The following is a 72,089-nucleotide window of genomic DNA, read 5'->3' on the forward strand; positions in this document are numbered from 1 at the left end:
TTGTGCACATGTATGTGTTGGTGTTTGTGAGAAAGAGAAGCCCCTCTATTCATGAGTAATGAGCATTAGAAACATGTGTTTGACATCTGGCAACAATGGGCAAAACCCTCCCACCCTCCTCCTCTCCTCATCTGGCACCAGGCTTCTCCCATGTATCCTCTCCTTTACACTCTACCAACCTTCCTCTTCCTCTCTCCCTCCTCCTCCACACACCCACCTCTCCTCACTGAAATCCACATCTCAAATCACTTTCACTTGGAAAGTTGCAGAAGGGAGTGATGTAGCCATGGGGATGATGGAGAAAAAGAGAAAGTGGAGGAGGGAGAGGGAGAGGGAAACGTTGGAGAGAAAAGGTGAAGAGAGAGTTTTGGGAGGAGGGGGGTGTAAGATGAAGGCTAATGAGGCAGCATGACGATGAGAGGACATACAAAGAGTGAGGAGTTACCACTAGTGGAAAGAGAATGAAGGAAAATCATAAAGGGAGATGCAATGATGTAGAAACACTCTAAAGACGAAAGGCTTGAGGATCACAACAGGAGGAAAGTGGTAGTAAGATGGAGTGAAAGCTGAGAGAGAGTCCACACACACACACACACACACACACACACACACACACACACACACACACACACACACACACACACACACACACATCCTGCCTTCTTCCTGAAAGTGTACAGACCCGTAAATCCCCTCTGAAGCCAGAAGCAATGCAGCTCCACTGCATCCTCTCTCCACATTCTAAATCCCACGATGGTCTTATTACCATAATCGTCTCTGAAGGAAACACAACAAGAACACACACAGCTAGTCAGTCAACTATATTTATATTTTATGTCCTCGACAAGGTTCCTCACGTGCACCAGAAAGGTTTTTACTAAGATCTTCTAAATTAAGTTTATAAATGCTGCAAAAATAACAACAGAGTCAGTGAAATTGGCTAATATTCCATATGCAAGCTTTTTACCGAAAGAAAATATTGGAATGTAACCCCTTTGTAATCGTTAACATTTTTTGATTAGTAGCTATAATTTAATTTCAAACAAATTCTCAGAAGTTTTAACGGATTACAATTAGATTTATTTTGTAATCTAATTTCACAAGTATGTTCCATGTAACTAGTTACTCCCCAACACTTCTTAGAAGCAGACTTTACAGGACTGAGAGAACTGGTTACGCCACACTTTCAAGTCCAACTTTCTGGTCTGTTTTCTCTGCTAAAAAGGTCTTAAATTAGCCTGTAAGTCAAGCCGCCAGTCAATCAATCCATTAGCTTGCCAGTCACCACGATGGCCAAACTGTTCTGGCAATCTCAGCAAACAGCTAACCTTGTTACACCTTCACCTCGATGACATAACACACACACACACAAGCTAGATAACAAGGCCCGCAAATGGGGACAACCTCTTGTAGCGGAAGCATCCAATTAAACCCCAGCAGCTTCGCACCACATCGCTGCTGCTTATAATGACAATGATGACTAATGATGCCGCCTGCACCTCCGAGACCAAACAAGACGTGAAATATAGACTGTGAACGCTGTTTGATTCCCCACGGAGACAAAGAAAAACATGAGGAGAGCAGGAGGAGGAGGGGTGAAGGGAGAGGAGTTGAAAGGGTTCACTGAGGCTTGGATTAAACATTTTATTTTTTTCCATGAACTAAATATAGATACTCAGAGTTGTATGGAACTTAATAAAGCAAGTTAATGAAGCATGCAAACCCCCCCAACCACCAACAGCTTATTTTGTGGCCCATGGTATGTTCATTAACTAACTTTACACAGAACCATCTGAAAAGTCGTCATTGGAAACTCGGGAGAAGAGAGATAACTTTGAGAAAAGCCTTCAGTGCTCTTCTTTCAATGAAAAAATACTCACTAGTTCTGATATAATTAATGTTATTGCACCTCTTTAAGTTAACCTTTTTTGTTGTTTGGTACAAACAGTCGCCTCTCCGTGTCGAGTCACACACACACACACACACACACACACACACACACACACACACACACACACACACACCTAAGCCATGGCCATAGCTGCCAGTTGCTCCTCACAGGTAATAAGGATGCTGATTGGTCAGGACACTGGCTCGACAGACAAAAACGCATTACTTGAAGCAGGACAAGATAGATCTGAGTGCGATATGCGATTGCGCCATTCTCACGTGATGTCACAATATCAAGAGAATCCACCTGCCGTGCAAGGTACGTCTCCCTCTAACCTGAAAGGAATAATGTTATTTACCCTATTTATTTGCGCTCCTTTCATATCAGCTCAGTGTGAGTCTTTACTGCGATTTGCTGTCGTGCTAGTTTCTCTCCTTTCCTTTGATCTCTGCCACCTCCCAAAGGCAGTCAACCTACGAGAACAAACGGGAGTGTCGCTCTGTGCCATCCAGTCCTCCTTGCATAACCAGACCTTAAAGCTCTGTTGTATTCTTGGTTTTAAGTCAATCACTTTCCCTGTAGCCGTTGGGCTGTCCCACTGTTTTGCCTTGTCACCCATTCGGTTTGTGGTTTTCCTGGACAGACTAAAGAGATGGAAAGTGTCCAGTTTGTTGACCGCTAGATTGGGACTCTGTTATTTGCTAATAAGAAAGTTTGTAGCTTTATTAGACCATGACCTCTGGTGCGCACTTGGATCGTTTGCCTCTGCGTTGGAAGTGGCTAAAATGAAAGTCAGCTCTTCCAAATCTGAAGGCAGGGTACTCTGCCAGGAGCTTGGAAGAGACTTGTGAATTCTGGACACCTTCTTCTGGAGACTTTCTGGGCATGTCTGAGACGAGACAAACAAATGCAAACTCAAGAGCCCGTTAACATCCAAACTAATTCTAGAGGGGGGGAGTAAATAATCAGCTCCTCACTAAATAGTAAAATCCTACTTTGACCTGAAGTTTTAACAGTGAGTTTCCTAGTTCCTAGTAAAAATCTTGATATAGTAGTTATGGTTGTTGAGGAAGGCATTTTGACTCAGGGGACTGTAGTTCTAGTAATAAAGTTAATTAAAAAGATCAGAAAAACTAAAAAAAGTTCCAAGAACTCACCCTATGACACAACAAACTAAATCTCAAGGCGAGGGTCGAGTATTTTACCTCCTGGTCATCCTGCTCCATTCCTAACAGATGTGGGTGATAACCTTGGAATTATCATTCATATTGTTTCCACTCTATTGAGATTTGTTGTTATAAATATTACAAAGCATTCTCCAAATGCATTAGAAGAAATGCACAATGTCTTATATCAATTTGGTCTGCGTAGATGATTTCTCACTTTAGGGATTAAGGATGTATGTGTTGTTTTTGTGGGCTACTTCTCTTAAATGTTGCTTTTAATCCGGTGAAAAGCAGGTGTAGTGCGATCATGCTCGCTTTAATTATTTATAATCCATTCTTGGCCAGATTTGCATTTCAATCCATCCTTGTTTTTCTCAAGATTGTCACCTCTTCCTTCCTCTGGCCCTTCTTTGGCAGCTAAGGGTACGGTCACACACACACACACACACACACACACACACACACACACACACACACACACACACACACAGCTGAGCAGTGTGAGAGAGCTCAAGTGTGTGTGTGTGTAAACTAATCTTGCCTTTAGCTAATGCCACCCACACACACATTCATGCCGTAAGTATGATTATGTGGAAATTCAACATTGTGCTGCAGCATCATTGGCATGCATGAATATGGATGTGCGAGCAGACGGGCTGCTGTCTCTCTTACACACACACACACACACAATACTAAAGTAAAGGGATATGGCTGTCAAACATGATAAACATACAAACACCCAGCTGAGGATCCAGAGGTGTTGAAAAGGCACACATACTATTCATGTAACGTAACGGTATGAAGTTTTACACGCTCATCAAGTTCAAACATGGCTGAGCACTTAAGCACTCATGCACGCACGCACAAGAGTTGCCCCAAACAACCACCCTCCAGCGACCGTTTCCATGACAACATCCAATCGGCAAGCTGGTACAAAGAAACAGAGCCAGTCACCTGTTAGAGCAGAGAGAGGTGATGAATTCCAATGGAGGAAGAGAAGGAGGTCAGGAAGTATAGAAGAGGAGACAAGACGGAGAGTGCGAGAGAGGGAAAAGACAAAATCAGGAAGGAGGTAAGGACGGAGAAAGGGAAGTAAGTGTGGAAAGGTGGAGAAGAGATAAAAATGAGAGGAAGAGAGGGATTAAGACAAATCATGTTGGAAAGGAAGAGGAAAGAGGAAAGGAAAGTAGCAAAGATGGGGAGAGAAGGGATGGAAATAAATTAGGTAGGAAGAGGATGAGAAAAGGGGGAAAAGAAGAAAGGAGTAGGACGTTCAAAACAGGTGAAGGAGAGAAGAAGTAAAACACAAAACAAAGCAGTAGGGAAAAGCAAGAGAGGAAGAAAAGAGGAAAGCATATGGGGGGAGAAGAGAAGGGTGCGTGAGAGGGATAAAGACTCACACTAGAGAAGAAGAAAATTAAGAAGGAAGAGAGGGAAGGAAGTAAAATAGAACAGTAGGAAGCTGGGAAGGTGGGGGGGGCGAAGATGAGAAAAGAAGAGAAATCAGAAAGAGAAATAGGACAGAAGGAAACAGGAGGAAGGTTAGGAAATCTCAGACAAGGTAAGGGAGAGAAGATATAAGCTAGTTAAAGGGAATTGGGCACAAAGGAAGGAAGAAGTGTAGGGATGGGGTAGAAAAGTGATGAGGAAAAGGAGGGAGGAAGGGAGTCTAATTATGAAAGGAAAAGAAGGAAAGGAACAAAGAAAGAAAGCAGGCAAGGATGGGGACAAACTCAAGGAATGAATTCCAGAAATATAAGGGACGGCTGGGAAAGGAGCAAAGCAAATAAGGGAAGGGCAGGAAGGAAGAAAATGCAAGGACTTTAGGTGGATACAAGCAGAAAGGGTAAGGCAGAAACGAGGGAAGGGAGGGAAGGGAGGGAATAAATGAGCAAACGTTAGAAGGAATGTTGGGTCAAAGGTCAGGTTACTGCTAGAATAATAAAGATTGATGAGGGAGTAAGTTATGTAGACGGAAGGGTTGGGGGATACTAAGGGTAAATCCTGTGATATAACAGAGCATGACTAGTAAGAACACAAGGGCTGTGTGTGTGCGTGTGTGAGTGTGTGTGTGCCATGGTCTGATGTAACAAAGTATTTACAGGGGACCCTTTTTCCTAGAAAACCTTTGGCCTTTTCAGCTCCTAAAAAAAGGAATTCCAGGAAATGGGCCTCTGACTGGCGGAGAACCTACTGTGTGTTTTCACCTGCAAGACTTGTTACTCCAACAGACAACCATTGTCAATCATTTTCACTTCAACTGAAGTTTCATCAAGACAGAATTGTAGAATAACAAAAAGGATACTCAAACAACAATAATAACTCGTACAGTCAAAAGAGCTATAGAAAAATGGAAAAAAGAACGGGAGAAGTCTGTAAGCAGCTATGGATAAGCAGCAAGCCAGATGTGTAAAAAGATGTAGCAAGTTCAGAAGACTTTTCGATTCTTTCATAATCGTCCCAGAATATGGAAGTGAACTGATTTAAGATGTTGAATGTTTAAATCAGGCATCAGGCTTCAGCTCAACATTACTGTTGCAAGCTCAGTGATTGGATGTTTGACGAAATACACCTTGAAAGTCTTAGGGCGCTTTAAAAAGCTAACATTTGACCCGTTTTAGTCAAACTCTAGTACTGTTCATTTGGGCAGTTGTGAACGCAGTTATCTGGAGCAGACCAAGACAACCTTCATGACCACCTCTGGCAAGTGATTTTGGACCGTTTGCAGTGAGAACATAATCAGACCCAATTGCAGGAAGTGAACCAAACACAGGGATTATCGGCTGCCAGCGCGGGCATTTGTTGAGATGGACACTGGTAAATGACAGGTGAACATGAGTGGGAGACTGGCTTGGACTTAGGTTGGATTTAGGCTCGACAGCTGGGTCGAATAGAACATTCAGAATATGCTAAATGAATATTTAGTTTCTAAAGTCGTTCGAGATTAAATGGAGGATAAGGGATTTGTGTTCTGCTACATGTTCATTGGTTGCTGTTTTCTCCACGCTTATTGATTTCTGTGTTTACATTGGCACATTTCTGAGCAATAAGACTCCATTGTACACGGCATTCAGCAAATAAAATTCTTTATTTTGTCCGCTTTAATTTGTGGCCTTTGAAACCAGACTAAATACAAAACAAATTACAAGATTCAGAAGAATAATCTGTGCCGACAAGGTCATATCAGTAGTTTTGTGTAGACTTTATATTAAGCTGTAAATCCATAAAATAAAGACAATTCCTATGCTCTGGATTAGCTTTTAATGTCCCTCCAGATTAAAACATGTATCCATAGAACATTTTTGAAAGATGGTAAGAACTCGTATTACTAGTTACCGGTAAATTAATCAACTTAACTTTTGGTGATTTCCAGGTAATAGTTTAAATACTCACTGTACATGGTCCAGTTAAATCTTTTCAGTTTATGAAGCCCTTTCAAAAACCCATTAAACAAAGTGCAGCAAAACACTCACATCATGCAAAAAGCTTTGCTTTTTATTCTTGGTCTTAAAAGATGGCATCAAATGTTTTCACCCCGCAGCGATGACGATAAGCAAATTAAATTCTGAGATCTTTTTTGACAACAAAGTCTTGACCTGCATCGCCCCTCATTTATATCGTTGTGCCGGGACGGCGACTGTAATTAACCACAGAGCATGCCGGTCGTGATGTAGAGGCAAACGACTTCACAACGTTAATTAGAGTATGTGGAAAAAAACAACACAATACAGAGAGATGTAGTTCACTGGGTAAATGAGACAGCAAATGGGGTATGCCAAACTGAATGAAGAATATTCAGTGTGTGTGTGTGTGTGGGTGTGTGTGTGTGTGTGTGTGTGTGTGTGTGTGTGTGTGTGTGTGTGTGTGTGTGTGTGTGTGAGAGTGTGAGAGATGAGAGAGTGAGTGAGTGTGTGTGAAGGATTGAGGCACATTTGTGTATGTACATTTACATGCAAGATTCCAAATGCATATGTACCTCATGTTATCTGAGCGTGAAAGTATTATATATACATATATGTGCGGATGTCTGTGTGGGTGTGCGAGGCAAAAGCCAAACTGGGCTCTGAAGAGAGCCCTTGTGTTAGTAGGGAGGCAACAGCTTCTTCAAAAAGCCTTTCCCAGAAAGTCATTAACATTCATTCACACAGGCAGCCTTCCATAAACAGTCATTAGATGAGGAACACTTACTGTACCGCCAGATCACACTTCACTTCACCGCTTAATTCCTAAGTCACCAATTTAATTTGAAAATCTATCAAACGCTGTATGAAATAAATACTTTTAGTCTGTGGTAGAGCTCCAGTTTGTGTTTATGTGGAGGACCCCTGGATAGAGACATTTTTGGTGCAATCACACGGTTTGTTTCATTTGTTCTCTAGAACATTGCATTTTTGTTTTTGGCTTGTTAGCCTAACTGCTGCCTAATTACTGCTTAAAGTGAATTCGGGCTTGTAAACAGAGTTTTGGTGAATCTCTTGTCAGATTTGATTTTAGTTACTCATTTCAGCTACTGTATAAATCACGGCTCTTTTCTTCTCCTTATATCCAGTTTAAATATGAGGTCAGATAAAGGGATGTCACAATACCAGAAATCTGGTAGTCAACCAGGGAAATTCCACAATTCGATAACAATTCGATACAACCAAAACAAAACTCCCATGTACTTCAACATACAATCCTGTACTTCAAGTGACAATTAGCATATTTATGTTAGGAAATGAAACAGGTCTGTGGCAGTGGGGTGTGGTCATGGCAGCGCCTGCCGGGGAGAGTCGGGAGAATCAGGTAATCAGTGACACAATGCATGCTGGTAGCCTGGTTCTGGATCTTTGCGGTAGGCTGGGTCCAAGGGAAATCGTGGAGCCAACACAGTGCTGGAGCAGTCCCAGAGAAAGAGACAGCAGACCCAGAGGGACCGACAGACACTGAAGAGAACCATGGTGAAGTAGACTGTTTTGTTTGCCTGAAAAGGCCGAATCTGGGAAGAATAAACTGTTGGTGTTTCAAACCCTCTCCTTCTGTCATTTTACCTGGGTGTGGACAGGAGACTTCCACAAGTTCATAATTCCCTTTCACATTTATTTTATATTGCTGTGATAACATGTCCATACTGTATTTATTAAAGTTTCTTGCCCCAAAGTTTTTTACAAAACATATGTTATAATTTACCTTCGCCCTATACACATTTTGTAACATCCCGTCATGTGTGTTAATGTATTTATGTTATGTTTCATGTTTAGTTTAGAGTCTATGTTTAGTCTTGTCTCATTGTTCACTTGTTAAGTTACAGTCACTCATGTCTCGTCTCGTCATGCACTATCTGTCATTGCACTTCCTGTTTTATTTTGTAATTACCTTTCCCTCTCGATCCAGAGCACTTCCTGTCTGTACCCCCGGCTCACAGCCTCCGAGAGGCACTGCACATTGTACTGCTGGGAATGCCTGCTATTTACAACTAAATGTTTCGGAAATATTAATATAACTCTGTTGTTAGGGTGATGCAACGCCCGGTTATACTGCGTTTCTGTCTAAATGTATAGTTTCTAGAGCCATGGCGTCATAATGATGGTATTAAGAGGTGGAATAATTCAGGTAGGACTGTGTAGGACTTCACTGAAGGCCTAGGTGTGAAATGCACGGCCCGCCCGTCACGTTCATGACACATTTTTTACTTAGTAGAGCTTGAATGCACCACAATGCTACTATATGGAACCTCTGTTCACTGGCAGCAACATCATGTTAACTAGCTCTCCTCCTGCCAACAAAACAGATTTTCTTTTTGCAATGTAGCATCAGGGAAAAAATATGCATCCCGTGGACAAAGAAAAGATCATTACATTTCAAGTATATGTACATATGGAATCCGGTATCAATAATCCATCTCCTTCTACTCAAACTCTTCTGCTTTTGGGTCATTTCCCACATATTGGATTACATTATCATACCAAAAAAAACTCCACAATTAGTTTTCTTGGAATAGAGCATCATATTTTGTTTTCAAATGGCAGTGACTTCTCCAGGAGAAATTAACTTGTTCTGCCCTCACTCTGCATAGCTTTTATTTTATTTACTTTTTTATTTTAGTGGTGGATATCACCAAACAAATATGATAAAGGAAATTACTACAAAGTTAATGCCACACAAACAACTTTGATAACAGTTTTACAAAATAATCATTTGATTACAAGTCAAAATAATTATGATACTATAGACCAAAGGTGTTGTAAAAAGTAATTAGTACAGTAACAAGGAAACATGATTCACAAGAGTATAGATTAAGTCCGCAAGTGTAAATGTGAACAGTACAACACACCATTCTTCCCAACAGTTAAAATGTTTTATAAGCAACACATTGGCCTCAGACAACTAAGATAAATGCCAATTGAAATATGACTAAAAGCCTAAATACTAGTTGCAATTACTGGTTGAAAAACAATTTCTTCTTTCTCACACACTTGTCTTGATCAAATGAAGCTCCTGTTGGAGTATAATTACATGATTTAAGGTAACAGAGTTATTGAAACCTTTAAATTCACAAAAAAAAGCCTCCAAAAGCCTCAGGTTTCTACAAGCTGAACTGAGATTAAAGTAAAAAGCCTTTACAGTTTTCAAGCCAAATTTAGACTGGTGTCACACTGGCCTCACAACAAAACCAGGCCAGGAACCCCCTTTTAGCATCGTCAATGCAGGTGAGTGTTTTAAATGATGTTAGAAGCACCTCTGTTTCCCAAAGCTGGCTTAAAAAAGTCTGTTTCCACATCAAGCACCCTTGGCTGCTCCCCGTGGAGCAATTAGACTGAAACTTAGGGAGGATCTTCACTCTCTGGTTATAGCGATCCCACTAGCCCCAATTACTCTCACTTTATTTACCGGGGATGATCCACTTAGTGTTAAATTGTTTCTCAGTGAGCTGTGCTCCAAAATTGGTCAGCTTGAACTAAACATCTACAGATGTGGATGATAGTCGTCTTTTAAAGCCTTCAGTGCTGCAGGAGTTTAATTTATTATCATATCAGAGATTATAGCCACTGGCAAAAAGAGTTTAACATATTGAAGCATATTTTGAACATATTCATTCATTCATTTATTCAAATTTGAAAGCAAGTAAACATTTTAGAAAAAGCCACATGAAATCATTTGGAGCTGAACAGAATCCCAGAAGGTATACGTGTGCGTGTTGAACACTTTGTTTTTGAGTATAGTAACCAGCAGAAGAAGCACCACAGGCAGCAAAGATGTGTCTGCGGAAGGAAATTTTATTTTCCTCAGACTTGCCAGTGGACACAAAAACATTGTTTAAAATAATCAATGAAAAATTGAAAGAAAAACATTTTTCATATATATTTTTGATGAACACACAAAAAACATTTGAGCATTTTTCCACACCACGGAAACATAGTTCAAGGTTCAATATAACATGGTGATCAAAGTTGTGCAGACTGCCCCTTCCATTCCTGGTACAGAAGTAGGGCACTTGTTCTTTCATGATAAACAAAACAATTAAATCTGTGAACATATTTGTGAATCTTATCTGGCATTAAATAGCATGTTTTTGATGTTGATAATTCAGGCAGTTTATCAATTAAGTTTGTATAGAATTGTACTCCAGTTCATCATGAGACACTGTGGACATTGCCAGAAATATGTTGATACATCTGATCAAAATAAAACATAAGTAATGAACACAGTGTATTACATTCACAAAAACTTTCATAATATGAGGTGAAACATGAATAACTCAATTTCAAAATTACACCATTCATTGTGATAAACCTGGCATTCTTTTGCATTTTCACATTTTTTGTCCTCCCCAAAGAATTCTAAGTCCACCATTGCGCAGCTGTTTCCAGTGCACCAGGGAGCAGGTGTGTTCCCATTGGCTAAACGTGAATCCACTTCAAAACGCCATCAAAATGACACCGCCTGCATTCCTCCAATTGGCACTGAACATGTATGGGCACAAAGCAGCTGTGACTTGCTTTTTGGACTCCAGATATTTGTAGCATCCACAGAGACTTTTTAAATGCTCACTCACTGTTATGTCCTTTGATTTATTGTCGCATTTCCTCTGCATAGGTTGGGCCATGTTTCCCTTATGGCAAGTAAGTTTGCAGTGAGGATATCTTTGCCTTATTTATCTTAATCTTGTTTTAGTCTCATTGGCAGTATGGGGACAACAAAAGAGGACATGGCAGTGGAACTTGAAACCTGCTGGGAATTAAGTTCAAAAAGGAAAACTGTCCACAAACCAATGGGTGACGTCACAGTGACTATGTCCACTTCTAATATACAGTCTATGGATAAAGCTTGCAACATGTTGTGCAGCGTTCAATTGCATGCTTTCCACTGGAAAGGATGATCGAAAGATGCATCTATAAAAGGTTAAGGTCATAGTACAAGTGTACATTGTCTTCAACATCAAACAGCCTTAGCAATATAATATCTTTAGCGTTCATCCAGATCCTTATTTTAGCTTCTTTTTGGATGACAAATTAGTAGCCTTAACGTCATAATCAACATCTTACAGAGACCTAGGTAAACTAGGATAATGTTATTTAAACAGTTTGCTTATCCAAGGAAAAAAAGCATCAAACTTCAGGAGCTACCGCTAGCCACTATTGACGCAACTAAATTTAAAAACGACAATAGCATTCGGTAATTTGCGTGATTTACATTTACACATATTGAATACGATATTTATTTTGATGGCCAACGTATGCTTGACCTATGCATTTAGACATTTTTGGGATATTACCATGAACCATGAACCATCCTTTGGGGGAAGTAACAAACAAAATCAGTTTGTCATTTCCTGTGCCAACTGGGGAGCCGTCCTGAGAGAGGAGCCAGTACTGGAATCCTGCAGGCAGACCCCTCTCAAAATAACTGTTGTGGTTTAAAAATACATTTTGAGTATTGACTCAGAATCATGACCGACACTAGAACAGACATGGGAAATTCACTAATTTGCTGCAGTTATATGAGAAGATCCATATAATTTGTATCTCTATGCGTGTTTAGCCTAGTGTAGTAGAAAGATGGAAGCATCAAGAGTCAAAAAACACTCCGTCAAGCTACTGCAAAACTGTCTTTTCTAATTAGGTAACAAGTTAGTGACAATCCCTCCAGTGCGAGGTGGATTTGCTTTGAAAAGACAGACATTCAATTGAAAAAACAAATATGGCGAATAGCTTTTATACCCTGGTAACATAATTATTAACAATGCGTTAGGGTGGAATATCCAGAAACTTTTATTATATTCAAATAAACTGTATATAGCTTAATTGTATGCACTCTTACAGAGAACACTGAAACTAATTAAAGAGCTCACTCTCTGCTGGTTATTTGCACACATGTACTTAGCTTTGTTTGATTTATCCTTCTTCCTGTGTATAATAATTCTTGTTGACAACCAATAATGGCAATAAAAAACGTATATTTGGAACATTTTCAGCCGCTATATTGCAGCAGTGCACCTAATAAGGATAAATCAAGCAGAACGATGCTTCCCACAGTCGCAGCAACACACAAGTGAGCGCTCCATCACATCGTTAGCGGCCTCAGAGTCAAACCAAGTCAATGTTGTTAGAAGGCTCAGGGGCAACAGTTAGAGAGACGGACAATTGATTTATCTGTTGTCACATGGAGGGATGGTGTAGGGACTATTGAATGTATGAGACTGTATGTATGGGTGAGCTTGATTCACTGTATGCGTGTCCAACATAGCTGAAGCCCTAATGAGCTGTGGTTGAAACCTCCTGAGCCTTTTTGTCAATATATAAGAAAGAGAGGAGTAACCTTTAGCTTAACCCCAGAATTTCTCTCTTGAACGCCGGCTGACTTTTGACAGGTTGAATTAGCTCTTACTTCAGTGCAGGTTGTGTTTTTAACTATTGACCCACATTAGTCCCTTAAAGTAAAATATGAAACATAACCGACAGTTATGATGACCAATCAAATAAAGTAGAGAGTGATGGAGTATGTACGGTCTGTTACCGATGTCTGTTAGAGATTACATAAATTGTCCACCGCACCGTCGTCATTTTTCTTTTTCCCATATAGAAGTAAAACCCATCAAGTCAAATAAATGATCGGAAACAGCACCGGTGTTTACAAACAAGTTTATTAACCAGTGGGGAATTTTCCTCAGTGTGGCGTCCCCAGCAAATTATTCCACTTGGCTTACATTACTCTCTGGGTAATGGCGTACAATGTATTGTCAAAATGCAATCTCCTTTTACCTGACATATCAGCAGTATATATTAACGCCTATTGTTTATTGCATTGTCATTTTCTATTTCGTATTATCTCTTATGCTCTTATTTTATTTAGTTCTGCTGTCTGGACCCTGTATCTTTGATTGCAACATTATTTATGCTGCCGCAAAACAACTTATTATCTCCACAGGGATCAAACAAATAAAAGCTCACCTTAGTTTGTGAGACACTGCTGCTGAGATGTTTGGCTGGTTAAACTTTCATGTCCACACATTCTAGTTTTCAGGCCAGCTCTGTGTTTGAAAGTAAAAATTCATGATCCACTGTATTTTTAAGACTGTGACCATCCCCAGACGCTGCAGTGCAACACAGTCAGACTGCAGCTGAGAGAAACAATGTTTTTGAATCACAGTTAACAGCACAACACTGTATAACTGCCTCTGCACATGACTTTAGTGTGCATTTCTTTAGCAAGATATTGGTGTAAAAACCACAATGCATGTCTGTCTCACAGAGTCAACAGAGCCCACGTTAGCAGCAGAAATGAGATCAGACCGCCTGATTCTCTCATCAGTATGCAGATGCTGACATTTCACTGCCCGTCGTCTCACACAAACACACGCACACACGCCAAAACACTCACACCAGTGCTGTCAGGTATGAAGGGAGGGGTGTGTGGGTTAAGTACACTGTGTTTTTAGAAATTGTCCACGAAAGAGCTTTGGTTTATTTACATCATTTCAACTGGAGTGATTTGTTTTTCTTCCAGGTATGAGAAAATAAGTCACATTTCTTCCCTTCACTCTTGAAGCTTCCCCACAGTTCACGCTATTAAATAACAGAAGACCACACCGAACTAGGAAAACCATTTCTTTATGGTGCTGGCTTTGTGAATGGGGGCTTTGCCACGTTTGAACAGGAAACAGGAAACAGGAAAGGGCCTTCAGGAAGCTATAGCCCAAACCATATAATATCAGTCCCAGACAAAAAAGTACTCAAACATATGTGGACAGATGTATCTGAAAACAGAAAACCGGCATATTTAGTCTAGTTAGAAACACTACTCAGACTCAAGGAACTGAAATTATAATACGATGATACAGTTAGATTTGGAGAGAACCATTGGGATTCTGTCGATAGCTAATCCCCTTTTAATAAAACACATAATGAACAAACATCTTAGTTTAAGTCGACAATAGAAAATATCACATAAGCAGGTTGGTGAGGGATTTGCGGCAGAAAATGATGTTGCCGTAATCAGCAGAGTAATGGTGATAGTAGGCAGAAAGTACAAATAGCATCTTGATAAAATAAATATTCAACTTAAAATGTATAGAAACACATGTTGCTCTTCTGCAAAACCAGGTCTCCTCTCGCATAAAAAGAGAACCAAATCAGAAGGAGTTCAGCTAGAGATGCTATTATGATATCAACAACCACAAACCACATTTGAATAAATTCTCTAGAGATCAGACAAATAGCTTGCATGAGGGAAAATAAAACTCCCAAAACAATCACAACCCGCCAGAGGTAAACATGGCCAAAACCAGTTCAGTTTATACAGGATTATTCAAATGTATCATCACTTTGGAAGTTCACAACGAGACAAGCAGATCATAGAAAACACCACAAGAAGAAAGCTGCAACAAGGCCTATTTGAATAATCAAATATGCTCAAAATGCTTTTGTAGTGTTGTCTGGAGAGAAGAGGAACATATAGAACCAGAGGAGAGAAGGGAGGACTAGAGGAGGAAATGAATGGAGAGCAGAGCAAACGCCCCTGCTGACCACCCAAGTTTACTCATAAATATTGTGATATAACTAACTAATAAATTTATCCTCTTGTGTAATAACTGGCAAGTGGTCGTATTTACATAGATAATGTGAAGAAATGTTAGGTACTATATGTATTAAATAAAGCTCATACTTAGACTTGTAAGAAGCTCAACTCACTCATAACTGTCTTATCATATCAGGGATAATTGTGACTCATTGTGATCATAATCACTGTGATGATATTGTGAATGCACAATATGAGAGCGCTCCCTTGGCAGAGTCGTTCGAAGACCCCGTAGGATGTGGCGTGAGGACGTCAGACGTCAAAGACCAGAAATTATATATACATGGATGTAACCAGTAAGCGGGACCATTCTGTAGAACGGCGGAGAGAGGAGGCTGTGAAACAGGATGGTCACCCAGCTGGGCAAATGTTCCATGCTTGTCTTATCATTAATAAATGCTTTGCTGCTAGAGTGATTCGCCGCAGCCTCTACGTCTTCCAAATTGAATACTAACAATATGTATTTAACTATTTGCTAAACCTAGCCACAATATCTTATTTACTCCTTAATAAAGTTGTACAAATCCAGAAGCACGGCCTGTGTCACTTTAGCTGCGGTCCGACATGACATGTCATCATCAGAGAAACAAGTCATTAGTGTCAGGTTATATTGTCCGCGCGCACACCTGCATTCAATCTCCTTCTTCTTCTTTTAATGGCGATTCAGGTTGGCATCCTAAATGTTGGATTACCGCCAACTAGCGATACCGGTTTTAAACTACATTACATTACAGGTCATTTAGCAGACGCTCTTATCCAGAGCAATTTAACTAACTACAGGGACAGTCCAAACCTACAATCTCGATTTCCTAAATACTGTAAAAAAAATAAAAGCCAGTGCAATGGGAGAGGCTTTTTACACTATGATTGTATGTTCATACATCAAAATCAAGCAAGTTTTGCACTCTCTGGTTAATGCAACTTTTATATAATTGCAAACTTTGGATTTTTGGACTGATGATCGGACAATTTGTGGGTGCATATGGATCAAACAATGAAAAAAAGGTAATGATCTCTAAATAGATTATGCATCTTAATAGATCTACATCCATTCGTACGGCACACACTACATACAAACTGTACAGATGTTTATGCCCACTTTCATGAAATCATCATGAACCTCTTATATAAGTGGTTAAAATAAATAGCAGGATCCCAAAGAACATCTTTCATCTTTGATGCAAAACTTTAAACAGAAAATCATCATCAAATGTTCATTTTTGAAGCAAAGATTTGACCCAAAAAAATATTTTTGACCCAAAAAGCCTGTACAGTAAATGAGACTTGAGTGAAGATGATTTCTGTAAAGACCTTTAGAGACTAACACAATGCCTTTACACTTTTACACATGGGTAAACTGCCGGGTTTACCCATCCTAAAAAGGACATTTTGGAATACATTAAATAAAATGTTAATAAAAAACACAACTGCACAATTCAATACCATTGAAATAGCCTAAATATGACACAATTCAGTGTCTCACTGTTTTATCATTAAGCCAAAATGCGTTCGTCAACATCCATGACATCATGTCAGTTGTTGAGTCTCTCCAACAGCATGGCTGATCGGACAATGCCACAAAATCTTATCTTATCTCGACAAATTTTAAGAATAGGAGGTGCTACATACCACACTTTTAAGAAAAAAGTCACAGACCGGGGACTTTAATATTTTATTGAAGCAAAACTTCATCCAATCTAACTCGTTGGTTGTTGTAGTGTTAAATGTCATTGTGAGTGCAATCTTATCATCTTATCAACTAATGATGCCTTAAAATAAAACCCAAGTTATTCCTCAAATAAATCCGGTTCATGTTGACAAACTGTAGTCAATATAATATGTTTTATTACTAGAAAAGAAAGAGAATAAATAAAACCCTGACAGAAGGTAAGGTTAGTTCAAGGTTTGTGGGTTTATATATTCCCCTGCTCTTGTGCATTGGGAGTGAATACAAACATTGTTTGTTTGGTTTGTGCACGCACATACACACACACCCACACACACACCCACACACACACACACACACACACACACACACACACACACACACACACACACACACACACACACACACACACACACACACACACACACACCTACCTACCTGCCTGTGGACCTCACAGGGCCGGAGGAGGCGGTTTGTGATTGACAGCTGGTTGGGATCAGGTGGAGCTGCTGCTGAAGGTTTTTGAGGGCAAACGGAGCCTCAGAGAGACATTTAGAGTGACGTCCTCACAGCGAGACAGAGAGCGACACAGATGTGTCAGTTAAACCCTGATCTGACCTGTCTGTACACAAATACTCTCTCACACACACACACACACACACACACAGATAAATGATGGTATTTTTGATAATACCATTAATGATTCAAGAGTCTCTCTTTCCCTTGCTGCCTGTGTTAGACGGAATGTTTGCAGAAGGTTGAAGTGGGCTCAGACACTTACAAAGTGTGTGTGTTTGAGAAAAATAAAATAAGGCCTTAAAGATTGTTTTGGAATTTAAAAGCTGGCCTTGAACATCCTTTTTAAGTGCATCCTCTGGGCTTTTTGCCTTTAACAAACTAGAAGAAAACAATAATGTCTGATTCTGACTCGTTTTATTTCTGACACCTAAAAAACACCAGTTCAGTTCATCAGACCTTAAACATCACTAAAACCTTTATCAAACAATTGAACAGCTTCCGTCAGTGTAGATCATTTAAATTGATGTTGTTTAGTTTGTCTACAGTTGTCTAGAGTTTTCTTCAACAGTCCTCCCTTTAGTTTTTGTGCTGGGAAGAATTAGCATTCGCCTCCATATCACCAGAAATGCTGTGATAACGACATGTAGAAATAAGCTGGGAGAACTTATGGAAAGTCAATTAATGGCACGCTTGAAGTTATGCAAATGTGTATCAACAATGTATTTAATGAGTCTGTGTAGTGTGAAAGCTGTCACTCATAGTGACAAACACATTCCCCACGTTGACTTTATGTGGTGATAGTGTGTCAGTGTTGTGATTACAGGTTGTCCTACTGCCTCCAAGTGGCCAAAATCCCATTAAAGTTGCTTTAATTCTGAAGACTACTGGAGCACATTATCTCAAAAAAGGGTTTCTCTGTAAATATTGTAACAAAGAGCACAACCAATTAGACTCTAGTTAACACTGAACACCAAGTTTTGGACCGGCTTTAATTCATTTCAATTATTTAATTACTGGTACTAAACTGCACAGACAGCTTCTGAAAATGAGCGTGCCTGTAATTAGAATTGGATTACTGGTATAGTAGCTTTGGTGCAAGTAATGATCTTCTAAAGGAGTTGAGATCTTAAACATCCAATTTGTGGTCTATATTTAAACATAAGGGCCTTTACAAGGAATACACACGATGGGACCCTCGTATGACTTGATTGAATGAAATAAACAATTAAGTTAATAGTGTTTCCTTTGCTGTTCAATGTTTATAGGAAAATACCTAAAATGAATATGGAGTGGGCCTTTAATCTCCTGCAGCTTAATTTTTTTACAATTATGTTTAAATGTTCAACTTCTTTCATAATTACACAGAATTGTGTATGTTTTCTCTTTACAGCAGGGCACCAGGAGGTGCCGCAGCTAGCACCTGCATGATTTCAACATACATCCACCCACACACACACACACACACACACACACACACACACACACACACACACACACACACACACACACACACACACACGTCGCCTTTGAGGTTGTCAAGGCAACCAATAAGACCAAAGGGATGACAGCAGAGTGTAAAGGAAGAGGAGATCTTGTTGAAGAGAAGTGTTTGCTGTGTCTTAGCATCTTCTGGATAATTAACTGACTTAAATTAGTTTATTTGTGACTTTATCATAGGTTTTGTTGTCCAAATTTATAATTACATCTTGTTTGTGTCTGGTTCTCCATAAATTGTTTTTTAATTATTTTGATGAACCTGTGCAGTAAAAGTAATGGAGTTACAGCCTGATAGGGAAAGATGGTTCTTAAATTAAACTCACTAGGACAATTGGAAGAAAGGTAGGTGTGTGTGTGTGTGTGTGTGTGTGTGTGTGTGTGTGTGTGTGTGTGTGTGTGTGTGTGTGTATGTGTGTGTGTGTGTGTGTGTGTGTCCCATCTGGTTCCCATTGAGACTCGAGGTGGAACATTGAACTTACCTTTCACCCAATTGTCCTGGTGGACACACTTTCATGGTAGCAGGAATTCTTTGAATGTATCTGCAGCATGTTTCTCATGTTTGCTTGCTCACACTGTGTCTCTGTCTCATTCCTTCACAAGTTTCTCTTTTGGTGGACTTCTTCTTTACATTCTGTTTCATGGACACAAACACAATCTTCATATTCTACTTTTAAGCAACACCATGACAGAAATGACATCACACAATCAGTGTGGATATTGTCGTGTTGTTTTATGAGAGTTGGAGCTTCTATCTTGAATCAATCAAAGTAAACTTCTTATTTATATCAAAGCATTTATTAATGTGATTTGACAGCATAGAAGATACACTCAGCAGAGGACGATTCCGTTTCACTGATCCACAGACACATTTAAATAGTTACTCTGTCTTTTTCCCATACATTCTCTTGCTGAGGTGTTCCTCTCCCATTGGTTGGCTGAGGCCAGGTCCTATTGGCCCCTTGTTGGCACATAGGCGTGTCCCCGCCTCTTAGCGCATATGTCATCCAATGGATTCTTCAGTCGCCCTCTTAGGGAGGAGAGTACATTACAACACGTCTAAATCATACCTGTCAACCCTCCCGTTTTTCCCGGGATTATCCCGTATTTTGAACGTTTCAAAAATAAAAATAGGCCTCCGGTAGAGCAGGTGGCAGTATTATGTTTAACTTTAGCTGAAAAACGTTATCCGCCAGTAAACACACAGAAAAAGAAAACAGGAGCAATAACACAGAAGAAGAAGACAAAACAACATATGGATGAGTCACAGTGAACGGGAGATAGATGGAGACACAGTTGTACCTGCCAAACAAGTTAAAACTTTATGCAATTAACTAGACAAATCTGAGGAGACCTTCCCTTATTTATCAAAAAGTCGGGCAAACTCGTGCTTTTTGTAAAGTGTGCCATTCAGATGTTAGCATCCCCCCCCCCCTCGCACGGAACTCTCACAGCAAATATTGATATATGCGATTAATCTAGATGAATTAATCACAAAGCATGTAATTAATTAGATAAAATGTTTGAATCGCTTGACAGCCCTAAAATGAATACATACAGTAGTTAATTTTATCACAATATATTAGGTACCTTTCTGGTGATTTGTGTGAATTTACCTTGAAAGAAATTAACATCAACTGAAATATATATCTGCATGTTATGAAAATTATTTCAAAGCCTTGTTCTCCGGGACTCCCCCGGTCTGACTGTGAATAACGTCAGCAACAGGGTTCAGGGCCTGACACCACCTGGCGCAGCTCGGCACAGTGTGGCACAGAGCGGGCCGATGTAGCACGCTTTGGCTCGGACCATCGGCACCAGCTTGGGCAGATGGTCTGCGGCGTGACGAGGAGGAGCCGGTGACGCAAACATCGACGAACAGCTGAAACAACCCACCAGATACAGGTGGTGAGGCGATCCACTCCCCCACACACACAGACCGGGATGGTGTGTGTTACATAACTGAGGTTGAGGAGCTTCGCTGTCTAATCTGTCCAAGGGACCTACAATTCATTGCAGTAGTCATGGAAACCCATATTAGGACATGCATCCATGCAGACACATGTAACTGTACATGCACATGGACATGATGAGATAAAAACACACACACACTCTTTGTGGATGAGGTCTGAAGCTGTCAGAATGGTCCGAGTGCCTCCCAATGGTCTGCTGTTGCACTTTCTGCGTAAAAGATTTTTTGTAATCATTCATTATCTCTCACACAGGCAGAAGGGAGCACACCAATAACATGAGAGAAAATATCCTTGTGAGGAACATATCTTGTTACATTTCAGGGTGCAGAGACACATGTTTGACCTGTTTTCTGGCAGCTTAAGGATTTTGGATTCACCAGTCTTTAAATGTATTTCTAGCTGTTTTGAGCCAGGAAAGATTTTTACAAACATTTGCAGCCTGGATGGAGCAGAGGAGGGACAAGCAAGCGGCAACCATGACGGCGGACTGTGATAGGCTGAGATACTAATCTAGATGCCAATGAAGGTTCTATGTTCTGCTTGCCCTAACCCTAAGCAAAACCATCAATGTGTTAGTCCATCTCTGAATTCTTACTGACCTGACCCAAAACGTTTAGAAAGAGATGAGTTGTTAACACCAGATGTTTATACTTGGGAAACCAAGCATAACTAAATGTATGGACTGATGGTCATATTTAGCTGCTGTTCTGAAAGGATAAGGCTTTAGACCAAAACTAACAGTGGGTTAATCCTCTCAAAACGTTCGGATTTCCCAATCCTGTCTGTGACACTCCCCCCCAAGCCCAACATGACAATGTTTAAAAACAGTTCACAAATGATCACTGTATTTTTTGGCAAACGTTACTCAGGAGGAAGAAATGCATTTGTTTGGGAATATTTTCAGCGGCGGATTAATCCTCATTTGGTGCTTTAGTGAGTATTTGTGGCAGTAGAACGGTGTGTGTGGGATTGAGTCAAAATAAACTACTGTGTGTTTATCAACCATATCAACCTTGAAACTCTATAGCACAGAGGAATACGAGACACACACTGCACTTGTTAGTAGGATCCATTCATTGTTGCTTTTAGTCTTTACGGGATTTGTTAACAAGAATAACCTTTTTTTTTTTTAAAGCTATATCCTCCTATATATAGGAATACATTTTAAAACATCAAAACACACATCAGAAAAGGGGATCAAGAATCTAACGTCCAGTGTTTAACCTTTTTTATTTGTATTATTTGATACTTTTTGTCGGCTCCTTTCTGTACTGTTGGGAGGATTTCTCACAGACTTCAGTATAGTCAATATAGTCCAATGTTTCTATAACCTATAGTAGCCATGTGGTGGTTGCCACCTGGTTTGTACACACTTTAAGATCACACAGCAAGACACCAGAAAAGCTCTGTCGGGTTGAGTGAGTTAGGATAAGCCTTTATTGGTGTATGGAGGGAAAAAAGCCAGACCACCATCATCCCTGTGGACAGCACACAATACTGGTGAGGAGTCGTGGAAGTGTTGCGCTCATGGGACTTGTAGTTCATTACAGTCAGTCACAAAATGGAGAAGTTAGCCGAGAAACCACAAAATTGAAGGAGAAATAACAAGGCTGAGTACATTATTGTTATCATCATTATTATTAGTGTCATTATTACCCGCTCTACTTGCTTTACGGTTTCATCGTAGAGCAGCAAACTGTCATTGCCACCACGTGAAGAGTGGGCCTCAAACACCAACCGGACAAAGTTGTAACACGCTCAACAACACAGTTACATAGAAAAATAGCAGTCAAAACGTTTCTGAAACATCTGTGAAGAAATCCAAAATTCCCAGATATCAAAAAAAATTAAAATCATGGCTTTCTTCTTCCATCAACAGATGGAAGTGTAAGAAGCTCTGAGACTTTTCTTCCAGGGATTTCAATTCAAAAGTTTGTGTCTGTGGATCAGGTTTAAACATATTCCCAAAAAACAAAACAAAAACAAGAAAAAGTCAAATATATATATGTATATATCAAGGATAGAACTACAGCTTCCATAATACACCTGGGGTTCAGGAACAACTCTGTGGATGGTGCCAACAGCTCATGGGAAATCAAGTGAACGCTGTTCTTGGGAATCAAAAAGGGATTTAAGTGAGTGAATAAAACAAGCTATTGTGTGTAACGACTGAAAATACATTTATATCAACAACAACAGTAATTATAATACTAGAAAAGATGGCTGTTTTTTTTTTTTAAATAAGGTTTTGTCGCCATTTCTAGATTGAAGACACAACAGCTTTAGATTAACCCTTCATTAAACCCATCCCCCGAACAGCGACTGTTCAATCATAGCTTAGAGACTTAGAGATTTCTCAGCATACTAAAGAGGTGGGCAATGGCGTAAGAGTGATACTCTACTCAGAGTTTGGATCCACGTGACCACGCCCACCCCAAATTCCCCTGTCCTGAATTTCACTGCTCATCTGGCCCCCCTACATTTGCATGAGATAATGTATGTAGCCATCAAATGCATATTTAAGACCCTTTTGCAAATGTCATACAACTCAGTCGGAAATATTATCAGAGTTTGCACTGACTTAATGTTAGCTAGCTAGCTAGCCACAGCTAATATAATTAGCAAGCGACAGTAGTCATTTTGGCAGGTAAAATCAACTATAAATTAGAAGTAGCTCTTGTTTTCTCGAGAAACAACATAAATTAACCCGTTATCACGAGAAAACACACTTTGTTATTGAGCAATAACGAAATAATTAATTTGTGCTCCTGTGATAACGACTAATATATGATACGATTCTGTAAACGAGTGATTTCGGAGAGATTACAGAATTGTTAGTTAGCTAACGCTAATCTGCCACTGTTGTCATAGTGAAATGTTTAGGTGACGTTCTAGAATGGAAGGCTTGACGCCATAGCAACAGGGGGCGGGGCTTAACAAACGTCCAGTCTGAGCAGAACGTTTTCTGTCCCACAGTGAGTTAGTAATAAACTAGGGTAAATATATGTTTAAACCTCCCCTCAAAAAAACAAAACAAACCAAACCACAAACTCTGTAATCCAATCAAAGACTTTTTTTGTGTTTTTTTAATATGTGTATTTAATACCTCAGACAAAAACACCTGAGTAAAACTGACAAAATGATTCCATTGGGATTTTCTGTAATATATTCAATTATGTATATTACAACTATAATCACATAATTCAAGCATATATCATATACATATATATATCTAGTGAGAGAATAGTTTAATATTCAATAGTACAGTTGTATGGTACAGTAGCAGTAGGGTGCATTTCTCGTTTCTCATTGGGTAAAGTTTGAAGGAGAGGTATAGACAAGTGTTTGTGTGTAAATCTATATACGATTTATCGATACAATATGCAACAAAAGCAAGAAAGAAATTAACTAAAATGAAGGAATAAAAGACAAAGAAAGGGTATAGGCAGTTCAGTACTGTGTTTGAAATGGTGGAAGTGTTTGCATGTGTGTAATTATGTGTGTGTGTGTGTCTGTGTGTGTGTGTGTGTGTGTGTGTGTGTGTGTGTCAGGTGAAGGATCAGATCAGATCAGCACCATAGAAGTCCATAACAACATCAACATCAACATCAACAACAACAACAACAACAACAACAAGGGTTCAAACCTGGGTAAGGACTGTGTGTGTCCGTGTGTTTGTTGTGTGTCTGCATGCTGAAGGTTTCAGTCACTGTTCAATCTGGGCAAATCAACCCTAAACCAGTTAGTATTTCATTTTTGCACTTTCTGGACAAATCGAGGAGTAAACAGAGAGAGAAAGACTGCAACCGTAAAGTGTAATTGTTTCAGTCACTGTGAGAGTGTGTGTGTGAGCGAGACACGTTCACCAAACTAAAGGCAAACCTCCCAGCAAAATTCTCCGCCTTATTTATTTTCACAACATCTGCTCACATCCAGCTGTTCGGATGGCTAATTACTTCCTGTTTTCCTCTCTCTTTTTCTCCTTCTCCTTCAAAAATAAAAGCCCTACGATTATTTAAAAATCAGACACGGAATCAAAGAGAAGATAACAAATCAAGTGCTTGAACGAGCCCACAAAGAAAACAAACGAACACAAAAATGTCTTAAAACTATACAATTTTTGTTTCACCGTCTTCCTGCCATCGCCAACCTGCCCACGCCTAAAACAATCGTTACTAAGATACCCCGCCTCGTCTCGCACCGTGTGAAATACCTGATTCAACCGTGATACATTCTCTGTTACGCCTCCGCTCCGCCTAACCAGCTCAGTGAAATCGAAAATAGATTATCTGTTGTTTAGTGATAAACAGCTGGGAGGAAAAGCGTTTTGTGTGGCCCCGTGACTGTCCAGCTAAGCCCCTCCCCGCCCCATATATAAAATATACAAAAGATTATCTCCAAAATCCTCCTCCTGACTATCTCTGCTAATAGAAAAATATACAATAATCCTATGTCAAAATCTCTTTGCGTTATGGATGAAAACCCTGCACCTCCTCCTCTTTGCTGGACTAGTCTTGCTTTCCTGCCCACTTCAAAAATATACATGTTTTTTTTTTGTCCTATTTATAGAAAAAAATTACACATCTGACCTCTCCTGGCTTGTATCCGTGCCTTGAGCTTAAAACGTGAGATTTCACTGGCATAATGTGAATTCAACACCCTGTTTGAACTGGCCGGAGCATCAGCCGGGACGCACTACTTGCAAAAATGCTGTGTGACACCGGGCGTAAGCACAGCACCAAGGGTGTAAGCTGCCGAGGTGACACGCGGTGACACAGTATGTTGAGTGGAATTCAGCGAAGCAGCATGTACAAAAGGAGTCAAACTGGAAAAGATGGCGTCACTGTGCTTTCCTGTCGAGACATCCTGAAGCACAGCGTGCGCACACTTTTCGTGTTTGCGCCCAGTGTCACACAGCCCTTACAGCAGATCTACGTCGGCCGTCCCCCTCGCCACTTCAACTAAAGTGCTGCTGTTGTTGGGTTTGCCTTGTACCCTTTTCTCATTTCCTCCTCCCCTCCCGCCCCTTCCTCCTTTGTCGTCTTCTTCTTCCTCCTCCTCCTCCTCCGCCTCACAAGTCTCCGTGTCGACTCTCGTACTTGTTGATGATGTTCCTGCAGCGGCCCAACTCTTTCCTCATGTCGGCCACCTCCTGGCGAAGTGCGCCGTTCTCCCGCTCCAGAAAGGCGGCGCGCACAGAGATCTGGTTCTCCTTCAGCCGCCGGGCGTCCCGCGAGCGCTTCGCAGCCTCATTGTTCTTGACGCGCCGGCTCCAATACTTGTCGTCCTGTCGTCGTCGGCGGTGCGGTGTGTTGTGGTGTGTGTGGAGGAAGGTGGAGGGAGGAGAGAAGGAAAAAAAAGAAGAGAGCGTGGGATGAGGGTCAGATATGTGAGAGAAAAGATGACAGGAAAAAAAGAAGGTGGAGAAAAGGGGACAACAGGTGAATAGTTTCAACTACAGAACATAAAAACCATAAAGAAAATACTGTGCTGCAGAAAAAGGATGCTATTCTGACATGGACATATTCACACATTGTCACAAAATGGTTAGCCTCATGGCTAATTTTGTAGTAACACCAAATAAATTGAAATTAAATGAACTATTTTTACCATGTTATAGCTGCAGTTGTTTGTTAGCAGCTGAAAGATAAAGTGCAAGTTTAAATTAGCTTCAGTGCTAATATAGGATTTGATTTCACCACACCAATACAGACTATTCCATCACTACTGTGCAATCATCACTGCCATGTGCAATATTCACTTTCACAACTTTTTATCAACCACGTTGTACTTTTATTACTTTTATTCCATTTAATTATTGTGTACTCGCCACTTTACTTCATGTGTTCTTTTACTGTAACAAGGTACATTTCCCCGTTGTGGGACTAATAAAGGATTTCTGATTCTGATTTAGATGCACTCCGAGAAATAGTGGATTTGTAAATATTTGCAAAAACTTTGTTGACAATTATTAATTATTTTAATCAAGGAGAACACATTGTAGCGGTCAGAAATCCTTGATATTAGCAGCACACTTTGCAAATCGATGTATAGATATATGTATATATAACATGTCATTTCAGACTAGTGGAAGGAAAATCTCAATTAAAGATAATAAATGAAAGTAGCATTAATAAATCTCTGTCTTTCTGAATGCCGCTGTACAGTCCTGCCCTGCTGAGCTGCTCAGCTAAATGAATAAATCACAAAAGTCGGCAAGTTGTGTTCGGGGGCATGAAAGACATTTGTTGGCCGATGAGGGTCTCATGAGAGGAAGATTGGAAACCACAGATATTGTTGTGTTAAACTTTTGGACTAAGAGAGCAAAATAGGAGTCCAAATTGAAAGTGGAGATGTCGATCTGAAAGATTTATGTTGAATCACTGCAGGCCCAGTGATCCAGAGGATCTGTTTACTTCTGGCAAAGTTAACATCATTCCACCATGACAATCATTATGCTTTTGCAACATTTTAAAAAGGATTTATCAGCGTTGAGAGTTTGAGATTAGTTTTTTAATTGGTTTATGAAAAAACTCCTTATTGTTGTGATCCTGGAACATCTTTCATCTGTTCATTGTAGCCATTTGTCTTGCTCTTCAGAGGAGAGTTGGTATTAAACAAAGAGCTGAATCTAAAATATAATTTATGAGGAGCTGCAGAACAATCCCAGCTTCATCTTTAACTTTGGTCAGAGATAATTTCTTACCCAAACAACCTGCATACAAATGATTTATAAAACCTTCTCCGACTGAACACGAGGTGAGCGTCTTCACCTCTCCATAAATTAGAAAAGCCTCCGGAGCTGCAGCTGCTCTGCGCTGAACTATGAAAGCATGAGGCATTGATCAGAGCTCCTCTCATTGTTTATTTTACGACTCTCATCAGGAGGCATCGATATGAGAGGGCATCATGCTCCTTTGGGTTTTTTCTACATCAATACAGGAGCGGTCAGAAACCCGTGGCCTTCGTTGGGATGAAGTTATTTTTCTTCATCATCAATTTACAGAATTTCTGTGGTAACTGAAAACCTCATTTTCTGCCAGTAAAAATATTTTAACCTGTTTCTAATAAAAGTCCAGTAGCTTTGTGGAAACTAATGTCTGTATGTTGAAGTAAGGATGAGGCAGGTCGCTGCCCAAGAATCATGAAAAATAAAACATGATTTTATAAAATATAAATAGATCAATTTTTTTATTGGAACAAATTGAATTTCTTTATTTTTTTTTAAGACAATAGATTTTAATGACTCGCATTACAGACAAAAATAACTTTTGCAGCTCCAAACAAGAAACTAGTTTTCCTAAATCATTTATAGCCTGTATACACTGTAAGGTTGGAAGTGAAAAGTCACTAAATGTGCAGCTTATCTTTTGGACATCATATAAGGTAAAGTGTATTTATTTATTGCAATCTTTATAATATCCAGACAAAACCAGTAAAACCACAGAATAGCTGTTTGTATGCTTGCATTTTGGAGGAAAGAAAATCCTAACTGCAGTGAAACTAGTCAGAGAGTGTTCTGTAGGATAGCAAAGAATTGTGGGAGATGTAGTACCTTCTGTTCATTCGGCACCAGCATTTTGCGGGCCTTCTTGATCATCGGCTGAGGTTTCAGCTCCTCATCGGAGAAGCGGTGCCGCCGCGGGTCGAACGCCTCCTGGCCCGGCACACTAGACAGCGCCAGGTCCGCCGGGTCGGGGTCAAAGTTCACCATGACGTCGCTGCTGCCATTGGTGGCCGCCGGAGGACCAGAGGGTCCCGGAGGGCAAGTAGTAGAAGTGGGTGACGCGTCTTGAGGCACCGTCCGACCACCTGGGGGGAAGAAACAGAGAAACACTCAGTTTGTTAAACGATGCTTAAACATACCCTCTGTACAACTGATAAACTTTCCCCCCAATAGATCTGATCTGATGTTGTGTTCTTCTACATGTTAAGGTAACCAGCACTGATTTGTTGTATCCCTAAATAAAAATAAAAACAAAAGTATAAGCCAGCACATTAATATTAACGACAGAAAGAGCTCTTTATAATAGAAATGGCCCGGTGCTTTAACCTGCTGGCTGTTTCGCTTGTCCCCAAACCAGCTGTCTGACTCTTGGTTTTCCTTATTACACTATTCCTTTTTTGCAAAAGTGTCTTTTGAAAATACGGCCACCAGGAGCTGCCAAAGTCAAAGATTTGTCAAAGCCTTAAGTTATATTTGTGCTCACAGAGATCACAGGATGCAAGGATTTACGACACAACTGCAAAGCTGCTGTTGATTGTCAAAATGCAGAAGGTCAGAGGAAGGTCAGAGGTCAAGCTCAGCTACAGACATTGGAAGATGTCTGATCAAGGACATTTAAGTTTGGTTTGAACTTGAAACTTCACCCTCTGGTTGCTGATTATTCCATGCAGGATACTTGTCACATGAATGACAAGAAAAGAGAAAGAGAAGAGAGCGCTGGTTAATTCCAGTGAAGTTTAATCTGCTCGAGTCCATTCAGATGCAATAAACACAGAAGCAGCAGCACTGGCTTCATTACTCATTTAGCTGTGCAATCATCATCATCATCTAGTTCATCTAGTTGTATCTGCAGATTAGAGTCCATCTGCCCTCTGAGGACGGTCACATGTCAGAGAGCAAAGCAAAGCGACACAGCAAAGCTAAAGGCTAACACACTGAAGATGAGAACAAGACGATCCTCAGTGGAGGTTTGATTACATTTAACATAAACTCTGGACATTGACACGATCACAGAATATGGAGCAAACCATGATGACAATATTGTTTTCGATGTCATATTTTTTCCTTTATACAATGTGTACTGCTCTAAAGTAGCAGCCTGTTAAAAAGTATAGCACCTTTAATTAAATTCCATTTTCTTTGTACGTTTACTGTTTTTGTTCAATCAAACTTTCATCTTTTATTTATTACATTTGATTTGTTTCTCCCTCTTTAAACACCTCCAGAACCAGAACCAGCTCCAATTGCAAAAAACATTAAATATTTCCTTATTTCACCCAATTGCAACGCACTATTTTCAATGTGGAGAGCACCAGTGCTCCTACACAGCCAGGCACACACATGTTTGCGTCACACTACTACAAAATTACACATATTCATAAGTCATATATCTATTTTTATCTTTTATATTCACTTTTTTTATTATTATCATACCAATATGTACCATAGTCTTTTAGCGGTTTAATGCTCTAAGTTTAGTTTTAGAGTTGTTCTACTTCTGGTCAGACTACATTTTCCGACACGATCACAATCCTGTTTATTGATATTTTGTATGTTGTATGTAAAGCTGACCGTAACTGATGGTTTGGTGTTGAGGCCACTGACAGAAGAGTGACATGTGCTGTACACTCTGTGTCTCTCATGCTTCATCCAGAGAGCAGTGAGCCAAGAATGAGGCCCACTGAGATGAGTTGACCATAAAGAGGATTACCCTATAGACAACGGACAATATGTTCAGATTTAATTCAAAATGGAGGAGGAGGAGGGAATGCCAGTTTGTTTGTTTTTCCTCCTCTATTGACCCAATAGTTGTGTGCACATTTAATAAAAAAGTGTATAATAAACACTGCAAACACTTATTCTCATTTAAATCTCCTCAAATAAACAGCATCTTCTCTTTCCCAGAGCAGTTGCAAAGACACTGATTCACCACCAGGTGACGGTGTGGAGCCAGAGACACTGAGCAGGGCAGCGGGTTCACATCATGCTGGATTTACAGCAAGCAAGAGCAGATTTTGTTTAACTCTTTGTGGTGCTTCGCAAGAAGAAAATCTGCTCGTATCACCGAACACAGAAACAGAATGATCATATCTGAACCACAACAGGGAAAGGAAAGAGAATCTGATCAGAAATCAGACCCCATGTGCCCGTTTGATATTTAATTATGCTCTGTTGAAAGACAACAGATTATGTTGGTTGGTTGCTTGTGATCCCCCCCCCCCCCCCAACCAATTTGATTCCAGCAGGGTTTAGTGGCATGACATTTCACAAGTGTGTTAAAAATCGATGGCATGGAGTGAAATAAATTCAACAATACCAGGAAATAAAAGAACAAACATGATGCTTTGGTGTCAGTTCAAGTTATTCTCGGATTCTGCAAGTAAACAGTGTGGCAGCGAATGTTAAAACTCCTCCTTGGTGCTGTTACCCTGCAGCCATTCTGCATTAGCTCTGGTTTCTTTTTTGAATGTAACACTATCAAACCAAGAATAGTCCTATTTTCAGCCATATCCCTCCACCAGCTGCTTATCAGACAAGTCTCTTTCATTTCTGATACCTGGAAAAAAGACTAGATTTTTCCAAATGTTTCCTCTCTGGAATACAAGCGTTAGTTGAGCAATCATCCAGCACCATTCAGAACTGTACTGTGGCAGCATTTGTAAGACAATCGTCTTCTTCTTTTTTTAAGCTCTAGGCTCCCAGCCACAGATTATAAATAACTGCAGAGCTAATGACCAATATCGACCGGAACAGTAGTGGAAAGATTACAGATACTTAATACTTAAAATTAGAGACTGCAGTAAATCATTGTATTTTAATAAAACAACATTTTACCAGCAGCGAGGGAAGGGTTACATCCAAAATCCCTCTCAATAAAGCAACATTATGTATTAATCGGTATTATTGTGATGTGGCGCCCCGACAGTTGTACGCATGCATTTGTTGTGACTACGTTACCTATGATCTAATCTCTATAAACAGATTTTGCCTATTGGGACAAGATTTTGGAATCAGAAGCGTTCTGGATTGAGTTTGTAGTTCGAGAAGTATTGACCAATCGTGTTTGGGCGGGCCTTGGGTAAACAGTTGTGTGAAAACCCCTCCCTCCAGCGGTCCAAAGCTCCTGTGCTAGCTGTGTAAACACAACATGCTTACTGAGCTTACAGCTAATGGCAGCTAATGGCAGCTACTGTTAGCGTCAGTTAGCGTTACTTTAGCGACAAACAAAGCTTTCTGACCAGAAGCAAATCACTACGAGTCGAGGCAGAGCAGCCGGAGGACATCAGAGGGGAAACCAGAAAAAAATTTCTCCATAAAATATGATCCAGTTTCACCAAAATCAACGTAGTGGCGTAAAGCATTGCACACTTCTTCTGGAAGATTGCTCAACAAAGTTACATAGTGCAAGAACAGGCGTTCAGTGGGACTGACAGAGGCTCTGTTCTCACTAATAGTCAGTGTAGCATCAAAATCATTTAGAAGTTGTTATTTTAAAGTAAAATAGTGAGATAATGATAGATTTAAAGATTCTGCATTCAATAACGTATCTTCATTGTGTTTAACTGTGAAGAAGATCTAGTATCAAGTCACAGAAACACAAAAATGTCCTCAGTCGTCTGAGACCATTTTTTAAAACCTGGAAGGTTCAGTCAGAGCAGCACGACTGACACTAATTTGCTACTTGAGTGCTACTTTGAGCTGTCAGTCATTATATTATGTGTGTCACCCACAATACTACAACCAAATCCTACTGCAGGCTCTAAGGAATCAGGCTGATGCTCCATGGTAGGCAAGAGGTGGGACTGTTTGATGGGAAATAGACGGTCGTGTTCCCCCCCAAAATCCAGCTGAAAACACTCGACTACACACAGAGCAGGGAGTGCCAAGACAAGAGTGCAGAATTCTGAGTATCTAAACTTTACGGTGATGTTCGAGTTCAAACTCATGTCAAACTCTGAGATAAAATCATTTTAGGATTGTGTTTAAATCCAAATCGTAAGAAGTGGGAAAAAAGCTCCTCAGCGATTTTGATCTGCCAATGAAAAACATTTTCCTACACCTTTACACAATCTGTACATTTTGTTAGAATATATCCACATTTCCTATTTGTATCTACCACTACAAAGTATAACTGAGTGTTTATTACATGTATCATCCTGCTCTACAGTTAGTACCTTTTATAGTTGGTTTTCTTTAGTCCAAGCCAAAGAGTGGAAAACGTATTGTGTATTTAGTTATTTTGGGCTCCCAGTGCCCAGTTGCAATCAACCCAAGGCTTGTAAACAGTCACATTGAGTCCCAAATACAGAAGCTTGTTGATTAACAAGAGTCTTGGCAACCTGCCATTCTGCAGAGTTTGACATTTTGGCAGAAGAGTCAAAACCTGAGTCCTCTTCTCTTGGAAGAGGCTTCAATTTCCAGGCACTTCAGTGTCGTTATCTGCCACCACCAGCGTTCAAATGCTTCTGTCTACTTCCAAATTAACTAAATGATTGAACTTTGCAACCTGCAAACAAACTGCTGCAAGCATAACATAAATATGGGATAAACTATGAACATTCTTTCTTAACCAAAACACTAAGTTTTCAGAGCTCTCATTGGAAAGTTAGTGTACATAATCACTTATTAATCCAACATTGTTTGTTTTTTCAGTAATGAATATGGGGCAAGAAGAAGGCAGCTCACATCATGCAAAAAACAATAATATAAAAGGGTAGCTTTTATAAGCAGGACATAAACATTGAATAAATGGTTTACAACACACTATATTGGGAAATCTAGTAACAAGAGGAGCCAAGTTTAAATTTCTTAAAATAAAATTTAAAAAAAGATTGAACTCAACAGCATTTGCTCAATAAGCGCCAGCTGACTTTCTTTTCTTTCCTGTAAATAATTTGTCCATATTGCCCTTTATTTATCTGTTATTTTAGCACAGAGTTTAGAGTTGGTGGAGACCAAATCTAAAAGAGAGTAACTATGAAACTTACATTCACCAGGTGGACACAAACACAACTCCAAATGAATGATAATGTTGCTCTGTGTCTGCTGAATGTGTAAATTAGTAACTATTTGCTAACGCTTTCGATATATTAACTTTATAATGTAATAATATATCAATTTTATGTTGACGGCTTGTTTCCACTGCTCCCAAGTGGCCAAAAAAAGCTGCTAATGCCTTTATATAATTGCAAATTCTGGATTTTTGGAATGAGTTTGTCACAAAAAAGGTAATGATTTCTAAATAGATTATGCATCTTAATAGATATACATCCATTCTTACAGCACACACTACATACAAACTGTGCAGATGTTTATGCCCATTTCCATGAAATCATCATGAACCTTTTTGTTTGCAGTTTACGACCCATAATGCAATGTACCATATACCCTCATCTTTATCCGTATATATATATATATATATATATATATATATATATATATATATATATATATATATATATATATATATATGCTCTGGTCCATCACTGTGTGTGTGTAGCAGCAACTTCATCAGATAAACTGCGGCTGGCTTGACCTGACGCTCTGGCAGCTGGACGGGACTGATCCTGGATAAGTCTGCCCAAAGCTCCGTCCTAATAACAACCATTTTAGGCCAAAAATTGAAACTGATCCAAGAACACGGCTCCCGCTGCTGCCGGGTAAACAGCCGCCAACCAAGGCTTCGCCTGGCTTCATTTCCTGTCTGTGAGCAGGAGTCATTTGGACGACGCAGCCGCTAACTCTCAGATTCTCTTTCTCTGCTTTCATTAATTTAGCTGAGATTATGTGTTTTTCGCTTTCCGCCTGTCAATCTCTGATTCTCTCTGTCCATCAGTCTACAGTCTGAGTTCACTGAAAGCCTTCCATTTAGAAATATTTTTGGATTAAAGCAGCTAATACTCAATTGTTGTTCACATCACACTAAAGCCAGTGTTTCTAGCAGAACTACAACACTAAAGTTCCTGCATTAACTATCAAGACTTCTCAAGGTCTTTGAAGGGTCGTTTGGTGAAAATACTCTACGGTTTAGAGTGAGAGCCCTGATTTCTTATTCATATTCTTGTCAAGTCAAGAAAATCCTGGTTGAAATCCTTCATTTTAAAACGGCCATCCAAAATCTCCATCACAGGTTTTGAAGTGTTGATCCTCGGATGGAGCGAACAGAAGCATACTGATGAGTTTGGCCGATGTATTGTAACTTGGGAACATGGAGAGACGCTTTTAAGAAAGCATGGTCAAGGTCTAACAAAGTTTGATAGAAGAAAATGTTGAACGGAAGAAAATCAAACAGTTTCTCTCTTGATCCGCCATTTTGCTCCAGTGCTCACAAAGCATGCAGGGAGGAATCAGCTGTTGTGGGCAGAGGACGCCCACAGAGGCAGAAAATAGACAGGTTGAGGTTTGAGAGTCAGGTGAGCAACTCTTCCTCCTGACTAATCGCTCGCTTGATCTAACTATACTTTCACTTGATCCACCTACACATGAAACCAACAGCTGAACGCAACAAACTCGCTGCTGCTCTCGGAGGGGTCTTGGAAAGGCATTTTGGGAAATGTAGGAACTGAAGTGGAAGTGGGCGAACCAGGTGAAACTGAACACTGACTTAAAGTACAAAAAGCTCCTCAAATACACTGAACTTCACAGGCTTATTGTCCTTTACATTTGTTTAAGCCTTTTTCCTGTTTCCGCAGGTTCTTGTGCAATAAAAGGAAACAAAGCGATTACCTTGGCAATTGTAATTATGCATATTATACCAGGATGAAGGTAACAATTAACTTATATTGTGATTACTGTAATTGAGACTTGTACTTCAGTGGTTTTAAAGTCCGTTTCTTTTTTCTTCTTCAGTGAGTTTTCATCAAAGTTAAGCACTTCACTGCATTTAAACAATAGCTCTGAAACTGAGGTGTCAAGTTAACTGATTTTTCCCTGAATTGCTTTGTTTCATGCTTTACTGTGACGATACATTTAATTTTCTGAGAGAAAAGTTATATTACATTTTTCTTTTTGTAAGAAAAGGTTTAATATTCAAATATTCAATATTTTGTGTATGGTGAACCAGCAAGGTGCATGCCATGTAACCCCCCCCTCCCCATTCCACATATCCTGACTGTCTCTACTGTCAACTATCAAATGAAAGCCAAAGACCTACACTACATACATTGTTGAGATAACACTAATGTTAGGACTGTCATTTGTATATGTTAAACTAGATGTGTTTTGCATCATATTTCAAAAATAGAACAGAATGCAATAAAAAAAAAAGGATGAGATGTAGACATCAGAGCAGGTACAACAATAAAAGAACAAACAAAATGACACGAACAATAAGTCACCAAACACGTAACGGCTACAGTGACATGACTCTTGGTGTCATGTGACTTTAAAGTGGAATTATCGGGGGGAAAATGACTTTAGTGATTGTGATGCAAACGGCTGCAGCTGTATACTAAAAGTACTATATTAGTACTAATGGTAGAAAAAGTGACCTGGTGGTCATACGGGTTTTACAGATAATTACCTGCTTCTCATGGCCGAAACCGATAACTAATCATTTCTCATTTCTGTATTTTAAAAACAAGTTTATAGCCTGTAGTTTATGCACACCTGAGGGTATGAAAGTCAGCGTGCTGCGCTTGTTCTTCTTCTCTGTGTTTATTGGCGGACCGCAAACCAACTTTAAAAAGGTGTATAGCGCCACCTACTGTATTGTAGATGCTGCGCTTGTTATGTCAACGATAGAAATTTGGCTTCATATTATCGGCCATTACATTTATGGGCTACAAATTGTATTATCTGAATAAAACATAATATAAATGTCCCATTATCGGCTGATGATTTATTAGCTATACCGATATATATTGTGCATCCTACTGACAGTAATAACAGTGGTATTAGTGAGCATTAGTAGTTGGCAGCAAAAGGAGAGTAACAGCAGTACAGTAGTACTAGCGCTGCAGCCACACATAGCAGTACTTTCAGCAGCAGTACTAACAGTAACAGTAGTATTTTCAGTCTTAGCCGTACTAACAGCATTAGTAGTGGCAGTACCAAAATCTTTGTTAGCGGTAGCATTTACAGTGATAAAAGTACTACAACTACTGTTAATACTACTACTGCTGCTCATAGTACTTACGGTCAGTAGCAGCAGCTGTGTGTGGCCTTTGTTTGTACATAAACTTAAGTTCACAGTTGGTCATAAAGCTGCTGCTGTTGTGAAGGAAGGATCTGATGTGTTTGAGTCCGGGAGGAAGAAGTCCAACATGGCTGCAGCCGGTGATGGCGGTGTGTTTACATTGCAGGGAGGGGGAGCCTTCCTTATGTAACACACTTCCTATATCACATTCCACGTGTGTATTGAATTTCCAGCTAATGTTTTTTGTGTTTGGTACAAACAGCTGCTGGTAGAGCTCACAGTTCATCTCCATGTCGTCCACTCAGAGTGGAAGTGGACAGGAAATGAAGCGCTGCTCGGACTCTATATTCTCTTTGCTCTGCTGAATGTACTTTACTACCAGCAGGTTCACCACCAGTGCCACTGCTGCTGCTGCTGAAACTAAAGCTGCAACCCTTATTGCTACTACTTCTCATACTACTACTGCTGTTGTTTGCAAAGGCCACTACTTCTACGACTGGTACTAATACTTTTAGTACTGCTACAACCAGTGGTAGAAGAAGTACTCGCATCTTTTACTTAAGTACAAGTATTAATACAACAGTGTATAAATACTCGGTAACAAGTAAAACTCCTGCATTCAAACTCTTACTAAAGTAAAAGTGTATTAGCATCAAAATGTACTTAAAGTACCAAAAGTAAAAGTAATCATAATGCAGAACAACCCATTTCAGATAAATGTATATTATATTGGAGTATAATCAGTGATGCATTAATGTGTAAGAATAACAGCTGGTAAAGGTGGAGCTCATTTTAACTACTTATATATACTGCTGCATTATTTAGTTTTTGTAGTTTTGATTTTATATATTTATATATACTATAGTACTTTATTTTTCAAAACGATGAATTGTGTTTTAATCGTGTTTAAATGATCTTTTGATAAGTGTAAGTACAAAGAAAAAAGAAAAGAAAATCTAATCAGTGTTTAATAAACATAAAAAATCCTGTTTTAATTCTAGTCATTTTTGTATTGTACATTTCTTTTTATCTCAGTTTACATCTTTAACATCTGTTTTTTGTCTCACTTCATAGTTTCCCTGTCAGACACTGAGCATGTCCGTGTACACACCCAGGCAGGCAGCAGGCTTGGACTCGCCTCTGCACTCACAAACAAACACACAGTCAGACACGTGCACGCTCACACGAGTGTGCGAGAACACCGGTGGGACACACACAAATGCACACCAGAAACAATTCAGTCCAGGTGACACACCCCAGGAGTCTTGTTCCTTCTGTCAGCACACTGACTGGGAGTTATGTCACCACGTGTTGCAAAATCACTTCTCACGCTCGGTGAATACTCAGGTCAGATACTAGACCCACACGTGGTTTTAAATGTTGCAGGTTTATCTATAACTGCATCACAACTTCAGTAATTTAATCATATTGATGATAATAAATTCAAACAGAAGATCTGTGCCGAGTGAGCCTGTCCTCAGCAGAAAAACAACAGCATTATTCTTGTTTGTTCAAACTCCATAATGTTTTCCTGACAAGCGAACTCTTGTCCGAATAATAACTCTGTAAGAAGCAAAGTCTTAAGTAGAGTGACATAACTCAACTGCAAAACCTCTAAGGGTGGAGGTGACGTTCACATGGGCTGTTACCTTCTTTTTACCCACGATCATCACATCTGCCCAACCTTAACCAGGTAGATGCCATAACATAACCAATCCTAACCAGGTGTTAGATGGTGTGAGGAAACGCAACGGTGGGCTGTTTCAGGTACCAGTGAGATGACATATAATCCAGTAAGGCCAGTTTCAGATCAATAACTTTGAAGGTTTATCAGAAGCCGAAACACTTGCACAGCCATTTATCAAATGATGAGACAAGGTTTTACAACTCTGTCCACATTAAAAAGTAATCTACTGCTTTGCAAACGTGCAAAATTCAGCATTTCTGCAAACCAAACTTGCACTTGTTTGTTTTTTGGCTGAGTTTTTGTTTTTTCATGCAGTGTTATTCTCAGTGTGGACGTGACCTTAAAGTGAAACTTGCATTAGCATTGCGTTAACGCCCCGTAGCACGCGCTTGATGCATAATACAGTAGCTGGGATCCGGCAAATCAGGGAAGCGAATATGATAAAAAAAACAATTCCTAAACAACGCACGTCGTCGGTGAGAAAAAGGACGGTGGTGCATCCTTACAAATTGACGCAGGCCGGTGTATTCTGCTTAGATACACAAAGGTAGTAGATCAAAAAAGAAAATCGAAAATTACTCTTTTTTTTTTTATAGGTCAAATGCATGTTGAAAGGTCCTGAGAGATGATCAAGTCAAACTATTTATTAGTTCAGATAACAGATAACTTGTTGATTTGAGCAGCTGAATGGTTTCTTGTTATGTATTCTGAGGCAGGGAAGGAACTTATTTTTGGACATGCTGCTATGGCAAATATGTGAATTTGTACAGTTATTAAACATAAATTGGAAGTATCGTCTATTCTCAATACTGCTACATAAAGATCTGCTTTAAAATTCTCTTCCAAGCTCACTGCTAACTCTGTCGTACTAAAGATTTATTTTTCTGCTTCGTCCTCGCTGTTTATTCTCTCTGTAATCTCCACTGTTTCCTTTCCCTCTCTCTCTTTATCTCCCCCCGCTTTTCTCCTGCTTCACTCTCGCTCTCTCTTTCCTCCCCCAGCCCCTCCCTTCCCCTCTCTCTTTCTCTTGCATGCTGGCTCTCTCGCTCCGATGCTTTCTGCAGCGGCACGTGACGTGGCGGCCGCACATGGCCCGATCGTGTGAGAGAGAGAGAGAGAGGAGGGGGAGTTTCAAAACATGCAAAGCGAACACTCTTGACTCGCTCTCCCCCCTCAAGCATTGCTCTCCCTCTCCCTCTCTGTGCAGTGTTACAGAGTGCAGAGTCAGTGTCTGTTTAACCCTTGCTTCTCCAGGATTAATCACAGCCCTGAATGTTAAATTACCGACTGCCTCGGCCGCTTTTTAAAGAGACAGCAGTTCACTTAAATTCCTGTGCAATGCACGGCAAGACTTTTGCTAAATACAGCTTTTAAAACCTGAATTAAACTCTTGATGTATATTAATCTTTCTGAGTGTCGATTCCCCAAGGGTTTATCTGGGATTCTTCCAGTCTAGACAATGGTATTTGGTTTGTGGTTAAATTCTGGGGAAGTCATACACCGTGTGTGGTTCCTAAGGCCAAGGACGGTCTAATCAGTGCTCAGAGTGTTTGTCTGCAGGAGAAAGTGACTGTAGTAATCCGACTGCTGACTTTTCCACATACTTACTTAGTTTTCCTCTCAGCAGTGAAAACAAAGAAATGCAAAAAAATATCAAATATAGTTATTTTTATTTTGAAGAATGTAAACCAGCAGCCCATGGGACATAAACACTGTCGTGTTATGAGTCTACATCCGACAGCTCTGTGACGCTGTACTTGAGCTAAATGCGGGTATGTTTATAATTTAAGCCTCTTTCACACATAGTTCCCTGTAAATTACTGGGATAACCTCGCAGGCCCTGCTTGTGGTTTTCACTATTTACACGTGCACTACATACGGGAACATTTCCTTCTTACGCCTTTTTACACATAGGAACAGGTGGGGTGAGGGACAGTCCAGCAGGGGGCAGTAATGTAATTTATGGATTGCAACCGCCATAAAAATCAACAGAAGATAGACTTTGCCGCTGCTCTATGTCGCTGCTATGCTTCATCATGTTCAATTTCTCATGTTTATAACAAACCAAATTTCACGAGAATTGGTTTAAAAATGACTTTTCTAAGGAACATGGCGGGAGAGGAGCTGTTTCTGTCTGGAGTCAATGTTCTTTTAATGTATTTAATATTAAATGCTAAACTGTAAACAAGTTGTGGACAACATGCTTGCCCATGCCATGTTACTGCTTTCATTCACAACAAAGCCATACAGACCCTGAAATGTTACTAGCCCGTTAACATGCTAACAGTTGCTAATTAGCACTAAACAAGAAACTACAGCTGAGGCTGATGGGAATGTCATTAAGTTTTGATCTGATGACAGCGCTAGATGAAAAGTTAGGGAATCAAAATGAGTACAATTCATCTTCTGGGGAATATTGTAATAATATATATGTGTGCTCAGTTTCACAGCAGTCCAACAGCTGTCAAGATATTTCAATAAAAAATGTCAACCTCATGGTGGAGCTACAGGAAAAGTCAGGGGATCATTAAAATACATCCTCTGGGGAACATGAATGATTGTGTGAAATATTCACAATCAATCAAGTGGATGTTGAGATATTTAACGCCCCTAAGTGAAATCGCTAGGGACACTAAATATCCATCGGCAATTTTATAGGAATCATAGAGTTTGAGATATTTCAGTAAAAAAACATAAATGTTGGCGCCCCAGTAGCTCACCCGGTAGCTCACCCTGTAGCTCACCCGGTAGCGCGGGCGACCCATGTACAAAGGTTGAGTCCTTGCCACAGCGGCCCGTGGTTCGAGTCACGTTGGCCATTAAGCTGTAAGTCGTCCCCCTTCTCTCTCTCTCCCCCTTTCTTAATCTACATCTCACTGTCATTAAAGGCATACAAAGCCTTTATTGTCAACCTTTTAATACTGCTAAAGAAAACGTTAAATGCAAGTATTTTCACAACTTAATTACAAAACTAAACATTTATGAAGGAGATTTGTACTGTTCAATCCGGTGTTCTCTACACCACATTAAGCATGGTGGCATATCTGCCCTATTCTAATTTATGGGTATTGAAGTCCATTTAAATTTGTGGTTGTTAAAAGTCTTGTGGGCAAAGAGATATCAAACTGCTGACAAACTGCCCATTCTCTTGGAAGATACAACGAAAAATAGGGCCCAAAATCTGTAAGTAAAATGTGAATTAAAAACTCAGTTCCTAATTTAGCTGCTATTTGTAAACTCTGGTTTGTTTGCCTCTTTAGGTTTAGGGCCCATATTACACTATTGTTGGTTTATAGCTGTACTTCCCACTGAAGCTCCACCATTTCTGCATCACTGTCAGTCTCTTCACGTGTCAGCAGCATTTAAAAACAGCACATATTCCCATGAAGTTTGGCAAAGGAGCAACTGATTATATCTGGGTGGATCGTCAGAATCGGGATTTCTCTCTCCAGGTGCCCTGGCTTCATGTTATGTGCAGTAATCACTTTGCGTTCTTTAATAAGTGATCAAGGAGTGCCTTTGTATTGTTGTGATAAATTTGTGTAGCAGATGCTTCCTTCCAAAACACATCGCGGTTCAATGAGTTCATGCGTCCTGCATTATGCACACACTCATGGGAATCTGAGGTTTGCAAATGTGTTTGATTAGGAAGGTTTCCGACTGCGTGAACTGACCTGGAAGTGTCGGAGCTGCAGCAGAAAACAACTAATTTGAACTACAAATGAAAGTGATTCATGTTTCCTAGCCTAACTAAGGACTTGTTCTTTAGGGGGGGGGGGGGGGGAGAAACTCATCTGATAAGGAAAAAATAGACAAATGATCTTGTAGCTCAGTGGGCGTTGGCTTGGTTAAAGAGCATCATTAGTGAGTGAAAACTACATGACAGATGATTTGAATCAGGCTCCAACATGACAAATGATCTACTATACTATTAAAATACCAACAGGAATGCTTCATAAAGCCGACCGGACAAATGCCTTCTCCGATTTTTATACTGAGAAACATTCTGTACTGAAAATGTGTAATTTCTTCTAAATCATCCAGCAAAATTCCTTTTTGAACCAACATGAGAAATAGGCCATGCAGGTGGAGAATACCTTCATAAGTAGAGCTTATTATTTTTGGTTTTTCATGTTTTTCTTGAAGAAAAACAGAAATGTATAATATTAAATCTGGGTGTAAATGATTCTTAAAATATAACGTGCACTGTTTACATCACATATTTGAGGGACAACATTGTTTCGGTCTATTTTTTAATTATGTTTAGCATTACCTCGAGATGACTGTGGTTCCCACAAGAGGACTTCATTTACATTTAACTGTAGTGATCGAGCTTTTCTTTACGATGTGTGGGGATAAAATTCAGGTGAAAATGAGTTTAAACCATTCGGGATTCTATTGCAGTATAACATGCAGGTATTTTTTAAATTAAAATCCTGGTAAAACTGAAAAGGTTTAGCTTTATTTGTAATCTTTCTGAGTTTTGAGAGACATTGAATGACATCAGGTTTAGTCTGATTCCGTGAGGTAAGAAGCAGGAAAAAAAACAACATTATCGTTTTGGAATATTTGTGTCCAGCTCCACCACAGTGGTTTAATCTATGCAGCGCTTATCCACTAGCATATGTGTCTACATTCAACTAAAGACCTCAGTTTGAATTCTTGAAGTAAATAATCAGCATTTACTTGCATGTGGATCAGATTATTATTACTACAGGTCTATTTTCCATCTATTTCTGTGGCTGAATCTCTACAGCTCTGTAGTAACACTTCAGCTCCACAGCGACCTGAGGGATTTCTGGCTGGATGCATCATGCTCAGCTCAGTCACGTGTTTATAATTCAGAATAAAGAGCGCACACACACACACACACACACACACACACACACACACACACACACACACACACACACACACACACACACACACACACACACACTAAAGCCTAAACAGTTGCATGCAAATGTCGAAACAAAGAGGACACTCTCATATGCGCGTCCGAAGTTCAGCGTACCACACACACACACACACACACACACACACACACACACACACACACACACACACACACACACACACAGCCTTGCAGCAGTATCCAGTGGTATTCGCTCCTCTGCTCCTCTCTTTCATGTCTCTTCTGTCTGTGTCTCATTTTCTCGTATCGTTTTTTTTTTTGCAAAAAGAAAACATTCTTCAAGCTACTCTGCACCTCGTTCTCACAGTGAAACATCTCTTATTGTTTTGAAAATGAAAAGACAATGTTCAATGTTTAATGTTGCAGTCAGATTTCTCAGAAAAATAGGCGCACAGAAGTGACCGGATCAGGCAACATTTTCTAAACAACAAAGCAGCAGGAGCAGCTGCTGCTCGCCAACTTAAAATCAGCCATTTAAACTCTAACGTCCATACGTGTAGATCCACTTTTATAAATTCAGCCTGTGTAGAAAGTGCTTCAACTAACCGCTCAACAAACAAACAACTGACCTCTTCATCGTCAGCTTCCTTGTTGTCTTTTATTTCCCTTTTGTTTGTGTTATATTTGAAGTTGTGCGTGTGCACATTAGACGAGATACTAGTGTTTTAAAGCTGCACTAATCAATATTTTTACATTGTCCAAGGATCACATGAAAAATGTGTTATATGAAAGCTTTCGCTCGTAGAAGAATAACTAACTACCCAACTCTGCAGCCATTTTAGCGTCTTCCTGCTCATTGTTTTGGTTCATTCTCCACACGCTCATCTGTGCTGTTTCCAGCAGCAGCTTTTAGCTCTAAAAACCCACTGTTTGCTAATAATAATAATAATAATAATAATAATAATAATACATTAGATTTGTATAGCGCTTTTCTAGAAACTCAACGACGCTTGACGCTACCTGCTCAGAAACAAATGGCTGACAGACCAAGTTAGCAACTAGCTGGGGAACATAGTGCAGCTAAAGGGACCGATGTTTCCCTCAAGAGTGAGCCGAGACCAAAATGGACATGCTGCGTTTCCCACCGCATTGTGCGGTTCTGCTCGACTCACTTTAGGTCTTTTTCTCTATTTCGTTTTCCACTGCGGAAAGTACCCCCTCAGTGTAGGTGGGATTCCCAGCTGATCGCCATAGCTACGCCACGTGAAACTGCCGTGAAATCATCTTCAAAGCAACACTCGCTGAATCTTTTCAAAGGCAATCAAACATCTGCACTTCCCCAAGTGTACGGCGTAGTGTCCAGTCTTGCAGGCTGCTATTTTTATTTTATTAATTGTTTAAGATGATTTTTTTGAGCTCTTTTTATGATAATACAGCCAAAGGCCGAGGAATGCAGCATAGGATTATATACTCATTTATTTATGCTAGCAGGTTACAGAATGTCAGCAGAGAAAGGGACTTTTGTTCTGTAAGTTTAATGCTGAATAAAACTTAATGTCAGGAAACAAACATCTCCTGTGCAGAGTAAACCATGAGAGAGTAACATTATTCATTATGCAGCCTTTCCCTGCCAGAGCAATAGTGATTCTTACTCTTTTTTGTAGTAAACCCACCTGCCCACAGGTGTGTATGTATATGCCATATCCCTGCATTAAAGTCACATCACATCACAGCTCTGCCGCTCTTAAATCTGATCAAACAAACACAGTCCTTACATATCGTAACTCTTTGTCTCATCCTTCCTTTAAATGTCTAAACAACCGCTGAAATGTACAAAGACATGCAGCAATCTGTCAATGAATCATCACGAGATTAGCTGTGAGGATTCATTTGATGGCTTGCAGGATTTCAAAACATGACCGTCAGCATTCTGAAGAATGTCTTTGTGATTTCAATTAGCCAGAATTGGAAATTGTCAGACTTGTGAAAGAAAAGACAGACAGACAGAAAAGCTCTTCTGATGTCCCTGCAGTTCTAGTTCACATCAAAAGCAGCAAAGAGAGGAAACAATAAATTATGAATATATAATGGGTGAAAACAGGCTGTCGGAGAGAACCGAGGAGGGCTGGAGAACAATGTGTCAGCCATTTATCACACAAAGATATAATTAGACAAAATCCTACTCTGGTTATTGTTGAAGGAGTGGGTTAGTTAATGTAATGTATCATCTGTGTCCTCATTAGTGCCAGATCACATCAAAGCCTTTGCATGTGCAGCTTTATACTGTACTGCATTAGCTGGTGCACAAATGTTGCCTTGTCACGTGAAGACGTCATTTTATTTTTGCTGTCGACTTCTCAGGAGCTACAAAAAGAAAAGCTTTCTCATTGTTTTATTTAAGACTTTAGGATATTAAAGATATGACCATCTTATCACCTCCTTCTGGTTTGAAGTGACTGATAAAGTATATCATTATTTGACAACGTATTAATTGTAAAAAAAATGCGATCAAATCTTAATGGGTTAAAAATGGAATAAGACCGCTCGATATCGCCCTCATTCACTCACCATGTGGACACTCAGGTCCTCCCATCATGCCTGGCTGCTGCTGAGGTGGCAGTGGCGGTGGCGGCGGCGGTTGTGGCTGGACGGTCTCCAGTCCCAGCAGCGAGGAAGAGGAAGATGAAGAGGACATGGAGGAGGAAGAGGAGGAGCAAGGCGGAGGAGAGGAAGGAGGGCACTGGGAGCTCTGGTTCGGCACCGCCGACTGGGAGCTCTGGAAGGAGAGTAAATTTATTATAGACGTAACTTTCTTTCCAAATTGTTGACATGTTGAGAGAACAGCGTTAAATCCTGTCTCATTAAGTTTCTGTAGATTCGTCCAATTCAAAATCAAATTCAGGTGTTTGGTATCCAAACTCTAGTTTTGAAGAGTTGTGCCTCTGGCCAAATATGCCAAATATAGACAATGGGTCTTTGTTTTAAAATGATGGGTAAGTTGTTGTTGGTTTTCAGAAATGTTTCAAATTAAAATGGATTTTCGCTGTGAAACAGAGTAACAATGGCAGACTCTCATAGTGGCAGCTGGTTCACTGACGATCCTCAAAGCCACTCCACTTCAAGAAGAAAGGTGGCACTAACGCTCCTGCACATGATCAGTGGAAATGAAGCCTAAATTAACCTCTTATTATGCCACATGTTTAAAGCTGTTTATTAATTACCTGAATCGATATTATTCGTGTGCGAGCTAACCCGCTTGGACACAAGCTTACTGACTGGCGTGAAAGCAAGCAGTTACCGAAACAATGTCCCGAATGAAACCGTAAGTCAACACATTGAACTATTTTAGTTACGTAAACTATGTTAGTACAATACCACGCCATGTGATGTAGCTTTGTCACGTACTTGTGTGCGTAACAGACGTACTTATTTTAACCCAAACCATGATTTCTTCCTAAATCTAACTCACTGGTTTTGATGCCTAAATGTAACCAAGGTTACCTTTCACATTTAAAACTGTGATCGTTTCACAACGTTAAATAGAACGGTCGTATATGTCTTTTTGGGAGTCATTAGCAAACAATCCATTCTGTCGTTAAGGGATGAGGACGGATTGCAATAAAAGCTGGCGAACTGACTCGCAAGTGGTTTTCAGCTGCTCAGACTTTTATTGGTCTTATTATCACTATGCAATAAGTTTGACTTCCGATGGTTAGCCTACAACACAACTTAATAGAAACAACTTAAGTCTGGTCAATATGTTTGCCGTTAAAATGAAGAACCTCATCAGCTAGCTAGTTAGCTAACTGAACTACAGCATAGCAGAAGAAGGAAGGATACAATTATTGTGCTTTTAACTTTTCTTAGTTTAGAGTGTTTCATTTAAAAAGGGTCAACAGCTTCACCTTGTAAACTGATTTTGTTTTAAATTATTATAAGTATTTCTTGCAACTTGGTGAGTTTGTAGTGAAATTTTTAGAGCTTCAGTTTCTCCATCAGTCTTACCTGGGAGGGGATCTGGGCCCTGGTGGAGCTGGGCCCGTTGTTGTGCATCCCCATCCCGTTCTCGGTCAGGAATTCTTCCAGGTCCATGTACTGCAGCTGGAACAGGCCTCCGTCACACGGCAGGGTCCTCTCCCACAGCAGCGGTCCCAGGAACGCTGACTGGGAGTTGGGCCGCAGCGGGCCAGACCCAGGGGCTCCAGGGGCTCCGGGGGCCCCAGGGGCTCCAGGGGCTCCAGGGGCCCCAGGGGCCCCGCTGGCCGCACTGGGCCCTCCAGCAATAACACCCTGTGATTCCTCGTCAGATTCTGTGGGCTTGTCTTTGTCTGGAGAGAAGGAGAAGTATGTTAGATTATTTCATCTTGGGACTGAAAGAAGAACGATTCCCACCCAAAGACAGTACAGTAACGTATTCCTCGTCTCTGTGTTTGTGTTGAAAGGGGAAAGAAAAGATAAGAGACGATAACAACGGAAACTATGCATAGAAGAATGACTTTGAGTATCAGGGAGTGACAGTATTTTATACTGTAAAACCATCCAGTAGATAAGACTCTAGCTGCGCAGTAAAAGGCTGATAATCTCATCTGTTCAGCTTCATTCAGCTTAATGTGACAGAGATTTATTGACTCTACATAAAGCACTCAAACTAATGTAGTCTTTCATTCCAAGACACACTGTGTCCGTTATGGAAACAGCATCGGACCGTTTCAAGAGCATGATTTTATCTGAAAAAATGGCTCATTTGAATATGGTCATAGTTTGACCAAAAGCAAGTAAGCAGGTGTTAGTTATACAATGCTTTTCCGGAACGTGAAAAATTGGATACAATTGTGGGCACAAAATGATTGATTCGAACATCACACACACTGTACAAGAGCTTAAAGAAAGAGTGAGGTAGCCAGATGGTCACAGGTTTGATCCCCTAAGGGTCACACACATGCACATCCAAACACACATGCCTTTTGTTTTCTATCTAACACTTGAAAAATGTAAAGTTGAATTCATAAGCATTAAACTACAGTTTAAACGTTTAGTTTTACTTAAACGTCTCAAAAAACTTCATTGCCCTTTGAGAAATAAAAAAAAAATGGACATTTGGTTCCACAACTTTTCCTGGACCGGTCATTTGTCTATTGTTTTATTTTTTAAATATTATCTGATGGACTGAGAAATTTGGGATCACTTTGTTTTGGAGGTGATTCAGATCTTTAATTTATCTACAAGCAGCTGGGTTACAATCGTTTGTTGGATTTCTTTTTTTAAAAGACCAACAAACAGCTCCAGAGGCAGCTTTGTTGTCACCGGCTGATGTTTGTGCTTGTGTCCTTTGCTTTCTGTGAAGCACTTAGTTGCGATCATTAAAAAAGGCATCTATAAATACTGTTGACTTGACTGACCCTGCCCTCTGACCTCCCGCTCAGGGAGGGGGTCTGATGGAAAGATAGATAAAGACGTCAATAAAGCATCACCAGAAAGAAATAATGAAATCCTGCAAGTAAAGTGAAAAAGAACCAAACTTAATTGCATCACATGAAAAGAACTGGAGTGATTGTTTTGTACCCTGATCCTTTTATAATATTATTCTACAGAATTACGCCTCCAAAAGTGCATATTGAATAAATGGCACAGTGAATAATAAAAACCTAATAAAATAGTAATAAAAGAGCATATTTAACTGGGCTGGGGCGACGGGGGAAAAGGAGAGTAATGAGAAAGAGGCAGAGAGAACAAGCGACAGAGAGACTGAGGGAGAACATCAGGAAGGCCGGAAATTTAAATTTAAAGGGATTAAAGAACATAAAGTCACGGGAGATTACAACGGAAAACAGCAGAGGAGGGATGAAGAGAGAGGGAGGGAGGGAGGAAGAGAGTCAAGGCCATCAAATTCATGTCCCGAGTAATCTCTCCGCCATCATCATCATCATCATCATCATCTTCCTCATCTGCCTGCCAGTTTCTTTTCAATTACTGTCTGTTCAATACCGAACTCAAAGCACAGTACACTGAAAGAAAGAAAGAACGGACAAAAACAGTGGTAATAATAATAAACAAGTACAATCCAGAATAAATTGATGAAAAATGTCTCTGAAGAAGCACAAGTTGAACATTGTTGTTGTATCCGTGTCGACTGAAGATGACAGATTGGATACGGTAGTCACTACTGGCTGGTTAGAGCCCCTCAGAGGTGCAGGGCCAGGTTTCTATCTAAATGTAGCGCAAATTTGAACCAAATTTCCAGAAAATCAGCAAAAGAAAATGATGCCCGTCTCCGCAAATATAAGGAGCTAATTCATTGGGATATACAGCTGGTGGCGCTAATTCTGCAGTCAGGTAAACCATTAAACCAGAGCAGAAACACAACGACGAGGTTTAAATAGGTCAAACCTACAACGGTTCAAAACAATGTAAACATGAATACATGTGGTGCATTAATCTGAGGAACCTTACAGTCTACACATCGCTCCACACAGATCTGATGTTTTCAGTTTCAATGGACGTCTAATTCACATGCTCTATGTACGTCGTGATTTATTCTCCAAGTCTGTTTCCATTGCACTTTGTGGGGGAAAAACAGGGGTGATCGAGCCTTTGCGGTCACAGCCTCTAAACTTTGAAACAGTCTCTCATTTTCTCTTAGATCAGCCTCTTCCATCAGCTCTTTATAAAACTCAACTTTCCTATGGAGAGAGCGCTGCCGGCCGACTTGGCGGGGGAGCTGCCCTTGGCGTGGCGCACCAGCCACCTAGAACTGCACTCACAGTTCAAATCATTTCAACTTTTACCTCGATTACCTTTCAAAGCTCAACCAATGAGATAACAGCCGTTTGTGACAAAGCCAGAAGATAGGCCAGCAGGGGAGGTAACCATAGAAACAAAACCGCCTAGCTGAACTATTGAATCTATATTTCACATTCACATCTGTTAATAGTGTTGATAAAATCTACTGTTGATCAATCATAAGAAACCATTGGCCACCAAAGGTAAAATCCAAAGCATAGCCACGTAAACTCATTTAGATTGTACCGACAACTTTCATTGCTTATTGTGCACTGCACGAGGCTACACAGAGGTATACGAACACATAGCAGCTAACGACAGCACAACTATGTAGCATCACAACTGTCCCTTCAATGCCACATCACAGCAGATAGCCTGACTGTGTAGCCACAACAACCTGTAACTTCAGATCCTGCTGCAGCGACTGACATGACAGTAATTCAGGAGCACAAATGAAAAGATTCAAGAAATGACTCATTTGTGTGCACAGGTGACTAATTCAAAAGCACAAATGACTAAATCTTGCTAACAAATACAAAATAAAAACACACCTGCAGGCTCTATAGAAACAATATAAAAGTGACTTCAAGAGAAATAAGGAAAACCCTTTTAGAGCAGCAGGAGGAGAGAATGAAAAGAGACAGAGAGATGTAGTGTAAAGTAAATGATGAGGAGAAAGAAATGTAAATCAGCAGCGGGACCGAGGATGAAGAAGAAGACAGCAAGACAGAAAAAAACTCAAAGAAATGTGAGAGGACAGACAGAGAGGAAGAGATGTGCTAGATGTAGTGGGTGTTTGTGAAGGCGTCACACAAAACTAGCCAGGAGAGCGAACATCGACTGCATCGTGGAAGGGGAGGGAAGGCATCGAGGAAACCAAAGAACACACAGCAACATCTTTTTTTTTTTACACATCCCTGAATGCATCACCTAACATTAGGAGAGTATGCACTCTATAGGAGCTGACAATGAGGCTACAGCCTCTGAGCTGCTATCTGACTCCATGTAGAGCCTGTCAGCCGTGCTCACCATCATCATCATCTCCTCCTCCTCCTCCTCCTCCTCCTCATGAAAAAGAACAAAATGGAGCTACGGTTACACCAAGAGGCCACCAGGGGCCGCCAACCAACAGGAAGCATGAGGACAGTCTTTGTTTTTCTCCCTCTGTGTGTGTGTGTGTGTGTGCGCGTGTGTGCGTGCGTGTTCACGTTTATCCATACTCGTGAGAGCTGACTCTTTGACAGTCCATTCTGCTTGCGAGGACATTTTATCACGTCCTCACAGTGACAAAATAATAGAGGTTAGACTTAAAAATAGGAAGAACAATCCTCAAAGGAATGATTATAAATGTCCTCACAAGCCCAACAAAACCAGTGTGTGTGTGTGTGTGTGTGTGTGTGTGTGTGTGTGTGTGTGTGTGTGTGTGTGTGTGTGTGTGTGTGTGTGACAGCAGCTGACTGGGAGTTATGACATCCCCACACTAAGAGAGTAGGAGAGAGAGGCAGCCTGGTTAATATTTGTCATGGCAGCTGGCTGATGGGATACAATTCAATCCCACTCAGTAACCTTTATTTAAACAGAGCAGAGAATCAGAACACTGCTGCTGTATTTTGATGGCATCCACTCCAGATTGTGCATCTTTTTTTAAACCTTATTCCTCCCTCCTCCCTCCTCCTCCTCATGATCATTTCATATTACCACCAAATGCAAAAGGGAAGCGTTTAATATAAAAATCTAGCAGGCCAGAAGGAGGAAGGCTGAAGTGAAAACAGAGTGCATGTGAGTGTGTTTGTGTTGGATAAGCAGGGCCTCTGTCTTTTACAATCACACCTACCCACTCAGTCACATGCACACACACAAACACACACAGCAGTGAATAATCACTATAATATTCCTGTGGTATTCCTGCAAAGACTCATATTGAGTATAGGCTCTCCGATGAATATTTATTATAGTTTGTTTCTCATATTAGAGCAGCAACTAATGATTGTTTTGATTTCATTAAAATGTCAAAAATGAAAATGAAAAAGGCAGATTGGAACATCCCAAAATAGTAGCTGAGATATTCACAATGCTTGTTTTATCCAACCAACAGTCCTAAACCGAAACACATTCAGAGTAATTTGACAAAGAACAGCTGCGAAATCATCACAGTTGAGAAGCTTGAAACGAAGGATTTCTAGCCTTTTACATTAAAGGTCCTGACTAATAGACTAATCAACTTTTAGCTCTATTTCATATTGTGCCATGAAAATATCCCTGATAATATTTCTGCAGGAACATCAAAGGTGCAATTATAGTTTAGGTTTATGGTGTCCTTACTGTATATTATCGCACTTAATATGGTTAATGGTTAATATGGATAATGGTTTAATCTCCCAACATAAAATTCACCATAATGTATCACACAAACTGCTAACATTGGCTTGCATTGCACTTAATACATTAAAATGTAGCCTATTAGAGTTCATTTTAGTCAATTAAAGTGCATTTCTCTATGATGTTCCTGCAGTTACTTGTTGGCTGAGGTATTTTCCTTACTGCCCCTTTAAGAAGTTTCTTGCCTGGGATCCCTCACTCTCTCACACACACACACACACAAACACGTGCACACACTCACCTTTCATCTCGCAGCAGTCCTTGGTGCCTCTCTGGTCGGCCTTGATTGGCAGCTGGAGCAGGGACTTCAGGTTGGTCATGGAGGTCAGGTGTCCACCTTGGGTGCCGCTTCCAGCCGGGTTGCTGGCCCCAAACTGGGGGCTGGTGGCCCCGGCAGGGAGATCCGGCGGTAAGAGCTGAGTGAGAGGCCTTGACATAACTTCAAGGGAGGAGGAGGAGGTGGGAGGTGAGGGGGGAGGGGGGGGGGGAGGAAGAGCAACCTGCAGACTGTAAGTTCAAGATCAATTAATCCAATTAGTGACGCTAATTGACAGGCGCGTCGTCCAAAGATGCGCGGGCAGGTAACGCGTTCAAGATCTCCACCTGATATCCTGCTTTTCCGCCCGTCCCATGAAGAAAAATGTGTACAAAATATAAGAAGGGGGGACTTATCTCCAAAATGGCACCATGTTCACCGAGTCTAATTCATCCTCTCAGACTGGTTGAGCCTTCACGAGTTACTGCTGTCACCTCTTTAAATTAACTCAGCTCTGCACTAATGAACGCACACTCAGGAAGACACATTGGATCCTGGAGCTCGCAGCGAGTAAAGTCCCCTTTGAGTTTGTGTAAAAAGACGGTCACAAACTCACGCCCGGGTCCGGTCCGTCGGTCGGCCGCTAGAATGTTAGTCCAGAGGGGGGAAAGCAAAAATAAAATAAAAGCAGATTCAAACGCGAATGGCTGTATAGTTCCATGCAGTGAGTAGAGAAGGAGGATTAGAAACCGTAGAGTCGAAGCGAAGAGTCTCCAAGATAGAAAAAAATAACTTGTGATTAAATATGAGCGAAAAAATATAAGATGAAAGAAATAAAGAGATCCCCCCCCAAAAAATAATAATATCCAGTAGTATGAGAGTCAGATAGATGAGACTGATGGCTCTTATTTTCCTCCCTCTCTCCCTCCCTTTCTCTCTCTCTCTCTCTCTCTCTCTCTCTCGCTCTCTCTCTCCTCTCCCTCTCTCACACACCTCTCTCTATTTTCGTCGTTCTTTCTGACTCTCTCTCTCTCTCAGTCAGCTGGAACCAACACGGGCCGCTCGTGTGATGTCACCGCTCACGGGGGAAAGGCGATTGGGGGCGTGGATCATTTGCATACATAGCTCACTCCTCCTCCGTCGGTAACGCATTCTGCGTTCACGGAGGCATGGGAAAGCTGGTGTATTTCGCTTTCAACATGTAAAAATACGATTCCAACACTTATTGTAGTAAGTAAGTAACTTTTGGATGATGTTCAACTTGGTTATACTATAATATTGTTGAAATTACAATAACATAAGCCTGCATTGCACCTATACTATAGGCCTATTAAAAGTGAATTTCTTGGTATATACAAATAGGGTTAAGTGTTCAATTAATCAAATGAATATAAAACAGATGGAATAAAATTATATATAATAGCAGCACTTTGTATTTACAATAATAGGCCTAAAGAAAAGTCAATAAAATGAAAGAAATCGAAGAAAGAAAAATAAATCTATATAAAAATAGTCTATCAAAAACTTAAAACAAGATAATGTGAGAATAACCTGAGTGCTTGACACCTTCAAACACCCAGTTTCACATGCACTAAACTTTATTTATTTATATAGCGCCTTTTATAAGCCCAGGTAAACTTGCTCTTGAGGATGAATAACCTTTGTTCCCAGAAAAAAAAAAGACAAGCTTTATTCAGTCAGACATAGTGGTTTAAAATACAGACCGGCTTCAACCTTCATTACGGTGGAGATAATAAAATCTGATTTTTGCTGCAACGATTAGTTGATAAATGGATTAGTCAGTTAATCAACAAAAATTATTCAGCGCTTATTTTAATAATCAAATAATCACCTAACCTTTGCTGGTTTCAGTTTCTCAAAAGTGAGGATTTCATGCTTTTCTTTGTTGTAAATTACAGTGTGAATAGGCCGATTGATAACATGTAGGATAATATTATTTTAAACCAAAATCCAAAACATGGTTAAATGAACAAAAATGATAAATTATAGTAAATATATTTTTAAAACTCCATACAAACTATTAGTTCATCACGGTCTCATTATTAAAGCTATGTAAATGAATACTAAAAAATGTAAATTTAATTTTAAAGCTATTATGACAATATTTTTATCATCTAATTTGTAGTTCAACAGAGAAAAACTTTTGACTCAATTAGTTTATCACTTCCAGCAGTAAAATTAACCCAAAATGAATTAAGCAACGCTAGAAAAACAAACCCAAAATGTTTGGCACGCTTGCCTTTTACCATGGTATTATTCATGTTTTCGTTTTTCCTCCTGTAGTACGTGAACGCAACATATATTTGCATAAAATACAACACCTCCCAGCAAATTCAGCCAATGGCTGATAGCAGCTGGGACTGTTGCGCACTAAGTCACAGCCAACTGATCTGCTTTCTGGATGGACCCTGAACGCACCCCGCCCATCTCTTCTTCTCTCACGCTGTCATTTAAACAAGGAGGCCCAAAAAACAACAAGATGACCACTCACAGAATGAGAGTAATAAAGAGTCATACGGTCTTGAGACGTTTGGATGCTGTTTGCTCTTTTGGCCTACACATTGTTTTCTCTCTGTCTTAATCTTAGAAATGTGGGAAAATGTGATATTTTCAGACAAAACGTGACATGATTTGAAGTGTCAGAATAAGCAGCTCAAACGAAGCAAATACCAGGTGGGCGGATAGTCTCACACAATATCTCTAACATTTTGTATGAAAATATAACAGTCTGCTACATTTACAGGTAGAGATACAACATCCATAGTATTATTTGTCAGGAGCATAAGCTGAAAAACTATATTTAATAAATGTTTCTTTCTATAAATTGAGATGTGTTTTACTTATACAACAACTATATACTACATTGTCCTTAAATAATCACATTTGAAAAAAGGTTAACTTGTATTTAATCTCATAAAAATGGTCGACAGAGCCACAGTTCGTCTGTTTTTCTCTCTGTTAAATGTCCCTATCTGCTTCTCGCGCTCAAACAAACACATGGCCCCGGCACGCGCCGACTGTTGCCTACCGGCGACCCTGCCGCGTCGCTATTGGCTGAATCTAGGTCACTTGCGGTCTCTCCCAGCCTCCTATTGGCCAAAATTAGGTCACAGTCTCCGCCCACAGGTTTCCCCATGCTACTGCCGCGTGACAGGCCGTCTGGAGGGGGGAGGAGGGGACACAAAGGGAGGGAGCTGACTGTGTGGATTAGAGTTAAAAAAGAAGAAAAATCACATTTATTTCTTTATAATAAATTCAACAACACTAAATTAACATTTATATTAAATATAAAAAAAAAAGATTAGTCAAATGTACAACAAATAAAAATAAAATCAACATAAAATAACTAATAAATAATTAGAACTGTAATAAATAATTACAAAATATATCAAACGCTTATTATTATTATTATTATTATTATTATTATTATTATTATTATTATTATTATTAATAACAATACTTTGAGAGTGTTCTTGTTTGATATTATATAAGGGTAATGTTGTTAGTTGACATGTTAAGATGTCTTTTATTCCAACCTTGCTTTTATTGTATTATATATTATTTTTATTATTCTTATTTCTTTATGCATGTATGGCATGTTCTATTTGTCCTTGTGTTGCACGTTTTATTTACCTGCTAATATAGCACAATGTTGTTATTGATTAGTAACTATTATATTTATAAAAAAATAGTTTTCTTTAATAGTTTTTTATGCTGTGTATTGTATCTTTTTGTGTTGCATGTTTTAACTTCTGATTAGTATCATACAACATCCTAATTGTCTTGTAAAACTAATATTAACTTTTTATAATTACCCTGCAAGTCCAATTTCAATAACAATTTTCAAAATGTATAGTGTTTTATAGGATTACTTTGTAATGTTTATGCAGAAACTACAGCTAAAAAATACCCTTTGGTAAAAATAAATAATTTAGCATTGCTTAATTTTCTTTAATTGTGTTCTTTGGTAGTGTACACATGTATGTACTTATTTGTCATGTTTGTTCATGTTAATCATGTACCGTCATGTATTTTCTGTGCAGATCCAAGTTAAAGCTAAAATGCCAAATCTATCACTTCAATAACACAATAATATCAACAGCCTATACAAGAAATAAAGGCATAAATCACACATAACATGCCATTTTATGCATTTCCTGTTGATACTAACTGATTCATGAATCAGATGCAGCAGCTGCACTGTGGGAACAACAGTTCCTGGAAGGACCTAGAGAAGCCTGCAAGTCCTATCTGGTGACAGAGTGTTGTCAAATATACATGACAGGAATGTGCTAGTAGCAAGAGGCCAAAATGATCTCACACACGCACACACACACACACACACACACACACACACACACACACACACACACACACACACACACACACACACACACACACACACACACACACACACACACACACACACACACTGGCATGCATCATCAGTGAAAGTGAGGACCAACAGCTAGACTCTACTAATGTGTGATCTGGGTTTCACGAACCTTTTCCAATTCAGATTATTTCCCCTGGTTTCATTCCTCCAGACCATAGACTGTATTGTATATCTCCAGACCCACAGCAGCCATCATTTTAAAGTGTTTACATGGCGCCATCTAGTGGCTATTAGTCAGTAATGCATCAGAGCATAACAGTTCAACAACCACAGCTACAATACTGTTGTTCACCACTGGTGGAATGTAACTAAGTAAATTAAGTAAATAAAGTACAAATCCGAGGCACTTGTACTTAACTTGAGTATTTATAGTTTAATGCTACGTTATTCTTCTAGTCCACTACAACTCAGAGACAAATATTTACTCCTCTACATGTATTTGATAACTGTAGTTACTTTCGAGATTAAGAATAATAATAACAAATATAATCAACAAATTATGTTACATATATTATTAAAGGTTAAGATAAAACTTTATTGATGCCTTGGTGAAATTCACAAGCTACCGGGCGGAATATAGTAACAAAATAATAACCTTCATGCAATTCTGTTTTCGTTTTGCATCTATTTTAGTAATTTCTTTGTGGTTGTATTGTGTCTCTTTGTAGTCATTGGGTCATTTGTAATCATTCTGTTTATGTTTGTGGTCATTTTGCATCTCTTTGTGATAACTTTATTCTTTTCAGAAACATTTTGTAAAACTTGACCCCTTGGGCCCCTGGGCCTGTACCCGCTCGGTAACCCAACCAAGCTTGTTCTTCACTTGAATATTTCCATTTTAAGCAACTTTATACTTCTACTCCACTGCATCTCAGAGACAAGTATTTTACTTTTTATTCCACTACATTTATCTGACAGTTTTAATTACTTTTCAGATCACAATTTATACCCATCCTGTCTATTGAAAACCACGTCGTATCTCCAAATATGGCGATTTTGAAATAAATGATGAAGTGCTCCGTTATGCTTTGTATAATCTCTGCTACTTAAGAAACTATTTAAAAACTCTCTTGGATCAGCTGGAAAATGCATTGTAACAAAACTGACTTTCTAAGATTAAGAAAAGGTGACTTTTTAGAGATACGTTTCACAGCGACAAAGCTACAAAGATATGATGATCTTATAGAATATGATGCATTGCTGTTGATTAAACTACCCAACAGTGTACAAAGGAGTCAACAGGAGTACAACCGTACTCTCCAGCAGTAAAATGCAACGTAGTACTATTAATACTATTAATGCAGGAACATCATATGTAATAGTAAAACACTGACAGGGAACATTTGATTGCACAATGGGTACTCTTCTCCACAACGTTTAGTGAGACACGTGCCAGTGCACATGTGACCCCCCCCCCCCCCCCTGGTAAAACCCGGGGGGCATACTGGATACTCATGAAGGCATAAACAGCTCACCTGACCGCATGCTCCAGGTGCACACCACCTGACCTCATATCATTGATGTATCTGGAGCTGCAGCTCTCTGAAAGTCTACTCCTGTTGTGTGCGTGGGTAAAGCAGGCTACATGTGTTTGAGAGAAACCACTTCAGTGTCCCTGTAGGAGGAAAGCATGGATAAAAATATACACCGTGGATTAATTATCTGAAAACCAGCTTCGAGGGGATGGAAGTTGTGGTTGAACTGCTGTTTTCGTGTCATTCTGAAAGTTTACAGATCAGACTTTTCTTGTAGGAGAGTTGCTGCTGCTGGATCCTCGTGGGGATCGGGGCTCGGAGGTTATTGAAAATAGACTAGTAGTTTAATGGTAGCTGCAAATATTCCTTAGATTCATACAGACAAAATTATAAATCACACAATTTTAACCATTTCTACCGTAATTCCAGTACTTATCTATGTTAAACCTAATAATAAACATTCCCATGTAACTATTATTGCTGTCACCATTATAACAGCATTTACCTTCCATTTGATAGCTTGCTTGTCCATACACAAACTCTAAGCTTTAATCAACTCTTAACAATTATCACTTTCAGTAAAAACTTTATAGGATTGGATATAAAAAATCATTCCGAACTGAATCAATTTCCATCTTTTATAACTGAGAAAATGTCCTTATCTCATTAAAGCGAGGGTGGGTAGTGTATTTTAGAATTGTATTTGTTATGTGTTGAAAAACTCTTTTCATTCCGACAGCAATCAAGAAATACAATGCTCTGACAAAAACATCCAGTATCTATGGCTGTCGTAGGACTGTAATAAATCCGTCAAATCATTTTATTCGGCCTGCCTGTCTTCCTGCGCGCACTCTGCCCGTGCACTCATTGCGCATTACCAGACTCTTCCACGAGCTGCCATCTTTGACAGCTGTGAGTACTAACTATAGCCATGTTGGCTGTTATTGTTCGTTATACGTTTACATTGATCATTTTGGGGGAGTGGCTTTGGAGGGAGGCCAATTTAGTGACATTCCGCTAGATTTAGAGACTGTTGGAGCTCGCTGTCATTAGACAAGAGTTCGCAACATTGGGCTGGGATTAAAAGAAAATAATAATACATTGTATTTGTAAAGCGCCTTTCCAAGCTAAAAGCAATCTCAAGGCACTAAATGTAAAATGTAGTTTATTCTTCCAGACTTCTCCAATGTTACCCACCCATGCTGACTTTTTCTTAAAGCACCATTTATCATTTTTAACTGAAGTATACCTAAATGAAATGCACGCCAACAGCAGTTAGATATAGGGACTATTTCTTCAGTGGAAATAAGTAGTTCTAATGTAAACAGTCAGCTCTCCTGAATATCTGGGACGTTGTTTCTGTAATGACAATGCACTTGTAATTATGTGATGATTTAAAGCTGCCGTTGGTAACTTTATTAAAAATAACTGTCTTGTTTGCTGCAACTGTCACTATATCCTGACTGTAGTGCATGAGCCAGAGCCTCTTCACCACTGTGGTGAATGTGATAAAACCTTCACTCACCTCTCCAGCCTCCTCCTAGTGCTCCTAATGACATTTGTAAGATTCTACCATGCCCCAAAAATATTTGAATTCACTGTTCAGCTGTAAAATGTGAAACCCAGCCACTATATTGGAAAAAAGCAACTCCTTTTGAATTAATTTCTGTGGTTAGCCTCAACATAAAAAGCTGCCCCTTGTACTCCAATGATCCCATATTTGGCAGGGGCAAATAATTCCTGGAATGGACCTTGTAATTTGATGGTACTTTTAGGGAGAATAAAGAGTGTTTGTTAGCCTTATAATTATTTAATTGCTGGTACAACCTAGAGTCATTTACTCTTTTAGAAGCATGCAAAAATGTGAAATTTGTTTTTTTAGGAAGGAAATTCCAGCAATCAATAAAAAAAATGTAGTAGGGTTTAAGTTAAACTTTTCGTTCAAGGAATTTAGTACCAAATTACAGTTATTTCCTGGAAACTGGAAAGGGAGCTTACGATTTTAACATAAACTTAAGCAAACAGTAACATTTCAGATTTTTTTTTAATTTGATTTGAGGGTTTTCAACAACTCACTTTTAGGCAAAGAAAAGGATAGTAATTTAGTAATATTACATGTTTTAGTTTTACAGAAAAAAGAAAAAACACGTCTGGACAGGACCTAAGTAATGAACTATGTGTACACGCTTTTGTTACAAAAATTGGGCATAACGGTAGCAAAGAGGGAGTAGCTAAAAGGGGTACAGGGAGGTGCAAAAAATATCACATCGATACATATACTCATCCCGCTGTTTCACAAAGACAGTCCCCAACTCGTTCCCTCCCACCCATACAATACCAACGATGATAAAATAAATGATACTTGGAGTAAAAAACAGCAAATAATCAATATATAATAAAATATAATACGAATTATACAGTACACTCCGGTTATTTCTGTTGTCCTTTTCAAATCCTGAACACATTAACAGTTTGAGTCGTGTTTTCTCTACATCCACGCCTCCTTAAAAAAAAAGACAAAAAAGTAGTGTACATTAAAAACAAGGTTACAGACACTTTTCTGTTTTGTCCTAACTCCTTTTGTCCTTTTCAGTCACTTTAGCATATCAAACTGCCTTTTGTGTGACAGATTAGACCCTTCACCTTTCTCTCTTGAAAGATTTATTTATCTTAAAGGGCAGATGTCATCTCAGTATAAAAGGTGAGAGATTCTCCACTGGGGTAACAAATAAACACATACAGAGCAAGAGACACAGACTATACGGTTTAACTGTGAATAATGTGAAAACAATTTGAAAAAATAAACTGGTACTAAAAGGTACCTCACTTCTACAATCGGCATCCAATCCATATGTATGCGCAAACACTGCTAATGGGGAAATTAAAAACAAAAATAAAAACATGATGAGAGGAAACTGGATTAATGCATTTTTCAAACAGGTGCTACTAAAATTGTCACATGGTCAAGAGTTCCTCCACCTTAGGGTAAGGGGAGCCAGATGATGAGGGTGGTTCTGATTTTAGGCCTTTTGAAGTCCACTCTAATTCATCAACCACCTCTGCTGCAGTACGTTAGGATTGTATACAGATTTATCCGGGAGGGTTGTGGGGATATTACGGTAGTTACACTAAACCCTTCCCACTTGTTCTGTTAAAAACTTGCTTGCTTCTTGGATTATCTAAAAAAAATAAAACATCAAAACAATCTAGTCTAAAAAACAGTTTTTTTTTTTACTGACTGTACTCAGTCAGAACTGTTGATCTCTCAGGCTGGACCAGAACCGGGACCGTCAGCTGGACAGGTGTATGGTCACTTTCTGACTGGTCATGTGTCGGTGGGGATTTCGTCTTCATCAGTTCCCAGTTTCTGCCGATGGTCAGCCCCCGACAGCAGAACTTGTGTCGGGCCAGAAGCTGGGAGTTCCAGAAACGGTGTCGGCATTTGCGGCATTGGAATGCAGCTTGTTTAAGATGCAGGCCCCTGTGTTTCAAGGCTTTGTGTAATGAGCTGTTGCGTCTCCCACACTCCTGGCACCGCAGACGGGCGTGGCGGCCTGAGTTTCTCGGTGGGTGCCTGATGGCGTGGTGGACCAGGAGAGAACCCTGCATGGCATATGTTGCACTGGGGCAGATGGGGCAGGGGAAGCGCTTAATGGGCACCTCCATTGAGGTGAGCCCGGTGACTTTGACAGCACCTCCGCTCCAAGACTTTACTTTTATCACACCACCTTTTATCCTCAGCTGGGCCAGGATCTTTTTTTTCTTGAGCTGCGCCTGCAGTCTGCCCCTCTTTTTCCTCAGAAGCATCAGCTTCCTGCGGGTGTCTTTACTCAGAGGAACACCCACCAGCTTTCCGTCTCTCATGATGCTGTGGATCAGCAGTTGCCTTTTTTTTTTTTTTTGCTTTTTTGTTTGTCCAAGCCTCTTTTGGAAGTTTTTTGAGCGGTAGTGAAAAGGGTGCTGCTGCTGCTGCTGTTGCTGTTGCTGTTGCTGCTGTTGTGGTGGTGGTTGTGGTTGCTGCTGCCCAGGGGCCCCTTGCTGCATGTGAGACGACCCAGCGTAGTTTGGACCTGATCCAGAATCATAGAAGAGCGGTGAGTATACGGAGGGTTGGGACTGGTTGACACGCTGGCCGCTGCGGTCGATGCCATGCTGAGACAGCTTGTGGCGCACTAAGCTGTTGGAGTAGGCAAAGGCTTTACCGCATACTTCACAACGAAAGGACTTCTCCAGCCCTACCCCGCCACCAGTGGACCGTCTGTTGATGTGCCGTCAGGTGAAAGTAGTGGCGGAATGATTTCCAGCACACTGTACAGGTATAAAGCCTCTGAGAGGGGGTGCCCGATGTTGGAGACTTTTCTCCTTGGGAGCATGATGAGAAGTAGTCAGAGTTTCCCGAGGGGGCGACTTGACTGATAGCAGCGGCAGCAGCGGCAGCAGCAGCAGCAGCAGCAGCAGCTCCTTTAATTCTCCTCCCCTGGCTGTCGATCTCACCTTTTCTGTGCAACTTCCCGTGTCTCACTAGGCTCTGTGCATAGGCAAACATCTTCCCGCACAGATTGCATTTGTAGTTCTTTTGACCAGAGTGCACGGTCAGATGCTTGGTAAGGTGGAAAGGCTCACGGAACATTTTGCCACATATGTCGCAGGCGTGAGGCTTCTCGCCCGTGTGGACGCGGGTGTGGCGCCGTAGGGTCTCCGCCCTTCTGAAGCGTTTGCAACAAATCTGACAGCTGTACGGCCGTTCTGACCCGTCCCCTGGAGGGGCAGGGCTCCTTCTTCTCCTGACGACGTTGCTTGGGTCCCTCTTCTCTCTGGGCTTCCTTGGCCTCCTGGGCTTCGTGTTCGGCTGGCTAGGGTGGGTCAAAGGCATGGTAGAACCGTTGAGGCTGGACGTAGATGACGGTCCGCCAAGATTACCAAACCCCAACCCCCCAAGGAGGCCTCCAATGATATCCCGCCTCTCTCCTTCCCGGCTTTCAGTGTTTATATCACAGGAGGCTGCGGCTGCAGCAGCGATGGCCGACATCGCACTGCTGGTGACTTCATCCTCCGAATCATCCAACAGGGAGGAGAGGGGGAGGTGTGGCTGCGGTTGTTGTTGCTGCTGCTGCGGCGGCTGTTGGTGGTGGTGGTGGTGGTGCTGCTGCGGTTGTGGGTGGGGATGAAGAGTTGGGGCTAAAGGGGCCTTACGCAGAGTTTGGTTGGTCATTTCACTGGCTAGCGTACTCTCTGAGGAGTACAGAGACGAGGGTTGTGATCGCCTGTAGTCATCGACCCCGCTGTAGGGCGACTGATTCTGGTAGCGATTTCTGGAATAATCTGTTGCATACTTGTCATTCGCCATTGCTGCCCCATCGTTTGGGAGTCCTACCCTGTTTCCACTGCTTCCCATTTTACTGCTGCTTGGGTTGGATGATCCACTTCCTTCGCTGCCAGACCGGTTTTTTGAACTACGAGGAGGTTTGCCACAGGCACCTGAAGCAGCATGGTTGAGAAGGGAGGTGCTCTCACGGAAGCAACGCCCGCAGGCCGGGCAGCGGAAAGGCTTCTCGTCGTGTATCTTCTCATGTCTTGTTAGTGACTCTCGGCGGTTGAAGGATTTCTGGCAGATGTTGCAGACAAAAGGCCGGTTTTCTGAGTGAGTGACACTATGTTGAATGAGGTGACCCCTCTTTTTAAATCTCTTCCCACACTCGCCACAGCAGAATATCCTCTCTGGGCTGGGGGAGTTACAGTCTGACTTCCTGCTTTGGCTTTCTGGTGTTAAGCCGTGGCTGCGGAGATGCCTTCGCAGGCTGGAGAGGTGGGTGAAGGTTTTACCACATTCACCACAGTGGTAAAGGGGTTCTGGCTCAGGCTGGCCAGATGAACTATTACTGTGGCTGTCTTGAGATTTGGACAACTGTTGGTTACCGTTGGCTACAAGCACAGAGGTGGAGTTAGAGGAACGAGGGGCAGACGAAGAGGAGGACACGGTGGAGGATGACTGCTGTTGCTGAGAGGACGATGAGAGGAGAGAGGAATGCGGTGGCTCGCTTCCGATGCCACTTATTCCAACACCCCCAGATCCTCCTCCCACAAGGCCTGATGAGGAGCTCTGACTGTGCCCACTCGAGCTGCTGTTATGGCTGTGAGTGCTGTGACTGTGGCTACTGTCCGATTTCCTCTGAGGCAGGTAGCCCGCCATTGCTTTCTTTCTCCGGCTTCCTCCACTTGAAGCTGATGAAGACGAGCTGTCTCCTGTCTTTGCATCATCTTTAGAGAGGGACAGGTGCAGGGGCAGGGGGAGGGAAAGGCCAACCTCTTGCTGCATTAGTGATGCTATCTGGTTCGAGGAAAGGACTGGAATGCCTTGGAAATCAAAACCACCCAGTGGGGCAGGCTGGGGTGCCGGGTGGAGAGGGTGCGGGTGGTGAGTGTGGCTGTGTGGATGAGATAAGGCGTGAGGGGTCAGCTGCTGTTGTTGCTGCTGAATTGGTAGAGCTGCGTGGCTGTGGCTGTGGCTGTGTGCGGAGTGGAGGGCGGGGGGAGGGGCCAGGGCCGAGTTTGAGTCAGTGGGCCCTTGGCTTAGACCCAAGCCCAAGTGGTTGTGAGTGCCTTGCTGAACGAGGAACTGCTCCAGGCTGCTGTTGGTGGGGACGCCGGAAAGGAAGTATTGGTTGGCGGCGAGCATGCAGCTGAACTGCTGGTGGAGGCTGCGGGGATCCGACTGGCCGACTAACGGGACTGCAGTGCTGCCGGAAGGGTTGATGGAGGCTGAAGAGGTGGAGGAAGAAGGTGAGGAAGTGGGGGGACCAGTTGAGGGCTGAGGGACAGAGAGACCTGGATGCAGGGGTGGAGGCGGGGGTGCGGGTGTGACAACTCCACCGATGACCCCTGCACTTCCTACACTGCTGCCCCCACCAAAGTCAAAACGTCCCATCCCGGAGTGGAGCTGCTCCTGAGCCAGCGCAGCCTCTGCTGGGTGAAAAGGCCGCAGAAACTGGGGGTATCCCGAGCTCCCGCTCCCACTGCTGCTACTACTGCTCATCTTACTGGACTTCCTGGAGCTGTGAGACGAAGAGGACGACTGGCTCTGATGGGAGATGGATGCGGAAGGTGCGCTCATTTTGGCGAATAATGATGAGGAGTCTGCGAAGGCATTACTCCGAGAACTCTGGAGGGATCCCAGGCCGAGGCCAGACAGGAGGCTTCCAGAGCCATCGACGGAGGGCTGGTGCTGCTGCTGAAGCTGCTGCTGATGCTGCAGTTGGACCTGCTGCTGGTGGCTCAGTTGTCGTTCTAATCCAAGGCCTTTGAACTGGTGGGCCTGGTGTCCACTCAGCATCTCTAAAATGTCCATTGGGTACTTGCTGAACTGGAACATCTTCCAATACAGCTGTGGCAAAGTGCCACGTAGCTACAACTGCCACGTGCACTAAGCCTGCAATTGCTGGAAATAGCAATGACCCCTTGTCAAACTGACAAGGTGGGATTTTCAGAGGTAGTCCTGACCCCAAAATTCCAACAAACAGCTATAATCCACCAAAAGCCGATGCTCGATTTTTTTCCCTCACATAAATGGTATCACTAGTAGTTTTATTCTTCATTCAAGAGTGAAGCCTTCAAGTGCGTCTGCGGGATTTTTCTTTTTTTAAAGGGTCATAAATAGGTAATAAACTAAATCATATTAAAAAACAGAGTCTGTAGTGTTTTTTTTTAAGTGTTCCATAATAGTATGCCGATTGTTTTTTTTATCAGGTCAGCAGTTCCATGAAGTGGAGTGTGACAGCTATTTCAGTGGAGGGTGAACCATTGCTTCACTGCCCTTCTGTCCCCTCATGGAGTTCTTCGGACAGCCTGAAGAATGAGAAGGAAAAAAAGACATAATAATGTCAGTGATTCAGTGACTTGATACAGAGATAAACAAATCACTGTTAGCACAGAGAGTTCAACAGTAGTTTTTCTTGCACTTGGAGCCTGAAAAACCTTGATGCTGAACGTCTCAAAAGGAACTGAATAAACAATATTTTGCGGTTTTTAATTTTGAGCCACAGTATTTATTTAACCCAATTCATTTATTGAGCTAATAATTAGATTCAACGGCCTGAGCAGTACAATCATTTTTGTGTGGAAGTCTTGAAAATCATCTTTCATTGTTTGTTCAACCTGGTAAAATGTTAATCAGCTGACTTTCTAATATCAGGTAGCTTTAAACCAATGAATTAACAGATGCTGTTAACTTATAAAACTCAATTTAGTATTTTTATTTAGGATATTTTAATATAACTAAGAAAAACACTGTGCACAATGCTTCTTTCTGTCACTTTTCAAATGTAAAGCAGTTAATCACATTAGTGTTTAGTTTAAAAATGCATAACTAGAGACAAAGCTGACAAGAGAAACTAAATGCAGCAATTAAGAAAAATAAACACAGACAAAAAGATAATATACAAATGCAAATCTCAGCCACCAGTTTCCATTTATGAAACTTTGGGGCAACAATCAGAACAGTGAATAATGGCAAGTTTTCTATTAGTTTAAAGTGTACTGTTTGACTGTTATTTGTATGTTCACACTGTATACACACTAGTGAGTGGCAGACAGAGCCTAGAGAGGGAAATGAGAGTGCTGGGTCGAAATGTCACACGACTCCTGTCCTGCTGGATAACATGGCTGCCCCCACCCCCACCCCCACACACTATTTAGAAGTTGGCATTTTCAATTTATTTCACAGATTATGTTCCCGTTTTGTTTCTCAGTCGCAGAAGTGTTTTCTAACCAATTAAGAAAATGTATTCATGCAAATGTGGGTCACTACACGGAGCAGTCGCTTGATACGATTAACCCATCAAGTAATGAAGTACTTCACTTCTTTTAAATCTTGCGTAATTAACACTAGTTATCTTTTTCAACAAAGTCGTTTGAGTCAACAGCATCTCCTTAGTCTGAATACTGCCAATTCGTCTGCAAAGACAAACTGACATTTGAAAACACCACAATCTTAATAACATCTTCTTTACAATTACAAATGATGCTTTTTTTCCCCACTGTAGGCAACAATCTGCTGCTTTTTCTCCCTGAGCAAAATATTAGCATAACTGCTTTGAACATCTGAACAGAAACTATTTGATCTTGTGCATCTGGATTGCCTGGGTGGCATATCTTTCTTTAAAAGGCTGAGGTTAACTGTGCTGTTGATTCTGACCTTCCCCTGGCTTTGCACGGAGCACTCGACACCAACAACTCTCCCCTGAGACAGAAACGAGAGAAGCCAAACATCCTCAAATGTGCCGTCACATCTGCGTACAGTCTGAAGCTTGGCAGAGAGACGGGAATATTCATAGAGAGCCGTAATAAAAATCACAAAAACTAAAATTAATGCTGATTTCCTTCTGAAGAATAGTGAAACTGTTACTGAAAGTTCTTCAGAAAGCTTAATGACAATGCTACAAGGTTGATAACCGTTAGAAGGTTGATGAACGACGAGGCCAAACAATAGGAATCAGATTCGAGGAAATAAGAAAGCTTTTTCAAAACAGACATAAAGTAGGGCTGCATTCCGTTTAAGAAATTGTCCAAATGAAAATCTGTCAACTCCAACTTTTACAATAATCACACTCAAACACAAAAACAGATCAAATTTCTGCTGAAGTCCAGCCACTTAGTACAAAAGCATATTCATCTAAATTCTGCTCAGTTACCATTGTGTCTAACTGGGACAGCCTGACATAAAAAGCCACCCAACCAACTAAGTTAAAACCCATGTTGTGGCATTGTAATTGAATTAAGTAAAACTTAAATACGTAATGACAACAATCTAATAAACTACAACACAAAGATAACAATGTCAGTTTTATAGATGTAGGATACAATGATTACATTTTAAAGTAAGCAACATGAGGATCTGGGCTACAGAGTTTCATTCTAGCTCTCCATCAGGGAACTAGTTCACATCTGTTACACCAGGTGAATGCAGGTAACTTAGCGGGTGGGAGAGAAAACCAGCACAAATGAGAGTCCGCAGGTTTTATCTCCAGCCAATCATTACAGCAGCTGATCCCATCGATTAGTGCTCCTTTAACAAGACCAAAGAAAATAATTGATGCATCGGATTCTACTGATTGTTTGCATTAAAATTCACTTAAACTCTCAGCTCTCTGACCGGCCACCCACGATGTATGAGGAAATTCCTTCAACAGGTTGAGCTCGGATGTGTTTAATGCGAAAGCATATTGCAACATTTTGTTGTTCAATGATACATTTCCTCCCAACGGTATGCAATCTTTAGCAACCGCCTTTGAAGTCTGTTTGCTACAGTTTGGTTGGTGTGTCAGTGGTGAAAACTCCACAGAGGAGTAAAAACACAGCAGTGCTCAAAACAGACTCAATGCACTATAGTGGGCCGTTTGCAACTTTATACACATGTGCAAACATCTGCGTTAAATGTTCGCAGAAAACCATAAGAAATTACAACCAACATTTGCTCCAGGACATTCCGCGCATAATCCTTTCCACATTTTATATACATTACGTTTAGCAGTGATGAATGTGACCCAGTGCTCAAATCCCCCAAACAGCGAACATCCTCCCTAAGTCTCATGTTACATGACGGGGAAAATAACTTCCTACCTAGAAAGGACTCAACCAGAAACATCAATCCAAATATATGAATGTTGATAAATAGAAATAAAGAGCCTAAATTAATATACCAATTAGTTAATTTTTATCTGATGTTTAAGTACAGCTGATGTGAGGGACATTCTACCTGTAACTAAAACCTAAAGTTTTATTCACTTTTGTGACATAAAACATTAAGAGGGAAATCATTTTTTATTAATCTCTTATTACACATGTTCAATTACTTCAAAATAAAATATAAATTAAGGACCTACATTTTTTTTAAATGCGTGCATCACCGGGTGAATATTATCCATGCAATTAAGTGTGTGGCCCTACACCGCATAAGAAACTTTTAATTTAAGTCAATAGAGCAACTTTAAAGAATGCATTTAAAAGATTAAGGAGAAAACATTTGGAAGAAAAATGACCTGCTATCTGTAGCATCAGTATAATCCGCAATTAATCCAGTTCAGATTCTAAACAATCTAATAAGCACATCTGTGAAACTGATTTACTGATACAAACAGCTTTAACTGTGACTCATCCAACATATGAACAAAATACAATTCTTGTCAAATCAGAGCTTCACTGTGCACAGTACGTTTCTCTACCTATTATTCCATTTTCAGGTTTTTAGAAAGCTTATGACGAAAACAATTACAGATGTCAAGTTGTCACAGGAAATGAAGTATGACATACTGCTCAAAATTAATTATGGTGCAAAATAAAAGTATATAAAAAAAATAGTGTCATCTGTATTTTCAAACTATTTACTTTTTTTCTATCTTTCAAATTTCGTAGTTTTAGATATGCCCTGTGACCAGTGTTTTTGAAGGATACTCTACTGTACGTGGGTTTAACTGATGCAGATTTACAGTTTATTTCCCACTACTGACAATCACATCGATTACGTATAAGTACTTTGATCAGTATACTATTGATGCTCCTACAGTAGACAAAATATCTGAATACCCTGTTTTTAAAGCATTCTTGATTCTCAAAAGCAACGTTAAATATTTTCATTCAGGCAACTTTTTCAGATTATAAGAAAACATGTGTAGCCGATCTTATTATGAAATAACTTTTTCCACAAACTTACAATCAGTGGTGTCTGAGCTACTGATTCTGCATCAGTGGTTGTAATAAGTTACTGCTCAGATATATGCAGAGCCTAAAATGAGCTGAATCTCCTTTCAGCACACATTTTTCAGTTAGTTAGTATCGAGTAGGTTGCGAGCAGAGCACAAGTTACAGACTGGAGCTAATTAAGCGAACAGTTTGTTTGACAATTTCAAGGAGCGTGATTTCATGTTGTTTCCATCTTACCGGCGGATCTACAGGTCTGGAGCTCCCTGCTGGATCGCAGCTGTTGGGGGAGAAACTGCCGCTCTCTCCGCCGACAACCGGTGTCTTCAGGTCGACAGCCTGAAAACACATGTACCGATGACCGAACAGGTTAGACGGACACAAATGACTGTTATCACTCATCAACCAGCAACTGCTAGCATCCATCCATCACTCCGCTAGCTAATGTTAACCAACTGCTAAAATGTTGCACTAACGGAGGTGAAATCGTTTATAATGCATGTATAACATTGGCACATACAATGCATTTTAAATTATGTTACAATGTGTGTGGAACAGCGTTATAATACAGATACATATAACTAAACTGACATAACGTAGGTATCTTGGTTGCATAGCATAACGCTAGCATTGCTAGCAGCTTAGCCGAGCGCTTAGCTTGGCTGCTAGCAAATTAGCAAACATACCACTGCTGGAAACGGCTTTTGTTTTTGTTTTCTTACCTTGTAGCATACGATGGCTACGTGCAAAAAAAGCTCAGAAACATGGGAGTAAAAGCGTAAAAACATCGAGCGGACAGTGCGCCGTGAGAGCGGGGTCCCTACTGCCTGTCAGCGGGGCCTTTTTCTTCATCCATGGAAAAACACTGTGAAAGGCCTGGCTCTCCATCGGCCCGGGAGGGCTGCTTTACATTCGCTAACAAAAACTATTTCCGCTGGCCTGACCCGATATGTCCATTGTCTGCCGCCTCAGTAGTACTGCTCCACTGGTTTACTGCTCGTCTTCACCTAAACGGCGCCTTTGTTTTGTTTGCGTCGTGTTTTTCCTTATTTTCTCCTCGGTTGGCTGTTTTCCGCCCCGTGTCAGATTTAGATGTCCCCCTCTGTAGACGACGGCTCCTCCGATGCTGCTAGCTTTAAAATGGTAGTTTCCTGTCTGCATAATGGTTCCGGGTAGAGCCAGGCACAGGTTGGTCTGTCCGGCCGCGACCACACCGCTGCTGCCGCTCACATCAACCTCTGCCCCTGTGTTTGCAAAATATGGGTCCAATCCAGCATGATGCTCATGAATAAATAAACCGTGTACGCTGTTTGTGTGTGTGCGTGCACGAGCGCGTGCATGCATGTGTTCACTCCATTACAAGAGGAAGCATTCTGGCACTGACTGTGGCATTAAACTCCTGTGTGAAGGGTGTTTGTATGTGTGTGTTTTCACACTAAAAGTGTGTGAAATGTTAATGAGTCAATTAAGGATATCATTACGGCGCATGCTGCATAACATTGCTATGTGCGTGTGTGTCATGCATGTGCTGCTGTGTGCCTAATTTGCATTAATTAAAGTTATCATTATAGTACAGTATTCTTGCATGTTGCTGGCGGCTGTGTGTGTGTGTGTGTGTGTTCCCAGCATGCACATATTTTGAAAATGGATGTTTACTAAGTAATACACCTGTTAGATTTAATTTTTATACCATACGTTGTTAGAATAATATTAAACACTGGGACATATTATGTATAAAAACACTGCATAATTACATCTATACAATCATATAAATGAATATCTAAAACCAGTTTAAAGGGTATTGAGATGGTGAGTAGACAGCAGTGAATCTGAGACCACCTTAATAATTTGTCTTTCTCCTGTAATTTCCTTAATTTAACGGCCATAATGAATTTTAAATTGTTTTATTAAATTGGGGGA

At 40.5% G+C, this 72,089-nt stretch overlaps 2 protein-coding genes across 3 annotated transcripts; both read right to left on the reverse strand.

The window, feature by feature from the left end:
* Window positions 1-22,938: 22,938 nt before the first annotated feature.
* Window positions 22,939-53,536, reverse strand: dbpa (D site albumin promoter binding protein a). Of its 2 annotated transcripts, XM_029442970.1 has the most exons (6): window positions 52,572-53,536; window positions 47,177-47,499; window positions 45,740-45,947; window positions 28,322-28,578; window positions 26,377-26,406; window positions 22,939-26,053 (listed from the first exon to the last, which is right to left on the reverse strand). In XM_029442970.1, exons 1-6 carry the CDS (start codon window positions 52,765-52,767, stop codon window positions 25,838-25,840), a joined length of 1,230 nt encoding a protein of 409 aa, XP_029298830.1. In that variant the 5' UTR covers window positions 52,768-53,536; the 3' UTR covers window positions 22,939-25,837. The 2 variants fall into 2 exon arrangements, with proteins under 2 accessions (XP_029298830.1, XP_029298831.1); XM_029442971.1 differs by lacking the exon at window positions 26,377-26,406.
* Window positions 53,537-60,503: 6,967 nt separating this feature from the next.
* On the reverse strand, window positions 60,504-71,521 carry znf865 (zinc finger protein 865). Its single transcript, XM_029443144.1, is given in 4 exon segments — window positions 60,504-62,708; window positions 62,710-66,320; window positions 70,410-70,508; window positions 70,892-71,521. Coding segments are annotated over 2 exon segments (4,137 nt in total). The 5' UTR covers window positions 65,848-66,320; window positions 70,410-70,508; window positions 70,892-71,521; the 3' UTR covers window positions 60,504-61,709.
* Window positions 71,522-72,089: the final 568 nt, after the last annotated feature.

This window comes from Cottoperca gobio, chromosome 11, assembly GCF_900634415.1.
Source record: "Cottoperca gobio chromosome 11, fCotGob3.1, whole genome shotgun sequence".
NCBI lineage: Eukaryota > Metazoa > Chordata > Actinopteri > Perciformes > Bovichtidae > Cottoperca > Cottoperca gobio.

Bases quoted from the DNA above. Each gene is read 5' to 3' on its own strand.
- dbpa (XM_029442970.1), bottom strand. From the start codon at position 52,767: ATGTCAAGGCCTCTCACTCAGCTCTTACCGCCGGATCTCCCTGCCGGG. The intron at 47,500-52,571 runs GTGAGTGTGTGC...CCTTCTCTCCAG, and splicing joins GGACTGCTGCGAGATGAAAG to ACAAAGACAAGCCCACAGAA. The intron at 45,948-47,176 runs GTAAGACTGATG...CTCTCCTTCCAG, and splicing joins GGGCCCAGATCCCCTCCCAG to AGCTCCCAGTCGGCGGTGCC.